Genomic DNA, 62,810 nt, shown 5'->3' with positions numbered 1-62,810 from the left:
TACGAACTCAAGCAAATAACAGGACTTCTTTTTATGACGTGTTAAGGTTACGAACTCAAGCAAATAACATGACTTTTTTTTTGATGTGTTAAGCAAATAACATGACTTTTTTTTTTGGACGTGTTAAGGTTACGAACTGAAGCAAATAACATGACTTCTTTTTTTTGGACGTGTTAAGCAAATAACATGACTTCTTTTTTTGGACGTGTTAAGGTTACGAACTCAAGCAAATAACAGGACTTCTTTTTATGACGTGTTAAGGTTACGAACTCAAGCAAATAACATGACTTTTTTTTTGATGTGTTAAGCAAATAACATGACTTTTTTTTTGGACGTGTTAAGGTTACGAACTCAAGCAAATAACATGACTTCTTTTTTTTGGACGTGTTAAGGTTACGAACTCAAGCAAATAATAACAGGACTTTTTTTCAGAAGTTCACATTGTCAAAACCCCACGTGTTATGAACTATTTAACAATTGTCTTGCTAATCCAGCGCTTTTTTATCAGCGTAATAGTTGTACGTCTCACCAAGTTGTAGGTTATAAGATGACTTCTCAAATCGAGGCTGTGCAAAGTAGAAAGTCATCGAGTCAAAAGTATAAACAAACCGCATGTGCATGTTCTTCGAGAAAACAGAGTTCTCCTGAGATTAAGAGATAGAGATAATGGCTACATTAAATGAGGTAAGATTTTGAATTTACGACTTTCTTTTTCTAAATATTGGTTATACTTTTAATTTTGTGAATTGATAATGCATAATACCGTTATAATTATAGTTACTTTTACAGACATTTTTGGGGGGCCTTGCGCTCCTCTTGCGCTGAATTAAAGATTGGGCCAGCCTTCTAGTCTGGGAACAAAATCTCAGCTGAAGTTTAATTCCAAAACTTTTTTAAAACAATTTTACCACGTCGGGTGTAGTACGAGTGTATAGTTTTATTTTGAAACACAAACAAAATGTTCGGGCCACATCATGGGTTGTAGGTACTTACTACTACAGCAATCAGGGAATATTTGAACGTTTTTGTCCTCACTTGCATCTTTAAAATCCCATAAAAAGCTGGTGACAATCCACGTTGTGGCCCTAAAATTTTTGGGCCTTGAGTTGAGTTATAAACTAGCTGAAAGAGTTGAGGCTGAGAGCATGGCCTGCGCATAATCTCAGGCCAACTTTTGGAAAATGAAAAACTCAGCCGATGTGTAATTTCAAGAATAATTTTTTAATCATTAATCATCATGCTTGAGTCAGACTTTTTATTTTGAAGACTGAACATGGTTTGGCCACACATGGGTTGTGCAGTAGTTGGTTTTTATTGTCTCTACTCTCGGTCATAGACACTTGGTAATCAAGTAAAAAGAGTCGTTACTTAAATGGCACTTTTTTGCATTGGCAAAAAATTTCCAATGTGATAAAAAAAAGTACAATTTGAGTTACATGACTTTAGGAGTGATTATAAAAATTATAATTGTAGAGAGTTTCAGTAGAGTTCATCTATCTGGGCAATAGATTAGATTAAAAATTTATGTTTTTCTTTCATTCAATGATTGGTCTATATAGAAAGATAATTCATAGGGTCAGCCAGGGTTTAGGTCCCAGGTAAAAAATCAGGTCCCCCCAAAAGATTCAGGTCCCCCAAAAAATATGAGGTTTTTTTAGTGGCCCCCAAATATTTAGTAAAAACGTAAAATGCAATATTTTGCTCTTTTTTGTAGAGGCACAAGGAGAATTCTGACCGAATCAGGGTTCCTACAACATTTAATTTCTCAAAAATAAGGAGAAATTTTCCCTTTTTCTGTTACAATATTGAGGTTTAAAAACAACTTAAAACCTGATACAGAAGAAAAGAAATATGGAGCTTTTGTTGCGAGCGAAGAGAAACAATGGGAAATTTTTCCCCCACTCTACAGGGGCGGGGTTTGGGATTTTGGACCTAAAACATTCAGGTGGGACCTGAGAATTTTCAGATTCCAGGTGGGGGAAATGGGTTAAGGTGGGACTTAAAAATCTTAGATGGGACTTTATGATTTTTCATCAAAAATGTATAGTATACGGTATAGTCAGGGTTCCCACAGCTTCTCAAAACTCCTCATTTGGGTTTTGCGCCTCAATTTTCCTCAAATCTCCTCATGTGAAATTCACGAAGAAGAATTTGATAGTTTACCTAATGTTTTTTGGGTATGTTTCTTCTACAGGAAATACTCTTCAATACTTTTTCATAAGAAATTGATACCCCATCTCGAAAATCTGTACTCTTTACCTAAAATACTTTACCTAGAGTACTTATTGCCAAGGGAAATCTGCAACCTCAGAAAGTAGATATTAGATAGTATTCTGTTAAGCTAGATAGAATTGCTTAGATTTTTATAAATGTTCTCTATTAGAAAAATGGAGTGGTAAATTGAATTTGGACAAACTGAAGCAATATTCCTTTGTTTCCAATGGGGCTAGTTTTTGAAAATTCCACGAGGGATAAATAAAATTGATCAAAAAATTTGCGCACACTTTTTGGTAATAAAACATGACTCTTAGTCTCAAATCTTGCCTAAGAATGCTTACTCACTGTAAAATCTGTCTATTTTTAGGGCTCTATCTTTGAAATTTGTTAATTGCTCTAGTACACTATAACCATGAAGGCCCATATCAGTATCGTTTCGTTTTTAGAAGAGGAGGGGAACCATCGAGGATACTATTAGAGCAATATGAAAATGCTCTCAAAGGAAAATGGGTGGATAAAAATCGCGTTAAGGAGATTGAATTAGACGCAATTGAACAACGTCTTCTAGAAACTACCAAAATCTCTTACATGGTCGGTAAACGAACCACACTTGTGCCTGTGATATACCCGAGTGATACTCTCAGGCCTCTGGAAATCCTGACAGATAAAGAGATCCGAAGAAGAGCGAATGTCGATCCCACAAATCTTTCCATCGACAAAACAATCAGAATTTCATTTATCTAGTTGGCATGGGTTCGACAAAATTTGTAAAAATATTGAACTAAGGGAACCAAACAACATAACCTTCACGAAGAATAGACATCTCGTTTCTTCAATGTATAGCATTATGGAATTGCCGGAAAATGAAAGAGACAGGTTCGTATCCACTTTATTTATTCTCTTTGCCTGTAGTATTAGCTATTAAATGTATATCCTAGTACTATTTGGAAAATTTATCAATTTTGGATGCATTGTAGTCTCATTTCTACAACAACGTAACCAACTCTATCCTCAACCTGCCTCAACATGATTCATTTCATTCTTTTAGTTTCTATGAACGCATGGTTCACTCGGAACGCATGAACAAAGACCATTATCAATGCCCACCAGCTTTAAAAGAAATTACTCGGGTCGGGAAAGATCTGGAAGCTATAGATAACAGTAAGTTGCTTGCAAGGTACCAATTAACGATTAACGAAAATGGCTTTAGTTGTGTCTCTTTCAAGTCGAATACGAGTTCTCTAATAGGCAAGGAACTTATGTGAAATGGGTGGAAAAGATGAGCTTGCATAATATCAAAAAACGCCTTTAATCTAGGGTCTCAAATAAACGTACAGAGAGAAGTAAGGTACGGGGGTTAAAAATTGGATTCTTAGATCTTGTTCTACTGGTCTAAACAGGGGTAAACAAAACAACAAAGTTTTTTATGAATAGATCACGCCTTCAAATAATTTTGATTGCTAGGTTTCTTCAAAAAATTGATAACGGGGGTGGGGTGACAGAATTAAAAACATTCTCCAGGTTGGGAGATTTTCGAAAAACTTAAAGGCGGGGACAATTATTTAGAGACTGCGGGCTTTTTGATTACAAATGTCTTTATTACAGATCAAACACAAGTTGGAACATCATTGCCTGGCGGTAGCAAAGCACATCAGCCATCGTCACCAGTCATCTCGAAAGGTTAAGATCTTATCTGAATTCAGGCGCAGTAGTGTAGTAGCTATAAATTTGAACTGTCGTCCAGGCAGGTACCATCGGGCACTGATAGGAATAGTTATGGGGGTAATAGACTGGCTTTTTGATTACAAATTCGGAGGTGTAAGACTGGCTTTTTTATTACAAATGTCTTTATTACAGATCAAACACAAGTTGGAACATCATTGCCTGGCGGTAGCAAAGCACACCAGCCATCGTCACCAGATATCTCGAGAGGTTAAGATTTCAAACTTTGTAATTGTATTAACTTTGCTAAAATCTGAATCAGGCGCAGTAGTGTAGTAGCTATAAATTTGAACTGCCGTCCAGGCAGGTACCATCGGGCACTGATAGGAATAGTTGTGGAGGTATTAGACTGTAGTACAGTCGGTTTTTCGAATCCGGAAAACGGGGAAATAAGCTAAAACAGGGAGAAGTAAAAAACCGGGGAAAAGCCGCGGGAGATATGAAAACCGACTGTGAAAACTTGTAATCGAGAGGTCGTTTGCCTGTCAAGACCATGTGTAATGTCGGAGCTCAAAAATGAAGTCCAAAGGAAGGACATAACAAATAAATGTAATACATCAAAGTCTAAACTTTTCTAGATAAAAAATGGGGTTTAATTATCAAAAGATTAATCAAAGTGGGGAATTTCCCTGCAAAGCTTATGCACAATTAAACAATTTTACCACAAAAACGTCAATAACTTTTGAACCAGAAATATTCAGACTATTTCTGTTCTCACTTTTTTATTTTGACGACCCCATAAAAAGCCCTCGAGAATTTTGCCTTAAAACTCCCAAAAACGTAACTTACTCAAAAATTGCGAGGTTGCAGGCTCGGTAACATTTAAATTCCGAATCAGCACCCTTAAATTGTCCAAAATTCATTGCGAATACTTGCTTACACGGACATTTTGAAAAAAGTGAAATATTTTGAGCCTATCCAAATAATATTTCGAATAAGCCAAAAAAATTCCACTCCGAAAAGTATGTACAGAAAATTATGGGCACGGCTCCTGTGGAAAGGCACTTGATATTTAAAGATTATTAAAAACGTTTCCATGTTTTACATTGTATGGGGCTCTGGGGCTGGCCCAAAAAGCAGGTAAACTTGCGTGAGGTTAGTTGTTGCCCCAACTTTTGTGATAGAATTGATAAAAAAGCCTTCCACTGATGATTTTTTAAAGTTAGATATAAAATTCTTACCAATGTTTAGCCACTACAGTAGCCGTTTTACGAAAGGTATTGATATCTACTGCTTTTTACTAGGGCCAAACACCATATTACTACTAACCCATTCACCGTCATTCGGGGACATTTGCTTTGTTTGTGGTCGTTGTTCGTCGACGGGTACATGTCGATTTCCCGGGGGAGGTTAAAAAATGGCTGTCAGCCGCGAGAATTGAGGTATTTTATGCCATTATTTTAAACCTCTCGCCCTTTAAAGTCCTTCTGCGTGCCATAGGCTCAACGTTTAGATAAAAGCTCGTTAACTTTTGCTTTGATGAATAAGAATATTGTTTCATGTGAATTTTCTTTTATGACACGCTTTACAATTAAGCTTTTCTCCCAACTTACTTGGTAAGTAAATACAATTTAGTTTTCCTAAAAAGCAAAACTAGTGACCACACTCATAAAACAAAATGCTAAGGAGGTCGCTGCACGATATAATTACAAAATATGATGTATAGATTTAGATCTCATTCAAAAAAGTAACAAGATTTTTAGTAAGAATTTTAAGGAAAAAAAGATTAAAATCTTATATTTAATTAAATTTAGTTAAAAAGTTAACTTGTAAAATCTCTCTATCTCGACTACCCTCTATCTCGAATATCTCTCTATCTCGAACACGAAGCTCGGTCCCTTGAACATTTGTGGACGCTCTAGGCAAAATTCCTCTCCTTATCTCGAATATCTCTCTATGTCGAACCAAATATCTGTCCCTAGAATGCGTTTTCAAGCTAATATCCTCTCCCTATCTCGAACTTTCAAAATGTTGTCAATTATGAATTTTTTATCTTCAAAATTTTCCCTTTTGAATGTAACAAAATGGAAAAATATTCAAAGAAATCCATAACACTGTCCTATTTTAAGTAATTACGGCTACCCTAGCTTTCTGTTTGCCTAAATTAATGATTTTTTGGAAATTACTAATAAGAAGAAAGTAGGCGCTATATCCTTAATTCCTATTATATCATCCTTTCTCTATCTCGAACTCTCTCTATCTCGAACAAATATTTTGGTCCATTGAAGATTCGAGATAATGAGATTCTACTGTAGTAAAAAGTTTTTAAGGCCGCAACGGCCTTGTGGAACACCGTGTTGCATAGGATTGGATTGAGGGTTTTTTTCCAGCTAGAAAGTAGCGAAACCAATCGAGGGATTTTCCCCTAATGCCATAAAAATTCAGCTTTGAGAGTAATATCGTGTGGTCCACAGTGTCAAAAGCCTTTTGTAAATCGATGAACCTAAAACAACCGAGTTCTTGCGGTTGCAGCACAGATACCTGATCTAAAACATTCTTCTTGCAAGATTTTGTCACCTTGGGCATTTCGGGGGCATGCACCGGGTTGTCCATTGTGCCGAAATTGCGAAAATCAGCAAATTATTTAGCCCTGCTATAATGCTTTTAATTTATGATCCTAGGTACGATTTTGTGTCTTGATTTTCATTTGAATGATTGAAGTTTCTCTAAATTTAGTGCTGAGTGTAGTAAAAAAATCAAGCCAAGTTGGCTATAATGCTAGAATAAAGACAATTTTGGTCCAATCTCTGCAGAATTTTCGTAATGTCCATATGGCTCTACTATAAGGTATTTTTAGCAAAACAATGGAATATCTACACTGGTAATACTCTTTTAGGACATATATTGAGGCATTTGGTCAATTCAGAGGATTGGAACTATTATGAACCAAGTTAGCCAAACTACTGAAAATGACATAAATAAAAATTTGCGAACTTCTGCTTTTGTATTGGATATTGTTGCTTTTGACTTCAGAGATCAAACCAATCTGAATTATATAGTTTAATCTTTGGGATCTTAGGAAAAACTTGACCTCTAATTACATCAAGTTGAGCAGCAAACTAAAACAATAGCTAACCATGAGAGTTAAATCATAACACAATCTTTGAAAATAAAATCTATTGGTCATTAATAGCACACTGCAACAATAACCAATACAAAGCACAAAGCAAACCAATTTCTCCAATATTTCACCATTTATGCCATTTTTAGTACTTTGGCTAACTTAGTTCACACTAGTTCCAGTCCTCCTATTTGACAAAATGACTACATTGTTGTCCTAAAAGAGTATTCCCAGTACAGTTATTCTATTGATTTATTAAAAATACCTTGGAGTAAAGCCATGTGGACATCATGAAAATGTTGCAGAAAATCGCCAAAATTGTCCTTGATCTAGTATTATAGCCAACTTGGCTTGATTTTTTACTACTTTAAACACTAAATTTAAAGAAAACTCAATCATTTAAATGAACATCAAGACACAGAATCTTCCCTAGGATCAGAAATTAAAAGCATTACTGCAGGGCTAAATTTGCTTATTTTCGCAATTTCGGCAACATTTTAGCGCTATGGACAACCCGGTGCATGCCCCCGAAATGCCCAAGGTGACAAAATCTGGCAAGAAGAATGTTTTAGACCAGGTATCTGTGCTGCAACCGCAAGAAAAATGTTTGAAATAGGTCAAAAAAGGCAGAAAAGTGAGTATTTCAAATTTCATAAATTTTTATATTTTGGCCAACCCAGTGCGTATCAGCACCAGATCCCAAACTTCATCTAAGTCTTGTGACATCATCAATGGCCTATTTGGAAATATTATGTTGGAAAGGATTTTCACACTGATTCTAAAAGGCATCACATATCTTGAAATGGGTTGGGTCTGAGATAAGGGAGACGGGAGAAATCTAGGGACCAGAATTTACTATCAATAAGATTTGAGATTTGTCTCATGAATAACTATAGTGGATGGGCTAACTGGGGGACAGGGTAATTGGCAGACACATGTCTTTAAACATCGAGAAAAATAAAAATACAAACATTAGAGAAAAATCCATCTGACTTATAATCTAACTTTTATTCTGTCATGGGGCCGTTCAAAAAGTACGTTCGTCCATTTTCACCTATTTTTAGACCCCTCCCCCTCTGTTCGTCGGCGTTTGTTTCAAAGTAACCCCCCTCAGTAAGTTCGTTTTTAATCTTAGATTTCTGATCCCCCTCCAATTTTGAAGGTTTAATTTTACACTTATTAAAATGATAATGAATTTTGAGTTTATAAAATTGTCTTGAAGATAATTGTTGGAAAATTAAACAATATGACTTCAAAGAGTTTTTTGTTACATTTGATAATAGATAAGAGAACGCCCATTATAACAATTATGGTCTGGTCAGCTCTGTGATTTATATAAAAAATGCAATCAGTAAAGAAAAGAAAGAATTGTTTACGATAAAATTAAGATCGAAGCTAGACCCCCTCACCTCTTCAAAAGCGTACATACACTTGACGAACTTGACCCCCCTCCCCCTGTTCGTTTTTGTTTGCTTTCTGGCTGACCCCCTCCCCCCTCAGCAACGAACGTACTTCTTGAATGGCCCCATCTGTGCAAAGATTGCCTTTATTTTAGCAACCTGTCAAACTACGATTGTGGGTGAAAAGATGTCAATTTACGTCCAAAGTAGTTTCAGAAAAAATGTAAGAAGGAGCTTGATTGAAAATTGTACTCTTGGATACCAAATACACAGGGGGTGTGGAAAAAAATTCATTTTTAAGGTAGGTAAGACAACAGGTGAGAAAATGAATGTCAAATATAAAAGAAAAGGCATTTTGACACTGCTTATCCTTAGAGCAGAACAACTTTTTTTTTACAGTTTTGGAAAACTTACCATTTCTTTCAGTTGGTCCTGCTTCAGACTATCAAGATAATCCAAGTCTTGTTGGAATCGAATTTCTGATGACCCTCCAGGAATTGATGCTGGTGGCTGTTGCGGTTGTGACGATGATGGACAATTAAGATTGTTTAACAATGATGGAGGTGTGGGTGGTGTTGCTTCTTTCAGTTGTGTTTTTTGAATCCTTTGATCTTTTGGCTTTTTCTTTGGAATTTCGGAATCAGATCCTGATGAGTCACTGTCATCAACGTTATTCTTTCTATTATTGTGATATTTTCCGAGTATAAATTGTTGAGAAGAGAGTTTCTTTGTTTTCAGTACAAATACTGGTTTTTGCCAAGATTTCATTTTCAAAAAATTTTCCACTGTGAATTTAACGGAATTCTCAGTGTCAATTGGATCTTTAATTTCGTTTAGTTGTTGGTCGACAACAGACCATTTGAAATAGTCGAGATGCTCATCTTTGGAATTAACTCCCCCGGGGAAGAAAAAGTTTTTCAATTTTGTAGTTATCTCTTGGAGATCTTCACTGAGTGGGATGGATTTACTATGTACACCACCACCTGTCTCACTACGAACCATGCAGTATCTATCCTTCTTAGGATCGTAGTTGTACCATTTGAACCCGGGGGGGGGGGGTACTAGGGCAAAATGGGTTACGGGGATGCTCCGCTGGTCAGGGTACCTTTTTCAACCTCCACGAGTCCCAGGTAGGGTCGCAAAAAGACCAAAATAGAAAAATCAGTCCCTCGTAGGGTGCCTATTTTTTGAAAATTTGGGGAAAAAGTAGAAAATTTTGGAATTTCAGTCCCATTCAGGGTCACTTTTTTCGCAAATTTCGAGTCCCACGTAGGGTCCATTTTTCGAACCTCAGCGGAGCACCCCCGTCGGTCGACAAGGGTAGTACCCCCCCCGGGCATTTGAAGGAGGATGGGGCAGATTTATGCTTGACATTTTTTGAAGATCGATCTCTTCGGACATTTTTCACCAAATTGGTGAGAATCTCTTTTCTGTCATGTTCATTTTGCTTTTGACAAAACTTCCTATGCAATAAATAATAATCTCCCAACGGCAAATACATGTTTAAGAAATCTTCTGTTGTAAAGTGGTGAATGTTGTCAAGCGTGACCTAAGAGAAAACAAAAAGATAAAAAACAATTACCTTAAGTAGATTAATTTTGGCGTGGACAGGCGTGGATTAAATTTGGCGAATTTGGCGAATTTTGCAAAAATTTGCCAAATCAAATCCTCGCCAAAATTTTAAAAATCGGGCATTCACCAAATTAAACCCAAGCTAAATCTATCAAAATCTCCCATTCGCCAAATTAAATCCACGCAAACATTTTTTTTAAAAACAACGATTTTTTGAGACTTTATTTACCCGATCTCGTGTTGTGTATATAAATTTTATCCAAACTAATTTTACTTCCATTTAGCAGGATCTTACGTATGTAAGTACATTTTAGTAACCTATTATTACCTTTATTTAGCCATCTTATGTTATGTATATACATTTTTTTCTGTTCTGATACTATAACACATTATAACGCATGAATAAAAAAAATGTTTTTGTGCCTTTCGCCAAATTTAACCAAATCTCACATTAGCCAAATTAAATCCCGCAAAATTTTACAAAATTCATCATTCGCCAAATTAAATCCTCACCAAAAATCGCATTTTGCCCAATTGCCAAAGTAAATCCACGCCAAAATTAATCCACTTATAGACCTTTTCATAAATTACGTTACGAACATCACTTGCCTCGTTTTGAAATCATTACCATGGTGACTAACTCCAAGCGGATTTTAATAAAACTACTTTCTATTGATAAAAAAATCATTTAATGTCTCAAGGGGCATAATCACCAAGGTAATTATTTGAAAACGAGGCAAGTGATGTTCGTGACGTAATTTATGAAAAGGTCTATTAAGGTACAGATCTTGTGCGCTTATTGTCAATAACAATTTCTCAGCAAATCTTTCACTTTGCAACCACAGGTTATATTTTTAAAAATCTATGCAATACTAGGTGTCTTTTTGTCAAAAGTGGACAGAAATATTGGACATCACACTATTGTGTGGAAAAATCAAATATAACAAAGAAACCTCAGAAATAGGAATTCCTAAAATCCACAAATAAAATTAATCTACCTTGGCACACTTGAATTTCTCGATCACAACTTCCCCCACTTTTGCTTCTTCAAGAAATTGAACGATCTAAAATATATAAAAACGCAAACATTTTTCAGGTTTACGAGCTTCAGTTTGAGAAATTGAAGCCAACTATTAAGTTGAATTATTCAGCCCCAACACTAAGTGATGAGATTTTAGCTCCCCTAAAGTGCATAGGTCCCCCCAACAAGGGGTACGTACTTCCAGCCCCCTCCTTTTTTGGTAAAATTAAGGCTGTAACCCCCCGACCAAAAGGGGTGCTGACGCTAGCAGTTTTGTCTAACAACGGTAATTGATCGATTGATATCAATTAGCTAAGCGTGGTTTCCACCAGTGTGATAGAGCTATTGTTGCAATAAATTTTTTTGTAATTAGAAAATATGGTGATAAGATTGATTGTTTCCACCAGTGTGATATCTCCACAAAGATTTGATGTTACAGATTTGAAAACAAATTAAACAAAAGATTTTTCTCGGAATGAATAGAGAGAAATTAGCAGCTTCCTTAATTTAATTTCTACTGATATCACACAGTCCTATTGCACACTGCAATATCGTCAACGGCTCTAACTTGGGACAGTCTGATAAAACATGGGCCAGCAATTCGGCCATCATTTTACCGAAACATCCAAAGTCATTCAATTAACATAGTCGCAAATATCACAGAAAACAAGCTGGATGCTGATTGGACCTACCTGATGATGAAAGACATTATTGATGGAAAAGATCCTGAAAAACGAGCAAAAGAACGAACGAAAGAACGAGTAAACGAATGAAAGAGCGAGCGAAAGAATAGAGCAAAAATTCATGAATGAAACATGAGTAACACTCGAGAAATTGAAGAAAATCTTTTTTTGGGCACGACAATCGGCTCACTTATGAAAGTAACCCCAATTGACGGTAGGACCTCCAGGTAGTTCCAACAAACTTGTTGTCAAGAGAGACTTAGCAGTAAGTGAAAATACAGACCAGAAAGTCAACCATCCCATGATATGACCACTCATCTCAAGTTCGAGCCGATGACAGTTAGTTCAGTCAGATCAAAAGCTATCAAACAAGTGTCTCTAAAAAAATATAAACAAACGTTCACACGGAAAAAAAAGATAAATGATGGAGAGAAGCTACTGTGGATTCATTAAATGTAAACAAACCATATTCCAGAGGCTGTGTATTAAAACTGCAAAGAGTCCAACAAATAACAAGACTTTTCAATTCCCTTATGACTTTGTTGACAGCGCGAGTGAGAAAATGAAAGTAAGTACAACCTGGGGAGGAATAATTCAAATGCGCTAGGCTTTATTTACACTATCAACACCCTTTTCTTCGCCCTTTCACCACCTCACCACCCCAACGCCCCGTGCTGCCACGCCCCATTTTCATTAAAACTAATCTTGCTCCACAATCTTGTCAATTTTACGGCTCAGTGTAAACTATTTTGTGCTTTATTCCGTGGGGAGAGAAAAGTTGATGGAAGGATGTTTATTACTGTTTCCATATTTGAACATGCTCCTTCGTTGGTTGAAATCTTCTTATTTACATTTCCTTCATTTTTGGAAGAAGTCCCTGGTTGGGGATTTTGAAATTTGGCACACTCGTTGTACATACCTTCATCCATCATCAGTCAAAAAATAAAGATTCCCAATCAGGGACTTCGATCGCTAGATCAATTAAAGTGATTTTACCCCCTGGATTACACTGGATTACTCGATGATTCAACAAAATAATTAACATACGCACTGTAAAAGAATTACTTATCGAGACACAAAATCCCTGATTGCATAATTTTTTAGAGACACTTGTTTGATAGCTTTTGATCTGACTGTAGTTGATGTAAACCACGCTCTATTGATTTTAATGGCCCGTTCCAGTTAAAGTCCGTTACCCCCCTAGTGGACGACACGCAATTTCCGAAACAAAAGCAACAAAAAAATTACTGGAATTTCTGATACCTAATTTGAATTCTTTAGCAGAATTCTGACACAGTTAAGATAAAGGTCAACAAAATTCCGATACCAACAGCAAGATCAATTTAGAAATTTTGATACTAACGACAACACTGGCCAATAAAATGTGATTTCTGTTACTATGTTTTCCAGGCGATATCAATCGAAGATTTCGATTATCCAATTAATCAAAGTCAATCAAAGTCAATCAAAGTTAATTGAACGATTAAAATTCAATTATTGAATCTAATCGAATACTAATAGAATATTTACATTTTTTCACTGTTAATTCGATTATATTCGATTAGTTTACAGTTCGATTAAATTCGATTGTATTCCTTTAGCTTCGATTATGCTCGATAATACTTACAAATATGTAAATAGCCTGTAGAAAAGTACCGTAGCGCGAATGAAGGCTTCAAAAATTCATCTGTCATAGTGCGAGTTATAACCTCACTATAATATAGTTATGAATATCAAGAATTGAGGATTGAAAGTAATCTTATACTAATCGAAAAAGTGATCGAATAGTAATCGAAGGGAGTCGAAGGGGCCATCCATATCGTATGTACGCAAAAATTTTCCAAAAATTTGATACCCCCTCCCCCTTGTATACGCAGAGAACAATAGAAATGATGTCATTCAAACAATAGATGTACGCTTTTGCTAAACCCCCTCTCCCCCTTCAGCTTCACTGCGTACATACTACCGTAAGATGTTCTAATACTGACTCCCCTGCTCTAAAATCGAATGCTAGAAAAATGATTATTTTTTTTGCGAAAAACTTGAATTTCATGTCATAAACTGAATTATTCAAAATAAAAACAATTTTTAAATAGTTTTTGCAAGAAATTTTAATTGCAAAAAAGTTGTCTGTTTTTTACGACAATGTCGGAATTAGAACCGGGGGGTTGGTATTAGAGCATCTTACGGTATATGGATGGTCCCGAACGGTAATCGAAGGTGATCCATTTGTAATTGCATTGAATTTCTATTTCTTTATAACTTTGATTAATCATCGATTATATTTGATAATCGAATTTTAATCGTTCAATCATTTTCGATTAATTTCGATTAGCAGTCATATTAACTTCTATAAAATAGCTCCTCGCTCCATGAAGGCAAAAGCCTAACTGAATACCTAGTAATCTAAGGCTCTATGATTGAAAATCAATCATGTCATTATACATTAACTACCTGGTTGGGGAAAACAATTTTCAAATTGTTAACCCTTTCAGTTCAGTCCCACGCACCCGCAGGGCGGGTACCCTAGTAAGTCTTTTGTGTATATCCATTATATAAATTATCCATTATATAAATTATTTCATGAAAAATAAAAAATTCCCCAACCAGGTAGTTAATGAGATAAAATTGATTTTTAATCACTTTAAATCTGCTGTAACCTAGCCTGGTTGTAAGAACTTTTAAAAAATAACTTAAGACAGAGTAGCAGAAGGAGAAAGTACAAGTATCTACCTCATTGTTATTGATTCCCTCCATAGCTGATAGCTGCTGACTGGCTATGGTTCCAGATGGAATGGAATCTCCTGATCTCAGCACACCATCTCAGTTCAGCGGATTTTTTTCAAATATTATTTTGTGAAATGAGCCAATCAAACTCGGCAGTTTGAGAGTATTACGTCATGGTAAACATTTCAGTGGATGTGTTTATAACCTCGTGTATTTTCCCGCCAAAATCGAGTTTAGTACGCTAAGTCAAGTTAGCGCGCTAAGTGGAGTTAGCACACTAAGTGGAGTTAGCACACTAAGTGGAGTTAGTACGCTAAGTCGAGTTAGCACGCTAAGTGGAGTTAGTACGCTAAGTCGAGTTGGTACGCTAAGTCATTAAAATATTGCGTTTTGAGTCATTTAGTTAGCTAATTATATATGTTTTGTGTATGGCCCTAACAAACTACCGTAGTTTCCTTTTGAAAGCTTCGATTGATTATTCGCGCTTTATCCAGAAAAATAGCGAAAAATAGCGAAAATACAAGTGAAAGGAGATCAAAAATAGTTTTGATTTCTGACGTGAAAAATGAGAAAATAGGACGAATGATGTCAACGCAGTGTTCATTTTCGAGTCTAGGTAATGTTCTAGTTGGTTAATCCCTCTTGACAAAATGCCTGGTGTGCGTCCAATAGGCGTCGGGGAAGTACTATGACGAATAATGGGCAAAGTTGTCATGAGTGCCCTTAAAGCAGACATCACAAAGTCAGTTCCAAATTCCCAAATGTGCGGACAGAAATCAGGAAGTTAGGCTGCTATCTATGCAATGCGATCAATGTTTGAAAAGGCAGAGACGGACGCAGTACTTCTGGTTGATGCTGAAAATGCATTTAACAGCCTAAATAGAGCCGTTTCCTCCACAACATTGGTATCACCTGTCCCTTATTGACAACCTACGTTCGAAACTGCTATTCCAAACCAGCTAAGCTATTCGTAATCGGTGGTGGCGAACTAAAATCGTTTGAAGGTACCATTCAAGGTGATCCACTTGGAATGGCAATATATGCAATAGGAACGACACCCCTTCTACATCAACTGGCGATCAAACCACAATCAAAATCAGAGAAAGAAGTTGCTTTTGCTGACGATCTGACAGCTGCTGGATCCACCCGCAACCTTCGAAGCTGGTGGGACAAATTGAGTCTTGAAGGTCCACTGTTTGGCTCCGAAACCCACTAAATCGTGGCTCATTGTAAAGAATGAAAAAATTGCAGAAGCAACCAAAGTTTTTCAAGGTACCAATATCCATATAACAACACAAGGATCGAAGCACCTTGGTGCAGTAATTGGCAGCCAAGAGTTCAAAGATTTGTTTATCGCGGAAAAAGTTGTGACCTGGGTAAACGAGATCACGCATTTGTCCAAAATTGCCGTCAGTCAACCTCAGTCTGCTTACGCCTGTTTCGGTGGAGGTTACCAGCACAAACTTACGTACTTCATGAGGACAGTCCCAGGCATCGAGAAGTATCTGCAACCGGTTGATGATGTGATACGACACCATTTGATTCCTGCTCTCACTGGTGGTCGACTTGTCAGTGACGATGAACACCAGCTTCTCTCACTTCCACCACGACTCGGTGGCTTAGGATTGAAGATGTTTGAGGAAACAGCACCAGAAGAGTTCAATAATTCCCAACGAATGACGAATGGCAACCAAAATCAAATCCTTGGGAAAGAGAAACTTAAAAATCCAGCGACCAAATATCAAATCACAAAAGAAAGGTCATATCGTCAAAAAGAAAAACTAGACTTTCTCATTCAATCAATGGCACCCGAATAAAAAAAAGAGTACCCTTGCGAACGGTCAAAAAGGCGTATCCAACTGGCTGACGACCTTGCCATTGAAAGAACATGGATTGGACCTCTCTAGAAACGAGTTTACTGATGCTATACAATTGCGCTACGGTTGGAAACTCGACAAGATGCCATCAAAATGTGCGTGTGGTGCAACCTTCGACGTCGCGCATGCTCTGTCATGCTTTGTCACTCTGAGGCATAACGAGCTGCGTGATATCACTGCTGAGATGTTAGAAGAAGTATGCAAAGATGTTAAAGTCGAACCGATGCTATCAGAAATCCAGGAAGGCGAAGAAACGAAAGGAAACCAATCGAAAGAAGCAAGACTTGACGTAAGCACTGTTAGCTTTTAAACAAGGGGTCAACGGGCATTTTTTGACATAAGGGTCTTTGACCTACAAGCCCAGAGATACGGAAGCTAAGAGCTTGCAAAGTGCTACGAAACAAACGAGAAAGAGAAGAAAAGACGATACAACGAAAGAGTACTTCAATTTGAAAATGGAACATTCACTCCCCTAGTCTTCTCCACGAATGGAGCAATGGGAAAAGAATGCATGGTATTCTACAAACGTCTAGCGGGATTAATCGCAGACAAACGGGACTGTAATGTTAACGAGTTTACACGTGCAATTCGCACAAAAATTTGTTTTTCGCTCCTTCGCGCAACAATACGGTGCGTTCGAGGCTCGCGATCGCGAAAGGTTATCTTAGATAACCTTGAGAGTTTGAAATTCTGCGAGCAGAATCTGTGATTGTGAACATTTTATATAGGGAGAAAAAAATATAACAATATAAGTAGAAAGTTACAGTACGGGTAACGACCCAGGAAATTCTAATTGTACATATAAAACCCTTTTGTGTTTTATTTTTATTATGTAGTGTAGTTTTTGTTAATAATATACATAGTGTGTGAGAAATTCCCCTAGAGATATGTAATTTTCGAGCTGCGCAGTTATGTAATGAGTAAGATGAGTAACCAATAAGTTACGAATATATCTGATTTTGAAATTGCTGAATTTAAGCCCCATTTCGTGAAAATAAGTTTTTCAGCTTATGTAAATTTCTGATGTTTTTATAAATCAACACTTATTTTCTATTACAGTTTAAACAATTGAATAAATTTGCCCCACATATTATTTTGACACCAGACGATATGAAAAGGTTGCAGGTCCAGTCTTCAAACCTGGCTGATTGGCGACCTTTCCTAAATGAAATTCTGGATATCTTATTCACCAAAGACGAACTAGCAAGGTAAATGTCTTGCTTTTCAGTTTCACCATCCAACTGATTCATTTTTTTCATAGTCATATGAAAGAAACACTAGTCCGGAAAAGAACAATAGCGCTATTGTTTTCCGGCTCGCGAACTTAGATTTCTCGTTTCCAGTCCCCGCAAGTGGGATAGAATATTCAAAATGGCGTCGAGTGAAGGCAGTTTCACAGTAAATTCTAATACAAAATTTGAAAGTTATGACTTTGATTCTGTGCTATCCTTGCTAGATTGTGGATTCTTCGATTTTGACGATGAGCTAAACGAAGCTGTTAAAAGATTGGATGCTGAAGTTACGGATGAGCTGAAAAGATTTGCAAAACAAAATGAGGATTGAGACGCCATGTAATCACTAAACATCCTTAGGTTATTGAAGATGAAATCAAACAAAAAGAACAAGAGGAGACTGAAAGAGCTCGAAATCTGATGCATCCTGGGGATATTAAAAAGCTTGCGAAAGAAATTACCATTACCATTTACGAGAATAAATGTTTACAAACAAGTTACAGAGACATATTCCAAGGCTATACCATTACACCAGAAGAATCAAAAGTTATCTTCTATGCAATAAAGAAAATCATCTTGGGATATAAAGATTGAAATGAGCATGTTTTAATGTTGAGTTCCGACAAATATGCGAGAAAAATGAAATTTTGCCAAGACTGAAAGGTGTCTTGAACGGCAAACCACACTGGTCCTTAGTCAGAGAGTTATCGTTCAAATGTATAGGCCATTTTCAAAGCCAAACGTCACAAAAGACTTCTAACATTGCATACCAAAAATTGACAAAAAGAGAAATAGCCGATTTGCAATGTTTGACTTGGCACGTAATCAGGAAGACTTATTATAAACTAAGGAAGAGTCCTTCATTGAGGAAACCTTCACATCAGCAGTGCATCGACTTACTGAGTAAAGTCAAAATTTTTCCCACATATGAGCATAAAATTATTAAAGCACGGGACCAAGGAGGACTATGGTATGTTTGCAAAAAGTTGTTGACATTTTTGAAACGATTGAATTCAACAATGCCACTCAAACTCATGTTAGGCGTATCAACTACAAAGCCATGATACCTTTTATTATGAAAAATGTTAATGTTAAACATGCTTACAGAAAAATTATTGAGAACTCACAAGTTACAATTGAAAGAGATCTCTCAAAAGACTTATTGGAGAAACTGATTTCTCTATATATGAGAATTAGATGCCATTCCTTTGCAAAAGACGTACTTCTGTTAAAGAATAATTCCCCAAAATGCCAGGACGTGCCCCATTACAACTCAAACGGAACTTGAAACCCAACGAATCTGTGTCAACACTAGTAACATCATCAAAAAAGCTTAAAATTCCTTCCAATGATACCCACAAAGAATCAAAAGAATACTCAAAGAGCATTTCTATCTCCACTATGATGGAGTTTGGAACCGCAATTTCATCCACTGCCATTCCCCAGTCACAGTAAAACTACAAGAGATGTTTCAGAAATGAAATTACCTTATCCTATCAAAAAAAAGTCACTTTATCAGATGAACCAATGGCAAAAGGTTTCAGGGAAGTTTACAAAGCCATCGATGTTGAAGTCAAAGAAAACCTACGTGTTTAAAATTTTTCTACCAGATGTTTTAAAAACAATAACTGGTGTTAAAAAAATAGTTCCTGTGAAAGAAACAAAAGAAATTCTATCTATGAAAGCTGTTCAAGCACACAGCCTTGCAATTAATATTGCAGAAAGTTTAATTTATTGTGATAAAAATAACATTAAAGATTTTGGGAGCTTCTTTCGTTACAATAAGCCTTTTTTAGGTAGTAGAGTAACTGATAGCGGAATCGAAAAGATAATGATCGAGGAACATGTCGATGGTACGTTTATTAAGTACATTAATAAACCTGAAGATCTAGAACGTCTTTTAAAAGCCAAGTGCTTAGCCCATTACTCGTACGTCAAGTCAGAGAAAAGTTTCATGCTTGTAGACATACATCGGGCAGGCTATACCCTTTTTGATCCTGAGATTGCTACCACCCAGGAAGCAAACCGACATAACTTCAATTTAAGAAATTTGTCAAAAGAAGCAATTAATATTTTTTTTGTCAGCTCACGAATACAATAGAATTTAATTCAATTTCAATTTAGAGCAACCACATTATTCAAGCTGTTCAACCTGATCCAAATACATCATTGTATTGTGACATTATACATATTATATTTCGTTGTATTTCAGATCTAGATAGCACTGTACATAACTCTCTCCTGTGGTTTCGTTGGTGAGGTTGGAGAAAGTCATTCCCATAGTCCATAACATTCGAAATTTGAATTTGCCTCATCTAATTTTGCTTCGTCTAATGGTTTACCTCAAATAAGAAATCCAGCTGAGTGTAAATAACCTTAGAGTCGCAAATCTTTGTGGGGACAATTTTTTTGCAGTCTGCGAATTTCGACCATTGAATGAATTGGCCCAGTATCTGCATAACCGAAAGAAGAAAAAAATTCCAGCAAAATTTGGTACAGATAGAATAAAGGGTCAAAATATCAGTCAGGGAAGGAAAGAGTATGTGCTTAAACAAAACAATTTAGTTTGTTACAATAAAAATTGACCCACCACACGTTCCATATTATACTTGTTGGGGAAGAATATGATTAGGAATTCCGTCAGCCATGAAGGTATCTTTTTGATATCTTATTCGATGAGTGTTCCTTATAAGATCTTTGAACTCGTCCAAATGCCTTTGAGCCAATGGAACATTTATGAATGCCAGTTTATCTCTAAAATTGAAAACGTCCTTACCTTATATATTTGTTAATAGTTCTGATTTTTAAATTTAGCCTCATACGTTCCTTTGTCAATTTTTATGACTAGACACAGAAAGTTCCCCTTCGATAACTTATTATATGAAGAATTGGCAACCATTCACGAAAGAATGGATTAAGACAAAAATGGCAATTTTCTGAACTCAAGTGATAACAGATTTGAAAGTTTTAATCAATAACTCAAATCGGTCATTTACATTGCTCCCTAGAATAATTTATCCGTGGTTTCTTTTCTGTTCTGAACACTACACCATTGTAGCCAAAGAGTTTCAGAAAGTGAACACACAAATATTACTAAAATAAAAGCATTCTTGACCTCAGTCGCCGTGAAATTTGTATGTGAAGAATTTAACAGCTTCAAGAAAACAACTATTCGAAGCTACCACTATACTACTACCACTATCTGCGGCTGTCCTTTTGCATCATCAATGAGACTGCCTTGCAGACACTTATTTCTTTCACGTTTTGAGGCTAACTGTCAGTTTTTGTTCGCTCTGTATCAAAATATTGACCATAAGCTATTGTTTATAAACCCAGCTACTACTTCGACATCAGACCTCCTTCAGAGCCGTCCCTGAATTCAAACTTACTCTCAGGTCTCTAATAACTCTCCAATGATAGGTATTTTAGCATGCTTTCTCTGCAACCAAAACAATTCTGCTTTGTTTACTGCTTTTTAAAAATACATTTCACTATGTTTTAATAGTTGGCAGAGTGTTTCTTGAAGGGGGGAGATCTTCCAGCCAATATTTCATCACGTGACATGAACGAGTGTCGCTGCGACCTCATAAAAATAGTAGGTAAGTATAATTTTAGATAATTCCATACTACCTAAATGCTTTAGGATTTTTCATGACCAGCCACTCAAAATATTTCTCATTATTTTTATTAAAAGCGCATCGCGCATATTATTATTGAAAGCGCATCGCCAAACAGAAAAGTTTTTAATCTACACCGTTTGTTTGTATTCGAACTCAAACACCATTAATGGTCCAGTATATTGGCCAGCCAACGCATTTAACTGGTATTAGAAGATTTATTTTATCTGCGACCCACCGCATCTTATCAAATCAACAAGAAACAACTTGTAGAATTCCCATGGAAACCGAAAAACACAAAACTTACAGGTAAGGGTTTATTGTTTTCTTTTAAGCATGATCATGATTGTAGGGATGGGTGAGATAATTAATTGGATTAACTTTCGGTAGATCCATTTTTGCGAAATTAAAACTTTTGAGATTGCTGCGTCCCGAAACTAAATCCACCTGAAACCAGTGAAAGGTCTCTATTTTTTTCTAAAATGAGTAAATGCACTGTAGGAATTATGCAGTTTTAAAGTACAATGGCCAATAAATTTGTTGGCATTATATGTCGTATGTCTACAATTGGGACTTGGGGCCTGCAAAACATGTGTTTGGACTTTGTATGGGCGATAAATTTCGCGATGAACATGTAAACCGAGATCTTAGAAGTCGTATCAACCAGTCAAGCACATCCCGCGATCGCATCATACTGCAATTGCGGGATATGAGTTTTTCTATTTTTATGTATACCGCGATTGCAGTATATAACATTTATGGGGTACCGCAATCGCGGGACGGTAAATTCGTTGCTTTTTTGCCGTTTTCATATTATCAATGGGGCTGATGGGATAAGATAGAACTTCCGACTTTTCACTGTGAATGTTTTCCTAATTTGTTAATTATAGTTGTTAATTATATGCTAACCTTGGAACGCCACAAAATTTCAAAATTGATGGTGGCAGAAAATACAAAAGTGCAATCATCGCTGACTTAAAGGATAAAAGTTTGTTGCCTAAAAGGGCTAATGTATTGTGTGAACAATGCTATAAAACATTTTCTCTCAAATACGGATATGATCTGACCAAACCTTTGACCAAATTAATCTCCAAAGAAAGCGACGCACCACCATCCAAAGATGTATTGACAGAATCCCTACATACGGTTATCGAGCATCTTAAAGCTAACTCTTTTAGTGAGTTGTATGTTGAAAGAGAAAACCTTTGGGAAAATATGTTTGAGTTATTGCGTTCTTGTCTTAGCTCATCCATATAAAACGATGGGAAGTCAATAGACGCCGACTACAAGAAACCAGAATTTTTAATTGAAATCGATATTTTAAACTACATAAAACAACGAAAAAAGCTCCTTTTAAAATTCTTGTGTGGTTTATCGAACAGTAAACTCAAATTTGAATCCAGAACTGTGGTGAATGCACAATAGAAATGGGATACAATTTATGGAACTCAAATTTGGTTCTTCCAAATTCGTTTTTGGCAAATTTAGTGCAGAGGTGCATATCTGGATCTAAGTCAGCTAGTGTGGTCAATGGTAAAACAAAGCCTGGATGTGGGTATACAACATATCGGAATTGGATCCAGCTTCAAGGAAAATATCGTATACCCTGTATGGAAGGAACGAAAAACATAGGCAAGTACATCATGAAAAATTATCGTGTTTCATAAAAAAATCCAACACGGGCTGACCACAGCACTTCAAATTTTGCCAATATCGGAATATAACATCCAACTTGATCCTATGTTAAATCTACAGCAATCCAAAGATCTGAAAGCTACTCATGAAAAAATGGGACTGTCGAGAATATCGCTTCTATTTTCTGCACCTCTATCTTAACTGAATTTGCACGCCATACGAAAGAAGACGAGCAAGCTGTGAACAAAAAACTTCAAGACCTACAAAACAGTTGTAGCAAAATATGTCCAAATTGTGATAAGATTTATCAGAATGGATTGAAACGTAAATGTGATTCGTGTGGTAGCAGTTTAATAAAGTATACTGAATCAATAAACAAAACAACCTTCAAACCTTTCTACGCCTCTACACGAATCAGTATTGGAGAGAGGCCCTCGGAAGAGCACCCAGTAGTTAAAATGTTTGAGCCGGTTTTGGTAAATACAAACAGCTATAAAAATGTCACAACAGTACTGAACGAAATGAAAACTTCAGCTAAAATTGAAATTGACAGGGAATGGGTTTTTCTAGGTTGTGATGGACACATGAAGGGACTTGGATTCTTACCCACTCTGAAATATTTTTTATTAATTTGATAACCAGCAAAATTTTATCATTCACGTCACAAAATCAAGACAAATATTATCGATTACGTCGGATACCACATACAACATTCAAAATACACACCACTTGAAAGGCAAGCTATGACTTTTGATTTCCTTTTTACTTATTTATCGTATTTAGGTTTGAGATTGAGTTACAAAATTACTCAATTCATATCCATTTCCTGCATGGTATTAAGTATGAATATAATTCTTGATTAAAGTGACTTCAGAACCATTGCTTTATATGATGGCATCAAAGTTTTTATTAAAGTGTCAATTCCAATGATAGAATGACAAAAGAAAGTGTCATTGTTTTTCTAGCTCTATAAGCTATCCGGGGTGCGAGGTGACGGGTATGCCCGAACCAAAGTTCGAAAATCCATCCTTAGAGAGACTGAATTTTGACATTTTTGGGACCCTTAGAGAGATTTTGCGCCAAATTTTGGTAGATTTTCTCCAAATCTTGGTTGATTTTTAGCATATTTTGGTCGGAATTTTCGGAAATCGCGACCCTTTGAGAGAGAAATTTTAGATTTTCGTGATTTTGGGACCCTTTCAGATACAAACTTATGAATTTGGCTCGCACATACCTGTCACCTGTTTTGCCCAAGTTCCTCCCCAACCCCGAAAAGCTATTTCTACGTAATTTGTAAGGCTAAAATGACTGTCAACTTATATCTTTTTATACAATGCGCATCACTTGCAGTATGATCAATCAATATTTTCGGGGAAATTTTTTTGACGATGATTATAATTTAAAATTTTTTTTTAATATTTTTACAATAAAGTGACAAGTTGTCAGCATTAATGACAATGAGATGAAGTACTAATTATTTTGACTTTTTTAGCCTGCACCTCATCAGATTCAGAATTTAAAGCCAATAATAGGTTAGGTACTGGCTTATTTGAAGTTCGCACTTTTGAGCTACATAAATTTAACTTTAAAGTTTTCGGTTGCCGTAACTTCGAAGCAACTCGAAACTTGCAACTACCCAACTCCCCAACTCACCAACTAGAAAATTACCTGGACTCTTTAGGATTTACGATCCGGGAAGGGTTTACTGAGATTAAGCTTCGCGAATTGAGATTTTGATATAAATTTCATGGATAAAACTTAGTTGCAAATGTACCATTTTTCTATGACAAAAACTCTTAAAACAGGTAAACATTTCACAAAGGAGTGGAAAAAAGGGCAAAAGTTGATATGGAATTGACACCTGCTGACGAAAATTCTGCTATCAATGATGATGATGTCATTGCTACATGATGACTCAAAATAGGAATCCCCTAAACTTTTTCAAATTGTTATATTTTGAGCTCAAATTTGCAAAAAATTAAGAGGCATGTGCCAATATTCTGCCACCTGCTGCTGTCAGGATCGTCTATATGCTAGTCGAGGTTTAGACTGGAAGTCTACCTCTGACTGAACTTTGCTTCATCCTGATGATTTTGAGACCAGTGAAGTCCCCCGGTATAACTAGTTTTGACATTTGAAAACCTCTTAAAATCAGTTACCCCCTTATTGTAGAAAAAAGTATATCAGGGTGCTCCCATCTTTTTGGAAATGAACTTTTTTGGTTATTTCTAGCATGTTCCTGGACCTCTGTGCCAAATTTTATCTTTGCACCATTTTTTCCAGGTTTCGATGGCTTTTTTCCTATTTCTACCTGATTACAGACCAAAGATATTAGACCCACTCACCCACAAATTAGTGGACTCTGATTTTAACGTCTCAATCTTTCATTTTAGGATGGCAACTGTGATCCGGAAAGGGCGTGGACATGTATTGGTCAACAACGGTTACACGTCTAAACATAACAAGTTGAGACCCAATGCGATATATTGGAAATGTACCAATACAACTTGTTAATCGCGTGTGACCACCAACGTCATTAATTTTCATAATTTAAATAATGTCGTTATCAACCTTATCAACGAAACTGCACACAATCACATCTCAGGGTAGCAAGTTATCGATCGTCAGAGATTCATCAACCTGATAAGAAATGCAATATTGACTGATCCAACATTGCCTATCAGAAGGGTATACGATCAATGCTTGGTACAACACGGAAACAAAATCGACATTGCACCAACGTTCCACGAAATCAGGTCGATTTTAGATAGAGAGAGAGACGATCCCAATTGCCTGGGATTCCCCTAGGCTGAGTTCGGTAGTGATAAAATATAAGGTTATTAGATTATTAGAATATTTAAGATAATTTAAATTGTTTGATACCTAGTTGATTTTTTCGATTTGTCTAGGCTAGAAAAACCTTTTTCTTTAAGCAAACCTACAAAGTCAGCCATTTTATGGAAATTGGGGTCAAATTTCTTAGATAGAAGCGGTAAAGTGAGCCTAATCTAAATCACTGAATGGACGCTTTTCTGACTCTCTTATATCTATACCTTCGTGACACGATACGCAGTCGTGCATACGTGATTAAGAGTACATGGAAAACAGGCTCAAAAATACTTAGGTCGAGAGCTTAATAAGGCTAAAAAAATGCTTGAAGGATGGTTATATCCTAACATAAATTCTTCGAGGATGCTTACAAAAGATAGTGAATCAGGCTAAATGTAGCTGTGTAACTTATACTTTTTTCGTAGGCTCGAGGTAATGTTTAGCATATGATTAATTTTTTCCCATATCTGAGCCTAGATATGCTTATAAGTGCAATGTTTATAAAAATTTAATAAACATGTAAATGTTCTATTGTGAGAGTTTTGTGCTGAAATCGGCTCTTTTGGAGGTGTATCAGGAAGCTGAAATAATCCAATAAAAGTCAAAAGTGAATATTTTCGGACGTGGAAATCGCCGTACAAGTATTTTTAGCGCCTGACACAACTTGTTATTCAAATTTTTTTAATGCTATATTTTTATATAGGGGAAACATGTACATATTACATTTGTTAAAAATACAACTCACAAGCACATATCGGAATATTTTTCCATTTTTCTTCAGCTGAAATCGACCAACGTTCCTCTTTTTGATTATTACTTCTTCAGCAGGTAGTACTATAGATCTTTGAAATGTCGGGAAAAAATTATCGATTTTGACTTTTTGGGCTTTTCATATTCATATACCCTTTCTGGACGTGCCCTGAAAATTTCAGATCAATATCATAAATATTTGGGTGTGCACCTAAGTGTCTAGCCTGGATATCCAGGTTGTAAACTATTTCACAGTCTAGTTTTTTATATTTTATGTTCTGGTTTACAGCCTGGTCTCCCTAGAGCGATTTGCATTCTCTTTAAGAGAATGCAGTCCGCTTGCTTGCGCTCACTTCGCTAAAACCGTAAGGGCCAATCTACACGGTGTTGAGCAATTCTAAAGCAAAAATAGGATAGTCCTCCAGTTTCTAGTGAAGATAGGGCTTTCTATTACATGAAAACGTGAAAAAGAAGAAAACAGAGGCAAGTTAATTTTCCAAGAAAACATGGTTGGTCATGATAATGCATGCAAACTTTTTTATGGACTGGTGTAATCTTTGGATGTTTTAAATAGTTTTAGATCTTGTAAGACTGCTTTTTATTAATTTCTGTTTTGCTGCCCTGGGTTGACTAGGAAACATGGGTTTGCACTTTCTTTCTCTAGGGAGACCAAGCTCTATAATTTTAGAACTTTGTATGTCTCGGGTAAGTTATGGCATGTCTGAAAATTACCATAATTTTTAGATCGCATTAGCCGACAGAAAGTGACCAAACAAATGACTGAACATGATGGGTACTATGATGTAGTTTCTAACCTGATGTGTAACCTAATTGTTTTTTCACTGATTTTCGCGAAAAACCGCAAAAACTCATTATTACGTCATAATCGATGACGTCATCAAAACTAAAAATTGAATTTCTCAAGAATGGTTATTCCAATTGTCTTCAAACTTTTACCAAAGATGTATCTCACCAAAGCCGATCTTTTAGGAAAAAATATTTTCGAAATTTTGATGACGTCAGCAGAAATTAGTAAAAAAACGAAAAGTTCTACTTTTTGCTGACGTAATCAGAATTTTGAAAAAAATATTTTTTTAAATGTTTGACTTTAGTGAGATGCATCTTTGGTGAAAATTTGAGCACAATTGAATGAACCATTCTCGAGAAATTCAATTTTCAGTTTTGATGACGTCATCGATTATGACGCAATAATCAGTTTTTGCGGTTTTTCGCGAAAATTAGCGAAAAAACAATTAGGTTACACATCAGGTTAGAAACTACATCATAGTACCCTTCATGTTCATCCATTTGTTTGGTCATTTTCTGTCGACTAATGCGATCTAAAAATTATGGTAATTTTGCTTTTTTGAGACATGCCATAACTTACCCGAGGTTGAGGTAAATTTTGTTTTTTCTAAAATTTTGAGCTTGGATATCCAGGCTACTAAGTGTCCTGTTAAATTTTCAGTTGATACTGGACGATTTAATGGAGCTCTCTTTTAAAGTTTAGTTTCATTTAACCTTTCTTTTTGGATACTTTAATGGGATTAATTTCGTGGATTTGGTTGTCATATCTGCGAAAATAAGTCCCAATGGGAATTTTAAAAGGTCTTATCCGCGAAATTCTTTTAAATAAAATTCCAAAAATGTCAAAAGATCACTTCTACCATGTTTACCGGCAGCAAAGAAGCGCTAATAATGCGTATTTCACAACCAGCATGCATAGTTTGGCAGTAAAATAGCAAAAATAGTACAACATAGTACAAGACAATAGAGTCATCCGCGAACTCTTAAAATTTCGCGGATGAGCTCAACAAAGAAATTTAATCCCCGCGAAAATTGATACCATTAGAGTGTCATTCTTCTTTTTCTATTTTTGTCGTAGGATTCCTCTCTGGGCGGTGTAGCGGATTTTTGCCTTCAAAACTTTAACACGCGAATTTTCAGTGGCTGAAGACCTACACAAAAGGCCGACATTTGAGAATCCAAATTTGATCTAGCAGGCGAATACTATAGGCATTTCAAAATCGAATTATTCAAACCCTGTTGGCTATCAATCAAACTTTGAAGTTGCTTTGTTTAGAGCCGCCCACTACATACTTACAAACCTACAAAAGCAGGAAATCGTTTGAAAAGGTTTGAAGTCACTTGTCAGATTTTGAATTTGAGAAGGACTCATTGAAAGATTTCAAAAGTCTTCAACGCTAACGACTTTTATGCTTGCGCGAGGCAAGCAATAAAACTTAGTCCTTGCATATTTTAGCGGGTAGAAAATGGCTAGATATTTCTCTTCTTAAGAGCAATTTTTGACACGAAAAATCGTGATCTAGTCTTCAAAACTTAACAAACCATAACCATTTTTTTATACTACAAAGTCAGGACTATCTAGCTGTGGGGGATTTATTTTTTCTGAAAATACTCTCAGCAAAACGTTGACGTCATCGGAGAATCTATTAGGAGCAAAATTATCAAAAATTTTCCCTGATCTAAGAGGTGCTCTACGAGATCTAGGTTCTAGGAAAATTGCCCCGTGACAATTACCCCCCCTCCAAAAAAAATTCACTTTGTTTTTCTATAGCCCATGTGAATTTTATAGTAAACACTTTTTTATAAGAAAATATTAATCGCTTATTTTTTAGTTATCCTTTTAACTATCTATACCTTTAACTTAATTGTTGCAATTTTTAATATAAAGCTTCAATATTCCTCAAATGATTCCTGAAAGTTTATATTTCCGTCAAATCAGCGAAAGTGTATGTCGTAAATTTCAGTAAATCTCACGACCTACCGAAATTCCAATCTTATATTCTTAAACGAGTGCAATGAGAAAATGTTATCAATCAATTTTTTTTCCAGAACGGCATACGTATTAGTTAAATGTTTTGAAAATAACAAAATTTTCGAGACCACCATTCCAAAGCATTGGATGGAAGGACATACAAATGTGGTGGCCAACACATATAGCCAGACAATTGGCCATCATTTATCTCTTTTAAAAAGGTTGCTATTTCGGACTAGTAAATAGGAATTAAAAACAAGTTTAAGCTGAAAAGAACACTTTCTTATTCCATTTCAAATCCTTATTTATCAGCCTTCAGCCCTTCTTCAAGTCCGTTGTTTTTAAGGTTATTTGGTTAAAAGCTCTTCGCCCTTCATCAATGGGCTTCTTTTAAAAAAGTTAGAATTTTTATAAATCCATTATGAGGCCCGTCAAAACGGGCCTCTTTTAAAAAAGTTAGAATTTTTATAAATCCATGAGGCCCGTCATAACGGACCTCCTATAAAATGATTAAAATGTAATTGAGTCTATGCGGCCCGTCAAAACGGGCCTCCTTTAAAAAAAGATAGAATTTTCATAAATCCATGAGGCCCGTCATAACAGACCTCCTACTTAATAGTTAGAGTGTAACACACTACATGAGGCCCGTTATAACGGTCCCTGTAAAGAACAGAAAGACTTTAACAAATTCAGAAAGCCACTTATTGAAATTTGTATTTCAAAAATCAAGGGTCTGAGGGCGAACGAATATTACAGCCTATACGTGAAGGGCCAAATAGCGGGCTCAATGGGCTCCAATAAGGATTTGATATGTTTTTGAATATTTTGTATGTATCTCTGCCGGAAAAAGAGGGCTCAAGGGCTCACAATTTACCTTGGAAAGGACGGTCTCCGATAAGGGCTAACGCCTAACCTAGACGGTTCAGAATCTAGACAGTAAACAATTTAAAATTGTATAAGTTTATGAAAGGGTGATCAAAACACTTTCCACCCCTGGTTGCTAAAATAATTTTGAGTCAAAGTCACAAAAATGAAGGGCCAATGGCTCATTTTCAATTTACCTTAAAATCGGCGGACTCATAAAAGGGCCCAAGGATGTAAAATAAGGATTCTGATTCAGACAACACCCTTTTAACATGATACAAAAGCCAACCATTCATGCTACTGCGCAGGTAAAAAAAAGACTCGATGTCTTTCAAAAGTGAGGTTTAAACTTAGGTTAAATAACATAAACAAAGTCTATATTCATCGAAGAGTGGATGGGCGCCCTCCACCAATGGGTGTGCAAATTATTCATTTGAATTGGATGTCAAAAAAAGAAGGGCCGAGGGCTTATGATCGATTTAGCTTGAAAATGACGGGTTGAAAGAAGGGCTTAAGGCTTACAGAAAGGGTTCAAACTCAAATAGTGAAATCAACTGAAAAAGTATAAGATTGAAGAGAGACTGCGGATGCCTCAATTTAAAGATTCGCTAAAAATTAAGTCATAAAAACAGCCTCGTTCTGACGAGCAAAAAGTACTGAAATGCTAGCACTGTTGGTTTTGTAATTTTTTACGTTTGAGCACTGAAGAGAGAACATCAAAATGCGAAAGCGAGTAGGAGATGTTGTTTATTTGGAGTCTGGCGATTCAAGTGGCATCGAAACGGAGTATGAAATTCTCACTCATGAAGAAAACGGTTCATTGATGTTCAAGCGCCGAAAACTCTACAAAGTTCGCTACCGAAGAAAAATGCCAACATGGCTAGAAAATATCGATTCAGAAGACCAAAAAGCTGAAAAAACAGGCAAAACAGTTAACTCAAAAGTGCAAGTCAGTAACAAACTAGCATCGGATCAAAACAAAAAATAATTTTTGTACAAAATATTTAGTTGTTCAAAAGTTGTTAAAAATATGGTTCATACGATTCAATTTCCTAGTTACTCATGTTTGTTGATTTCCCTGAATCCATGTAATCTATGTAATAATTTAAAACTTGATACTTAAATTTCGATGAAAAACTAAAACTAATTTCGAACTAAAAACAAGGGATGGAGCACCTTCCACCCAGGTAGAACGAAGGAAGCAAGGGCTTACAATTGATTGTGCTTCAAAACGACGGTCCTCGACGAGGGCTAAAGGGTTTGAAACACGGTAAAAAACAGCTTGCTCCAATCCTCATAAATAAATGCCGATTTTTAAAATAGGTGGATCGCCTTCCACCCACCCCCTAGAGGGTGCTCAAAATTCAGAAATGCCAATTGAAAAACCAAGGGAGCAAGGGCTTCCAAATAATTATGCTTTAAAACAACGGTCCTCAACGAGGGCTAAAGGGTTTGGAAACGGTAACAAAACAGCTTGCTCAAATCCTCATAAATAAATGGCGATTTAAAAAATAGGTGGATCGCCTTCCATCCAGGCCTCCCACCCTAAATGGGTGCTCAAAATTCAGAAATGACCATTGAAAAACCAGGGGAGCAAGGGCTTCTAAATGATTATGCTTTAAAACAACGGTCCTCAACGAGGGCTAAAGGATTAGAAAAACGGTTAAACAAATAAGCGTGATAAAATTCTTAGAGATGAACACTGAGTCTAAGAAGAAGTGAAAACCTTCCACCCAGGCACTCCTACCCTAGAGGGCGCTTAAAAATGAGAAATGACCATGGATTAACGAATGGAACAAGGGCTCACAATCGATTATGCTTTAAAACAACGGACCTCAACGAGGGCTAAAGGGTTTGGAAAACGGTAAGAAAACAGCTTGATCAAATCCTCAAAAAAAATGCTGAATTTTAAAAAGGGGGATCGCCTTCCGCTCAGGCACTCCCACGCTGGAGGGCGCTCAAATTATGAAAAATGACCATTGAAAAACGAAGGGAGCAAGGGCTTACAATCGATTATGCTTTAAAACTTCGGTCCTCAACGAGGGCTAAAGGGTTTGAAAAACGGTAAAAACAGCTTCATAAAATTCTTAGAAATAAATGCCAAGTCTAAGAAGAAGTGAACACCTTCCACCCAGGCCTCCCATCCTAGAGGGCGCTCTAAATTGAGAAATGCCCATTTAATAAAACGAAGGGAGTAAGGGCTTCCAAATGATTATGCTTTAAAACGACGGTCCTCTACGAGGGCTGAAGAATTTGGAGACAGGAAGGAATTGAAATCCTTAGAAATTAGTTAATTGGGTGGATCTTCCAGGTTGGTCAATATTGAATCGAGATCTGAAAACTCAAACGAAAAGGCTTCACAATAACAATTAGTTGATGATGAACTACTTTAAATTCTTTAGAATTTCAAAATGATCAAGGTGAAGAATGTATTATAGTGTCATTCTATTTTGATCTTTCATATTCTTCAGATAACAAGATAGCATGGTTTCATACCTGACAATAAGGATTGCTCATGTTTTTCAAAAGGTGTGCAAAGTTTTTGTAAACGACTGCCCCAATTTCAACATTATTCTGCAGCATATGTAAAAACTCTTCTGCGTTGCATAAATAAACGAATGCGTATGTTGCTAAAAAACAAAAACAAATGTTATAGTCGGTAGTCACTCTCTTTTTTGGTAGTTTGGCACAAAGTTCTTCATTTTTAAAACGACTGAATTGGTTTCCACATTAAAATCAAATTTTGTCGTATGTGATAAAGCTTTGGATAAGTAGTGTATTAGAACATTTAGTCTGTTTATTCAGATTTTTACCTTCGTCTGGCTTATGGTAAACATTGCCATTGTTGAGTCGAAAGTTGTACTTTTCCATGAAGCGGCAAACTTCATCTACAGCTGGATTAGCGGCCTCTTTAGCTTCTGGTTGGTTACCATCTGGTATCCGATCAAACGAATTTTCAAATTTTACATTCATCCGTCCTTGCAATTTTAAATTAGACACAGCGTTTGTCATACTGCCATTCAGTGTGTGGTTTGCAAAGATTCTGCACGGAAACATGTCCTCATCTTTCTTCCCATTGCTATTCTTTTCGGTAATGTTCTTAGCATAGGTGCTATTAGGATCCTAAAAAGTACGGAGTAATGACACACTTTACTCATAAAAGTTTCATCTCAGGGGAACTGATCATTTTGAGTTAATCGTTTAAGGTTACAGATAGGTCAATTTGATTATTTTTAAAAAGTATCATTAATTGTTTACCATCCTTTCTTTGATGAAATTGGACTGGAGTGTTTAAAGTGCAATTCAATGGCTTTCTAAATATGTAATTACTTTTTCGACATATTTTTCTAATTTGGAATTATGACGCGATTTCAAAAGACGAACTTTGAACTTTGACGAGTTACTCTTCAAAATCTACTGAATATTTTTCAATGAAACCTTTTGTATTCGAAAGCCCTTGTTCTCCCCTACAAAACCGTGCTCTGCTTTATCATTCACACGATCCATTCAAAAGATATTTAACTTTTCATGTTATGCGGTTAAACAGGTTTTTCGCGTTTGAAGCGAGTTTTCTCCACAACCAAACCTCGAATCAACAATCGGAGGCACGATTTTGCTATTCAACCTTTTCTGAATAGAATGACGTAAGTTTCAGAAATATCGACCAACCAGATCTTGTAGAGTAACCTTTCAAAGTTGGCATGTACACTGGATTTTTGAAGAAATTGTGATTCTGAGATATTTCAAAATTTAAAATCTTTTTATCTTTACCGAAAGATCCCCCCTCTTTTATTGAAAAGTAAAAAGACCATTATTCCATTGTAAGACTTTATAATAGGGATATCGAAAGAAGCGTCGCTTTAAACTTCCCTTTACAGTTTTCTTTTACAATTCGAATAAAAGGCTCAATCAATAGGGATTATACATCGATAATGTTTTTAGCATTTTTTGCAATTTTGATACACTTTTAGGTTTAGGGAGATGCATCATTCGATGGTCCGTAAAATTTTGAATCTTTTACAGCAAAAAAAAAATTTTTGATGTAAAAAAAAGATTTTCTTCAAAAAAGCCCTATCTGTAACCTTAAAAGCAAGGCAAATGATGTTCGTATTGTAATTAGTAAAAAGGCCTGTTTAGAAATATTTCAAAGAAGCAACTGTAAATGTTAAACGACTACCGAAAGACAAAGGGTTTTTTAAGGCTAAAACAAAAGGAATACCTTTACAACAATGCTCATTTCTTTGAGAAGATCGTCTTTATTTTTCTGAGCAAATCTTTTGGATCCAATGGTTCTGACATCAGGGTCAAACACGTTGTCATGGAACAGAGAAAATATAGTTTCCTCATCGGTTTGCTTCGTAAAACATATGAAATATACGATGCAGGGCCTAGAAGTGTCGTCGCCATGACTGTTCGATGTTGTGCCACCAATACAAGAAATGAAGAATTTGATATTGCTATTTGATTGAATCTTCTTATCTAGCAAATCTCGTTTCTCAGTCAAATTGGCGTCCTCGTGGTTGTCGTCGTAGGGAAAGGCGCGGCAAGAGATGCATAAATCTCGTTCAGAAATCTGAAAATCACAAAACCGCAAGAAATTATTTTTTTGAACTATTTACTAATGGCAAGGTGTGTGCAGTGATTGCCTATTTTATAATAGAAATAAACAAGTCATTGATTGAATAATCTATTATCAAATCGTACTTAAAGTGCCTATATTGTAGGAATATACTGAAAATATTATAAATAAAATAAAAAGCAAGAAAATATCAACTTACAAGTGGTAAGCCTCAGCGTGTTTGATATTCTTTTTTAGTTCAACTGCTTGGCTGGCTTGACCATCTTGATGTTAAATTTGGTATTTTGACACGCACACTCTCCCTATCTTTCTCTCTTGAGTGGGTTATGATGTGTGATTCTTGCGTTCAAAATTGAGTCACAATGATTAGATGATTCAACCTACTCTAGCGGTGACTGTTGGTTCTGATGCTGGTCTGAGAACGAAGGAGATTGATTTGGTGAAAGGTTGTCTTGGACATTACGGGTAGGGAAATCTACTGGCAGGCGACAGGATTCATTGTGCGAGTCATTTTGGTAACGAGAAGCACCCAGGGGATAGCCCAAAGAAGCATTTGACAAATGGTTTGGGTTAATAGGTGTATCAAGGTAGGGAGAGGCATCTGGTGAGCGATATGGAGAATTGATGGATGCGTCACGGTAGGTGACATCTGGTGAGCGATTTGGAGAATCGATTGGTGTATCACGGTAGGGGGAGACATCCGGTGAGCAATGTGGAGAATCGATTGGTGTATCACGGTAGGGGGAGACATCCGGTGAGCAATGTGGAGAATCGATTGGTGTATCACGGTAGGGGGAGACATCTGGTGAGCAATGTGGAGAATCGATTGGTGTATCACGGTAGGGGGGGACATCCGGTGAGCAATGTGGAGAATCGATTGGTGTATCACGGTAGGGGGAGACATCCGGTGAGCGATGTGGAGAATCGATTGGTGTATCACAGTAGGGGGAGACATGATAAAAAAAAAAAAATGATATAACATAAGATAAGTAAACAGGCCTACAACATGTGGACCAAGCCCTGATTATCTGATTGAATAATAAACAAGCTGAATTGAAAGCAAATATAGGCATTAATGAGTACAACTCAATAAATTGAAGAAAACCCTTTTCCAGCACGATTATCGGCTGTTCTGGCAATTGTTAGAAAATATTGAAAATCTTGAGAAAAGTTGGTAACAAACGAACGGAAGAACGAACGTGGGTTAATTTATAGGACCTCTAGGTAGGTCCAAAAATCAACTTGGAAACAAGAGTGTTTCCATGAGATAATTGTGAATGTTATCTTTAAATACCTTTTATTTGGAGATGGACAGGAAGAAAATGAGACTGGGGAGTCTGGATAGTCCTATAAAAAAGAAACCAAACCAAATGATATTTTCAAAAAATCAGAGAAAAAAATTGTTTAGGTTGGATTGAACCCACCAATCTTTAGCACCCTACCCGAATGTTCTACCTTTACATCCCAGTTCAAAGTGCATTGGTTTCAATTACAATTCAGGAAATTTGGAAAAGTGGGGCTTTAAACTTTTTTTATTTTCGTTAAGGGGGGTTTGCCACTTAAGGAGAGAGGGTCTTCCTAAGCAAAGGGTGTCCATCCTCTACTAGAAACTAATTGAACAAGAAATTATAATTTTGCTATTTCTGTAGACAACATCGGTACTTAGTACTAGGGGTGATTCGCATAGTTTGCACACACCCTTTATTAAAGTTCAAAATGTTTAAAAAATCTAAGAAAGGGTGGGGGGTCAGAGAATTTTTTTGTAGACAGGGGGAAGTTTTCAGGGTAGGGGGTGGGGTTTGCCCTAGACTAGGGGTAGTGAACCCTTCTGAACTACACGCTTTTTTTTAAAGAATACACTTAATAAGAATGTCCATGATAAAATGGCCAAAAAATTAAGAATATGTTAAGAATATCACCATCATGGAATTTTGCTACTTAACCTAAGAATGCTATTTTAGAGCATTTCTGATTTACAAATTGTCAATTACCCCCAAGTAAGTCCCACTCTGTTAACAAAAATGCCTTCTTATGCTCGAGACGTATGTACTAAATGTTAAATCTAGTCCGAATTAGGATCCTGACCTAAGAATGTTGTAAAAATATTTTAGGATGATTTCCCCAAAAAATTTAAGAATATCCATGATGAAATGGTTTTACACCATTCTTATAAATGTATGTTCGGAAAGCTGACATCATCAAGTCTTGTTCAGAAACCAGGAGGAATATACAGGAATATACTATTTCAATATCTATTTTGAATTGTGCCTGAATTGTCATCTTACCTGGGAAGCATCAAAGAAAGATAAATCATTGTCATCACCGTTATCTTGTATATGTATTGAAATCATATCGTCTGAGATCTCATTATCATCTGAGGAACCTAGAATAACATAAACATATCTTACTTAAAGTTTGTCAGGATTATAGTGTCCTCAGGACCTGGGGGTAATAAAAGTTTTCTCAATTTTTGACGATTTTAAGACCCTTGGAGAGAAAATTTGCTGCTACTAAATCATGAAAATTACCATTAAATTACCATTAACAATCTTGTCTACTTTTTAACATTTTGTCAGTCATTTTCAACTATTTTCAATGAAAGTAAGCGTGTAAATTTCAATTCTAGTTATCTAATTTTTTTTTTTGTATTTTAGTTTTTAATCCTTTGTGATTGCATATACATGTCATGTAAGGCTAATCCATAGTTTCTTAGGTAAGAAGACCCCCGTTAAGTGGGGCCGCCATTTTCGAAAAAAAATGTTGCCCACCATGGTTGGGCGACGAAGACAATTTTTCACTTTTTACACCCTCAAATCACCTTAAACGATTATCTAATTGGGGAGAATAATAGTTTTCGTGGTTTAATTTGGCCTCAAACCAGCTTAAAAATGTATGACATGGTCTACCAAAAAATGGGGGGCCATGAACCCCTGCCCCCCCCCACCCCCGTTGGTGGGGCCCATGTACGAGAATAGAAAAAAATTTGAGATTTCATAGTTTCCTCCTGGGCCAGGATAATTTTAGACTGCTCGGTTGTCATATCCCCCCCTGAAAATGAAAAAATCCTTTTCCTAACCTTTTGCACTTTCCCTCCCAAGACATGTTGAAATTTTTCTCTCCCCCTTTTCACGAGCTAGATCCGAGCAACTAATTTTTAAACACCTTTGACATTTGCATTACACACCAAAATGTACTTCTTAGTTCAAATGTTATATAAAAGATAGAAACAAATGATAAAATAAAGAAAGAAATATCAGCCATATTATAAAAGTGAAACATCAAACATTTGTTAAAAAGTTGGAAAGTTCTCTTCCAGAAAAGTTTTGTTACACCTGGATTTCTTTTATTTGCCCCCCCCCCTTATTGGAAAATCATTGAAAAAACTTCCCCAATAGCAGAAAAGGGGTGAAGTTGAAAAACAAATGAAGTTTGGAATACAACCCAATTTTTTTCCAAACAATCCGTTTTTTATATACTCTTGGGTACCTAATAAGCCTCCCCCGGCTTGCTAATTTTGGTAAAGATTTTTCAAAGTACCCAGGATATTTTTATTCTAACCCCTCAAAAGGGGGACAAAAGGTCTAGATTTTTCAAAATTTCCCCAAAAGTGCCAGAAACAGCCTTTTGGACACTTGAGAAATTCCCAAAGTAGACCACAAGTGGTTATTTGGCAGAAGACATCATCCCCCAGGCAGAAATTCATCCGAGGATTATGATTGAAGCATAGGAAATTCATTTAAAATTTCACACCCCTTAGAAAATCAGTATAAATGAAACAATTGTACTAGAGTCATAATTAGGTTAGATGATTTTTGTTGAGCTTGTTGACTTCTATTTACAAAGGAAAAAGTTACTTATCTTAAGACCCTCCCCATAGTGGGCAGAGGGGTAGCAAGCCCCCCTTAAAAATGGCACCCCCTCTTATAGCTCAACCCCCTCTTCAAAATGGAAATTTCTCAACCCTCTCTTTTTATTCAACCCCCCTCTTGTTCCCAGGTTTAAGTTCAACCCCCCTCTTTTTTTCGACCTTTTACGCGCAAACTCTTACAATCTCTAACTATAAAGGTTGAAAAAGCAACATACTCCATCAAGAGTTGTGGAAACAGAGTTTTTGCTTCATTCAAATGAATGGAAATATATTAATTGTTGAGAAATTTAAAAATGAATGGAAAACACTCTTTTGCAAATTGCCAAATCTTCTAAGCCCCCCCCCCCTTAAAAAATTTACCCCCTCTATTTGTCCAAGCCACCCCTTTTATTTGAAATTTTCACAAGCCCCCCTTCTTTTAAATTCAGTAAAATTCTCAACCCCCCCCCCTTAGGAAAGTCATACTTTTAACACCCCCTTGCTTAGAAACTATGTGATTTGCGCAAAATTTCAGTCTAATCAGCTGCCCCGGGTAGGCACTCAGGCAAAATTAGGTACGGAGATGTGCCTATATATCTGACAGGATCCACTTTTCAAACCCCAGTGGTAGGGCCTGTTTGCTGTCCATGTTAGTGCCCCCCCCTTGAATCTGACAATATTGTGAAGTCATAAGCCTGCTGCTCCCCCAGGGAGGGGGGTTACTACCCTCGCCATCTGACAGAGGTGCTCCGCTGAACTTAGAATAATGGACCCTACTCGGGACTGCAGTTTTTATAAAAAATTTGCTATAACCTGCAAAAAAGTGAGCCTGCGTGGGACTGAAATATTTTTTATACTTTTTCCCAAAAATTTACAAAAAGACCAGGTGCATTTCCAAAAAAAATTGGCCCCCTGTTGACGACAGGGTTATTTGTTGGATTTTTTTTTCACTTGGTTTGGAAATACTGGGAAATTTTGTTTCAGAAGTAAAATGCTACGGGAAACCCATGTTGTCCACTGGGTAACGAACTTTAACTGGAACCGCCCATTTTGCCCTAGTACTCCCTGGCCTGCTCCAAAGTTTTGAGGGAACAGACAGATACACACACAGACATTCTTCAGATTCTGGCACAACTGAAAAGCTAAGAAAAGGTACATCCATACCCTTTTGCCCAAGTAATACAACCACTACAAATGTTCACCTATAAAATATGTGGTGTAGAAAGTAAATATTCAAATGCCTGACACACTTACTTTCATGAAAAGTTTGCTTTGTTCCTTCTCGACAGAACCTTTTCCTGAACTCTGCCATAATCCGTGTTCCTTGTTTCGTAGAAGAGAATGAAAATTTTATGCATGAGGCAGACTGTTCTTCACCTCGTGCGCTAGATCAAATTCATTGGTTTAAATTGACGTAATCGTTCAAATAACCAATCAAATGCTGCGCACTAGCCTCCGTTTATGTGTAGGAAAATAACATACAGGCTCGATGATAGAATCCGAAACGGAAAAGTCGGGGATAATTATGTTTGGTCTGTCTGGTCTACAAGATCTCAAGAGATAAAGATTTTTTCATGCCGAGAAAACGTTAGAAGATTTTACCGCAGCAAGCTCGTCGAAAAAGTATGAAGTTCAATTTTTTTCATTTTTGAAAGTGTTTTAGAGGCTGAACCACAGAGATTTTAAAAAGAAGACACCTTCACATCTTATGAAATAATTTTTCCCATTTTCCGATGTCCAGAGGCACAAAAATTAGGGTACTCCATTAGGTACACCATTGGAGTACTCCATGGATGGGCTCCATGTCTTACAACGACCCCATATTTCAAATCCAGATCTGGGCCACTACACTTCCGTCTCAAAAAAAAACGTTTTATAGACGTTTAAAAAACGTTGATCCAAATCACGTTTAAATCAAGTTTAGAAAAAACGCTTATTAAACGTTGTTAGCAAAACCTTTGAGAAACGTTTAGATAATAACGTTTTAAACAAGTTTTATAAAGTTATGAAATAACGCGTTTTCTCTACAACGTTGAAAAAGCGTTTTTTTTAAACGCTTTTTGGCAACGCCTTTCTTCACAACGTAATTTAAACCTTAAAAAAAACGTTTTGAACGTTGTGTGCCGGCAGGGTGTATTACATAGGTTTTCGGATTATCAAAATAAAAGCCTCTAAATAGAGAAAGGTTCACTTGCAAAACATTAGTGAGGTAAAACTGCGGAAATAAATTTTAGTCTAAGGCTTAACTGCCGCACACATAAAATTGATAAAGTTGATACAAGAAATCGCATCCGAAGGGGACTGTGTATCACTAAAAGGAATAAGAAAGCCTGTTTTACAATTTTTCATATTTTTCAATTTCTCGGAACTATGTCACTTGACATACTTGACCCACCCTAAATACGCCTCTGTTGATTGCCACCAGAATAGTTGCAATTTGACCCTGGAATGGCTAACTATGAACAGAACAAAAACGAATACTGAAACTGAAACAAGAACGACAGGCAACAAAGAATGATTTCAAGAAGATTAAAATATATATGTTGAAGATCAGATATCTGACCTCAAGGAGAGAAAGTGTTGAAAATACTAAATAAAATAAAGATGAAACCTAAAAAGGGACTAATATTTTTATAATTATACGTTTTTTCCATTTTTCAGAGCCAAGATAATAGTTTGATTCTCAATGCTGAAAATGAAACCTTTGATAACAATAACAGTAATGATAAAGAACAGTCTGTGGATATTACGCCCAGTGGGTCAATAAGCGTGGAAGGAGCGGAGGACGTGGACGCAGCAGTCTCGGTACTGGAAGTGGACGTGGTTGGGGAGGTGGACACAGTCAAGGACGTGGACGTAATAAGAGCATTGCAGATGATGGAATTGACAAAAAAGCAGAACAAGGAAGCGCACATTGTGGACGTGGACGGGGACGAGGTCAGCGTAAACCTGCTGGAGACAGTTCTAAAAAGAAAAGGGACGGGAATCCAGATTGAAAACTGTTTCGGGTAATTTTATAAACACTAACGCGGACGTAGAATTTATTGAACATACCGGTCCCAGTTGCCAAGCCAAAGTCCAAGGAACTCCTCTCCAATTTCTTCAGCTATTTTTTACTGATGCCATATTTGGACAGCGCTGAGCAAACTAACTTATACTTTGAGTATCTGAAGGAGCATTCGACCAAAAAATTGGATTTCGTAAAAACTAATGTCGCAGAAATAAAAGCTTATTTGGGTATCATTATTGCTATGGGAATGGGGAAATTACCAAGCTGCAGTGACTATTGGAAAAAAGGAGTCACTAATATGCCATGATTTTCTTCAATTATGACTCGGGACAGATTCCAAAAGCTCTCTACCTACTTTCATCTTGTCGACAACAAAACTGCTGTCAATAAGGACGATCCGAAATACTCGAAACTGTTCAAACTTGGTGGCTTGGAAAATAAAATTTCCAAAGCCTTTTTTGAACACTATCATCCTGGGCAAGACTTGAGCATAGATGAGCAAATGATAGGCATGAAAGGGAGGGTGAGTTTCATTCGATATATGCCTAAAAAAACAAAGAAGTTTGGTATCAAGATATGGGCTTGCTGCGACGCCGAATCGTGTTATTGTGTAAAGTTTCAGATTTACACAGGGGCTTCTGAGAGCGGTGCAGAGCAAGGTTTAGCCAGTTGAGTGGTATTTGATCTAATGGAGCCTTACCTTGACAAGGCTTATCATCTGTATGTAGATAATTTCTACACATCTCTCAAATTGCTTCAAGACCTCGAGAAACGGAAAACTTACGCTTGCGGACCTGTTCGAATAAATAGAGGAGAAATCCCGCAGTCATTCAAGGAAGCAAAGCTCGAAGTCGGTGATTCAACTTTCATCAGGATAAATAACATCCTTGCTGTATATTGGAAGGACAAAAGAGACGTTTTAGTCATGTCTTCAATTCACGGTAACGGAGAAGACATAATCCAAAGATACAAGGGCGAGATCAGCAAGCCGTCAATGATCAGAGCTTACAATATGAAAATGGGTGGTGTTGACAAGTGCGATCAACGTCTATCCTACTACAGTCTGAATCGAAAATCCTACAAATGGTGGAAGAAAGTTTTCTTCAGATTATTTGAGATGGCTATTGTTAACAGCCTTGTCCTTTTCACTCACAAGCATCCAGAGTTTACTAAGAAAAAGGTTGTCTCACAAAAAGTACCGAGAAATGCTCATTCATGAGCTCGTTCAACGGCTCCTCGATGAAAGAGCCGCAACTTTTGTCGAAGTAAAGGGTCATCCAGCTCAACCTAAACCTATTCCAAAACACAAAGTTGATGCAAACATTAGACTAACAGGGAAACAAACATTTTAGGAAAACAAGACTTCCAAGATCAAAATGCTGTGTCTGCGCTTACAAAATAAATCCTAAGACTGGGAAGCGCGTCAATAAAAAAACAGTTGGCTATTGTTATAAATGTGAGAAATATGTGTGTGAACATTGTTTTGAAATTTCCACACCAAAAGTAACATTTAAATAGCTCATCTTTGGCCACTTATTCACTTGTATGGATTATAGTATCATTATTGCTTCATTAGTTCACATTTAGAAATTTTTAGTATGGCCGTTCGTAAAAAATTGTTTGGTTCCCGTCACCCGACCTACCGTGATTTCTACTGAAAAATTAGAGCCAGAGAGTCGAAAACCATTTTTGCGGAACGTGCGTTTGAGCGCGCGCAGCGCGCTCAAACGCGCGTTCCGCATCCTTTGGCAAGATCTGCGTACGCGGGACGTAAATTTGTATATGTTCGAAAAAAGTGTTTCCAAAACTGCTACCTCCGACGATAAATGTCGACTTTGCTCTGTATTGAAGAATGGCATCTGTATAGCCACCGTAAAGAAGCATTTACCTTGTAAATTTTATTGAAAATTAATCTTAATAGAACTTTGGTTCTGTATTTGTCATTTTTTTCAAAAATCATACATATTTAAAAAAAAAGTAAAAGTGTATGTAAAATTATATCGAGTTTGACTATCCAATCAAGTGCGAGATGTCTGCTACTTTCACTTTTGCACACTTGCGAAAACATAAAAACAAAGATGGCGAATTTTGTCAAGGCAGAATCCTGCTGATTTTTTAAGCTACTGGATGCATCCTTTGCTTATAAAATGACGTTGCTGCTGTTCACATTTAATGGAAATTTTACTTGAGTATCATTCTAGGTTTTTTACCACTTCCTCTGGGAGAGGTGAGATCTGTCCTACCCTCCACTTGCTGATGTGGTGCCTGTCAACTGCTGAATCTTGATAATGGTCACAAATCGTCTGATGGTTGTTTACCTTGTGGCATTCAAACTTCATGGTACATTTTTGTGATAATTTGATTGGAGTAACCTTTCCTATTACATCAATTGATCTCAGCGAAAAACTATTTTTATGACTTGATCAAACCAAACCAAACAGCAGCAGTCAAGTCAGATTTAAAACAACGTTTGGATTTCAAAATATTTAAACGTTTTATAGACTTTATAATTTTATTGGAAATGTCATCGTTAAATTTCACATTCAGCGGGCATTGTTGCCAAACAATGATTTTTTGTCACGTTGCCGTTGTTTAACAATTTGAGTAACGCTTGAATATTTGGGTGGTTGTGGTCAGTAATATTCGTTGAGGCGAGGAAGTACGATGTGAAGAACAGACACAATATTTTCAGGAGTTTTCAATCATTCTACATAAAATTATAAGGACTTTGTTGTGGTTTGAGATCAAGCACATTACACGACGATTCCCATCCAGATTCGATAAAATACAATTTGATACCTTGAAAACAGCTCTGGCCGAAACATGTTGGAAATTTGTAGCATAATGGTATTTTTTTCTCGATCCTCTTCTAATATATACAATTTCGATATACAATAATGTACGTTTAATGCAACACAAGAAAGGGGTAAATTGTGAATGTTTGAATGCAATGATTGCTGCCTTACTACAATCTAATAATGTTTCAAGAGGTTTATATACAAGAGTCAAGAGATGGGTAAAAGTTATTGCAAGATTTTTTTTTCGATTGCATGAATTGGATGAATGTATGAAAACTAGAAAATGTACTGAATTAAAGTATAAACTATTGATACCGTCAACTGCTCTAACTTGGGACGATTGGTCGAAACATGGGACTGGTTTTGATATCTGGTCTGTATTTTCACTTACTGTTAAATCTCATCGTGTATTTTTTAATACGCTGTTCATTAAGTCAAATCAAAACAAATCAAATGACTTTGGAGGTTCAGTGAAATGGTGGCCGAATTGCCGTCCCATGTTTTGTCAGACAGATAGTCCCAAGTTAGAGGAGTTGACGGTATTTTTGTGAAAATGGAATTTTACTGTTAGTTAGGACATCCTACTTATCAAAAGCTCTATTTTCTTGATCACGATTTCACCTTGAATATTCAAAAACTACAACAGCAAAACAATCAAAAGAAAGACTACATGATGCTTTTTTTAAGACACATCAAATTATTTTTAGTTCAAAAGCCTTGTATAGAATACTCTCAATATGAGCTATGATGCTAATTTTTAGAGTTTTATTTTTTATTTTTGATACCTATTATTTTTTGTTATTTTACTGTACCCTGTGGAAAGTTGTATTGAGCAGATATTTTTGTAATTTTGATCAGCAAGATTTTTTAAAGCTGTTATAAAAGTATCACAAAATTGAGTACAAATGACTTTTCAAATACCCCAGGTGCTTTTGGAACACCTCTGTCTTCATACATTTCTAATTTTTCAAATATTCTCACTGGCAATAAATTCAACGTGTAATTGTAATGTCCTATTAGTTTTTCTATTTTTTTGTAATTCTGCATTAATAATGGAGTAGTACATTTTGAGATTTCTTCGCTTTGCGAAAACAGAACGCTCGTTCCGCAACCCCTTTTATGTTGATTCCTGACAGCTGAAACTCCAACATCACCCTCTATGTTTTCTTTTTTGAGAGAAAGAGCAAACGCTCACGGCGGTCAAAAACTGCCCAATCTTGCCCGTTTAGCTTCGCTGCGTGACGTCACTTGAATCAAAATGGCGGCAATACGGGAAGTTTTTTGAGAGTTTGCTGTTCAAATTTCAATGTTTTCTTTTCAAATTTCAGACATTAATCTTCTTTATACATATAATAAATGATATCATTGACTCACTATTATAATGCTGATTGAATTTATATAGTTTTTGCATGTAAATTTTTCATGAAATCAAAGAATTAAGTGCTATTCTCAAACAACCATCTACTTTGGTTAAGGAATTTTAGGTTTAAACTTAAAGAGATTACTCAAAACCCCAAACCTTTTGATTTTATTGGATAGATTGGACATAAACAAATGGTTTTGCCTTATTACTTTTTTAAATAAGATCTTGTAGCTGAAGAAAATGGCGACCAAGTCACACTTTTAACTGATTTTGATATTAAAGTGAAGTTATTTCGTCTTTCCGATCGGTTTCCAAAAAAAATAAAAAGGCTGAAATGCTCTCCGTTTATTCAAGATTCTTCATGCTAAATTTCATTGCTTTTGGTTTGGTTTTGAAGTTGTTTAAACCCAAATTGTACAGGCCTGTATTGCTTAGAAATTGACTGTTTTCAGAGTTCGATTTGCTTCCTCAGAAACAGCCAATAAGATCGCCGAAATTTGTAAACAAAGATGGCGGCCATCTCTTTAGCAAAGTTTTCCCAAAGTTGCTTTATGACATATTTTTCTGCTGTTAAACATAATCCTTTTGACTTTACTTTTTTTAACAGTAGACACGGAGATGAAAAATGATAAGAAAGAAGTTTTGATTTTCATATTCATAGAATGATATTGTAAATAATAATGGATGGCAAGCAGCGGTGTAATAAGAATCATCTTCAATGCAGCAAACCCATGGGACACCCTGGACGCTGCAACAAAGAACATAAACTTGAGTTTTGGAAAAAGTCTGTACTTCAAAGGACTCTTCAGAAGGACTGCTCTGAGCTGTTGAGAGAAAAAGATGAACTTCAGTCATCAAACTTTGACATAGGTATGTTGTATATGTTTTATCCGCTTTTTTTTATTGAACCGAACAAAAATGAACATGAATAACCAGACGATCTCACTCAATCGAACGGAATCGACGGTCCTATCAGTCGACTAAATCGAACGCAATCAAACCGATTGAAATTAGATTGTCGAATGCAACAGAATCTCAATCGAATATGCAGATGGAACAGAATGTACGCTAAAAAAGTTACCATAATACTAGCGTTTTATATTGTTAACGTAGTACGTGTGCCCTCACTAGATATTCTGCGTTTTCAAATCTAAACCTAAGATCAACTTCTTTTACCGCCAACACCGTACCGTAAGTTGGTCTAAAGTCAACACCCCTCTTCTAAATTCGACACCCTTCTTTAGAGATGGGAATAACGGGAAGGTCGGAATCACTGATTGAAAGTATTTTTGTTTGCTTAGCGATTAGAGAGGAATATCAGTGATTTTGACCTTTCTGTTATTCCTATCTCTAAAACTGGGTGTCGGAATTAGAAGAGGGATGTCAACATTAGACCAACTCACGGTACGTCACAACATATACAGTATGTCTTATGTTATAGGAGGGATGTAATAAAAATATTTGAGCTCTGTTAGTATTTTATTAGGTAGATGTTTTGAAGATAAAAAGAATGTGATTAGTGTATTTTTAAACTCCATATCTTTCTATTTTAACTTTATAGCACTGAACTTGGTTGAAAAGAAAGAAGAGCTTCATCAAATTGAAGAAAAAATTGAGGAGACTAAATTAGAAAATCAAAAGGAGGAAAAAGAGTTACAAGATGTCAAACAGCAACAGCATAAGGAGTTGGTTAAGAGTGCTTTGGAGTTTGATAGAATATCGAGAGATAAGGAATCAGTCAGTCAAAAAGTACTGGAAGAGAAAAATGACATTAAGGAGCTTCAAGACACATACAGTAAATTAAAACTGTTGATAAATCGCAAATCATCTGCTTCTACTAAACGTCAAAAAAATCCATCCTCAAAACAGCTTCTGTCTTCTTGTAGCACAACAAAGTAAAATTTTATGTTTTTACAATATTATAAGGTTATACTTTTTAGTCTTCCAATTGTTCATAATTTTAGGTCTTCAAGGGCCCCCCTAGCGGTTTGCGTGAATGGGCTTTTTTGGTTGCGTGAATGTGTGAATTCCAAAATAAAATTGCGCGAATGCGTGAATTTTTGGTCCGCTGGGGGCGTCTTTCAGGTGTTCATAAATTTAACTTTAATACTTTGATACAATACAATTACTCAAACTTTAATTTTGAGTTTAAAAATATTTCGAATGTAAGGTGTTTTGTTTGATCCTTCACTGATTTGCGTTTGCAAAGTTATGTGTAATAAAATTTTAATTGTATATAATTCAAATTATGAGAATTAAAACTTTCATATATTCAGGTATCGACGACGAAAAGAAACAAAAGATCTGCTTGAGTTTGTCCATGGTGGGAAAGATGCTGCTATTGACGGTGCGTGGGACTTTCTTTCAAGTAATACTGATGAAAGCAAAATAGAGGAATTGGTTTCAAATTATCGCAGAGGAAAGTTTCTGCAGACACTTTTTAATAAGAAAACAGAAAGCAACGATGTTATGCTAAAGAAAGCATTGGCTTCAAAGTACCTCGGTCATTTATCAAGACGACGCTTCAACTTGCTTTGCAAAATTCAAAAAACTTCATTTGACTCTAATGAAGATGGTGATGCTGATGTTGGAGAATTAATTCCACAAAACGAATTGAAATTAGATTTGCGTTCTAAGCAACTCTCACACTACACTGTTGATAAATTTGTAAAGTCTCTTGACATCGGTGAGATACATGAAATCCCATCATGTTCAGGTGTCGCAAGAACAGTTACCGCTCTTGTCACTATGATTGTGGATGTTAATTTACAGGTTTCTGCTAACAAAGATAAGTTGTACTGGTTTAATAATGTAAAGAATCATTTCATTGTTGAGTTCAGTGATGATGGTGCTCCAGAGTCAAAAGAAGTGTCCATGACAATTGGAACCCTGAGCTTGTGGAATTATCAAAATCGTATACGCAGCAGAGACCATCATTACCCACTCCATTTGCTAAGTACTGATGAAAAAAATGCAATTTGTGAAGATCTCTGGAGACAGCATTCTGACGAAATGATTCTTATTGAAGGTAATATCTTCACAATTAATTCCGAAAAGGTTACGTTTGAATTCCAGCCTTCTGCTGATCAAAGTTGGCAATGTTGGGCAGCAAATGTGCTTCCTTCATCTGCAACCTATCCATCCCCGTATGCAAATGTACACAAATCCCAGCTTGATTTTATTGGTGGTGCAATTGGGCTTGAAGAAAATGCCACTTGGAAACCCCCAACCAAGGAAAGCACGAAGAAAGAATTGGAGGCTTTAAATATTTATCGTAAATCTTTGTCAGACACACTTTCAGCATCTTCATTTCATGACCATGAACTTGCTTATATGGCTGAAAATGGGTATCGTCAAACTGGAGAACCTCGTGTTGGAAATTTAGCTGAAAGGTAATAAAAACATATTCTCATAAAAAAAGTTTTTTAACCTACCTAAATATCTACCCTAAATTAACCCGTGTCTGTTAGTCTTTTTGTTCGTTATCAATTTTTCTCGAGATTGGCTCATTAGTTTTTTCTGATTTTTGGCACAAAGGTGCATGACTATAAACCCTCAAATCTGACAGAGCCCGGTTTTTGAAAAACAGCTTTTTGCCAAATTTGGTCCAAAAAAAGCTAAAATTGCACCGTTATATTTTTATGAGTTTTTGCACGAAGTAGAGTATCATTTTAGGTAAAAGATGGCTCACGCAGATTGCTAACTCTGACAACTCAAAAATCTTTTATTTTTTTAGATTACGACCCGAACCACTCCATCTAGAGATAAACAATTGGCAACATCTGTTAAATTTGATTTATGTGGAATCCATCCGAAGAGATAAATTTGAGATTTTTTGTAAGGTATTGGAAAGTCCAGTAAGATGTCAAGAGAATCCTGGCTGTGGTTTAAAGTTTGTCGTCAAAAAGATTAGAGAGCATTATGCAAAGGAGGCAACACGGATGAATATATTAGAGGTGCGCCTCATTGGTGCACAGGCTATAGCCCTAGCCAGGCATTGTCATCGTGTTATGGATGCCATTTATGTAGATGAGAGTGAAGCAGTCAAGATTAAACATCAGGCACTATCCCTTATTTGAACCCATCTCCGTGATATTGGTGGTATGTTGAACAAAGTTATTGTTACAAAGGACTATCCAAACAGTCTAAAGCAAGTATGTCGAGTGTATTTTAATCTATTCTCGCTTTTCTTTCCTGAAAAATGTCAAAGCACTGTTTGGACTCTTGGCTATGCTGTTCCATACCATGCTGAAAAGCTTTACGAAAAATATAATATTGGATACGGAATCTTATCAATGCAAGGGAAAGAATCCTTCCACTCCTTGATAAAACAACAACTCAAAAGTGAAACAAATCGTTCAAATGCAGATAACATGAGAGGAAAGTGGTCACAAATCATGCGTGCCAGTTATGTCAGGAACTTTTATTTGCCATATCACTTTTCTCTAGATTCTTCGTATCACTCTCATTACCAAAGCAGATTAGCTGACATTTTTGAAGGAGAAAATTATTGTCACTGCTCCCGAAACCTAGTAGATGGGATTGATGGCGTGTGCGGAGCATGTCATGATAGTTTTTTGATTCTACAATCGGCACGCCTTGGGATGCTTGATAACAAAATTTTGGATATTTTGAAACCAATTAAATGTGATTTATGTGATGAGCGTTTTCCTGATATGCCGACTAAATTCCGTCATCATAAAAATGTTCACACAAGTCTACCAGTGAACTCAAAAGATATCATTCCTTCGACTATGACACTGGTTAGTTTGAAAAGTGAGTTAAAAAGATTGGGAAAATCAACAACTGGAAATAAATTAACTCTCATCAGAAGACTTGAGGGACTTCTCTAATTTTTGAATCTATATTTTGGGCTATTTTTGTTAACATTTTTCTAACGGTTCAAATTTTTGCAGTTGTGGACAAACCAAACAAAGAGCCTTTTAGTTTTGATTTTTTTTCAAACTTTTTTCATGAAAATATACTTTTATAAGTTTGAGCGGTTGAGATTTTTTCATGAATATAATTACTATTTCAAGTTTTATTGGTTGAGATTTTTTAAGATCTGATTTTTTCAAGTTTGATTGGTTGACATTTAAATGATTCACAAGTTTTAATTTTAATTGTAATTTCAAATATTTTAATGTAATTTAGAAACCTTAAGCCATCGTAGTACAGTGGTAGTACATCCTTTTAAAGGAAGGCCTTGGTTCGATTCCCGGTGATGGCTACACCAATCTATTTTTTTTTTATTTTAAACTTAATTTTTTTCTTGCAAAGAAAGATTATTTATTTTTTATAGTTTTGTGGATTATCAAATAATGATATAAAAAATAATAATAAAAATACTTTTATTATCAAAAAGACATTTTCATAAGCGATGTATTAAATATTTGTTATTGTTACTATTATTATTAAATTTCTATTGGAAAATAGCACTAATGGTAAAAATATTAGCTATATTTCTTTGATTTTTCATACAAAAACCTTATTGATAGCGATACCCACCATCAAACATGTGATTAAATCATCAATAAAACTGATTTTTCTATCCAGAACTTTTTAAAAATTGCCGGAAAAAGGTTTTTCTTGAATTTCTCGAGCTCTACATTATATTTTGGTTTAGTAGGCACAAAGAGTAATTTTGTATTTCAACCCTGATGCCAGAACAAAGAATTTTAAATTCTCATGCAATGACAAAAGAGGTAGAAATGTTTAGTACTCAGTAGTACTTACTAATTAAACTTGAACACTATATATGATATATATATTCTCCTCTAACAAGAGAAAACAATAACAAATTCCAAGAGGAAAACAGATTCAAGCATTCATTAAATGCTGCAGGTGAGCATCCTGTGCAAATTCATTGTAGTTGTACCTTTGCACGTAAAAAGAAACATTCAACTGAGAGGATTTGTAATCCTATTCAAAAATAAATGGCGTACGCTCCGAAAACACAACCTCTGCACTACCGTTGAAGGATCTCTTTCTTGTTTTTGTAACTGGATCCACAACTGTTCTAAAAAATCTCTTCCTCAAAAAATTTGAGCCGTCAAACCGAGCTGTGTGGAATATAAATTGGGCTGACCTCTTCCCTGAAAGGGTTACGGTCGTCTTGGTAGCTTTCCGTCTTTTCCCTTTTCCACGAAACTCATGGTCCATGTCACCCCCATAGCCAACACATAGGGCAAGAACCTTAGACAGTATGGCTGAAGGGATAAAAATATTTACAGGTGGAAGAAGCCCAGTCAGTTTTCCTCTGCTTAATTTTGCCTGGATTCTGACCCCAATTTCCATCAAAAAGGCATCACTGATTGGGCCAGCTAAGAGCAACCTGTTACCCAGAGAGTTTTCTAATTGCCCATCCAGCACACCATCATTGGAACAATCAAGTCTAACCATAAAATTCTTCCTCCAATCGCATTCAAAAGAAACAAGTTTATCTTCTTGTTCTTTCCAAAACAAATTGTCACCTATTCTTTCCGCCATTTTGTTTTTTGTCCCCGTCGAATGTTTTTGCCGCTCATAAATTCACTTCCGAATCTGCTCGCTGATTGGTCAATTATTGACATTACGTAATGAAAGATTATTTCCCGAGTGGTAAAAAAATCGCTATTTTGAACCACCGTGCTAATCTCGCCCAAAAAAACAATTCGAAACCCGTTAATTCCGTTTTTTCCCGATTTTCAAGTCCGATTTTTCATTGCGGACCATATGGAAGCATCAAAACAAACCAGCGAAGCTTTTGTGAAGTGAAAAAGAGGCTTAGGGCGATCGAACGTTCGTTTACCACCCTTTTCTAAGGAAAATTTCGCCCTCTTTGACTGTTTCGTTCAAACCGAAAATATCTTTCGCCCGACCGACCGACCGACCGACCGACCCACTTTTTGATGGTTGTAATGACGGGAACCAAGGTATTTTTTACGAACGGCCTATTTTTTCTAGAATTTTACGCTTTTCTGGCTTTTGGTATTTTCTCAATATTTTCAGAAATAAGTTAGGCAGCATTGTCCTCCCAGGTAAATTGATCAAATTAGAGTAGAGTTTCAGACTTAAAGCTTGAATAATGAATCCTGTAGCAGACTAATCTCCAAGCAGATCCTCCGCTCCACTCACGGGACGCTGCGCTGTAAACCCCGTGGTTTCACTGGAGGATCTGTGGAGGTTGGCCACTTTTCTTTGGCGATACAGAGCCGACTATCGGGTAATCTACCTTGAAATTTCAAGGTAGTTTACTCGAGTCAACATCGATAAAGTTCGATACGGGCGGGGGCGGCTAGGGCACCCAGGCAAAAATAAATCGATAGAGGCGGCTGGTCGGTTTGATTTTTACGAAACAAATCGTAAGTCATTTTATAGAAAGTTCTGATTTGGATGTCTGTCATCTTTCAGTGTTGTTCTATGTTTTCAAGTGTTGCAATAGTGTTTATTATCTTTGTTTTTAATAATGTTTCTCAGGATGTAGATATAGCTTATCTTTCATCTTTGACTTTGTTCTGGGTTCAGTAAAACAGTAAACATTTCATCTGTTTCACATTTATTTTTAAGATGATAGGGAAGCATGTCTGTAATTACATGTATCATAATTTCACAGAGAAACATGAGCAGTAGAAAGTGAGAAAGCTTTGGGGAGATATGGATCAGAGAGTAATAATAGGGCAAAGTTTTGATTTGGTTTATCACCAAGTTATTAATTAATTGTTTGTGAACAGTTTAAAAAAATAGAGTAAAGCTTCACTTTTTAACTCAAAGCCACAAAGGATAGGTGCAGAATAGTCTGTGAAACAGAAGTTTCTGATATTTTTTTGTTTGCTGCTTGTACTTAGATGACTCAGTTTGATTTTTTTTCAAGCTTGTTATTCATCGTAGCTAAACATCAAGTTGAAAAATTTTGATTTATATTTATATTTATTTTTCATTCTAAATTTTAGGCAAGCCTAACAATGACCCTGAGCATCCTGATTACATCCCTTCTATTTGCAAACCCACTTTTTCAAACTGCCCCACAACGTCCACTCCTATTGCCGCCACTGACAAATTAGATAGATATGAACGAAAGCGAAGAAGGTCAAAAAGTACCAAAAATGAAAAGATTGATTATAATGGAGGAGTCAGCAGAAAGGTTTTTTTATCACCCGAGACATTACTTATTGAACTAGACCATACATATGCTAAAGTGGATGAATCAAACATTGATTTTGGTGTTGAAATAAATCCCTAGGCTGTCAGACTGAATTTGAAGAAAATATAGAAAGTACTTAAACTTGAATTGATTATGTTGAGGAAAGAGATTTAGTTCAGTCAAAATTAAAAAGTCGAGAGGAACAGGTAAGAAATGAAGTCTGAAAGTGAAATTTAAGTTTTATGTACCATTCCCCTAGAACTCTTCATCTTTTAGACATACAGTACTATACAATAATCAGCAGGTAACAATTTCTTAAATAATTCTATATCATAAAATGAGACAAAATAAACAGATTATTACAAGCAAGATAATGAAATTCTCCATAATTTAATGTACAACATTTCCTTTAAAAACTGGACAAAAATACCTGAAAATTTATAAATCATACTGAACTATTAAATTAAATTCAAAGATTTTTACCTTAACTTAAATCCCGACATGAAAGTAGCCGTCTATCTAGAGTTTTTAAAAAGTGCTCATCTTTGGATTTGCATGATCTCTAGCAACCTAGGCTACGATTCTCGCAGCGTGGATTTCCAAACCTTACCAATCTATGTGTTCAGTTCTTTTATCTATTTTAAAGAAAATGTTGTCAACAGCTAGCTCTAACTCCAAAAAAAGATATAATATAATATAATTCTCTCAAAATTTATTGTTTCATTTTTAAAACCTTGCGTTTGCGATACAACTTTCTTTTTATCTGGGTAAGTCAAAACAATGACATAATAAAATTAACATGAGTAATCTATCATGAAATACATGTTTTTTTTTTTATTAGAACACCTAAAATTTGGCTTAGCCTGGATGTGCTTATTTTTTTAGCAATTTTCAGCCTTAAATGTTCTTAAATGCGTTCTTAATTTTTCAGCCTACTCTAAATTAATAATATCATGCAAAATAAAGAGCACTTAAAATTGGTACAATTTGGACAATATTTGACTCTCGATTTTAGAAAATCCATGCCTAAGTTTGGTTAAAACTGCTTGAAGGTTGAAAAGAGGAAAAAATTGTAGTTTCTTGTCATTTTTTTCTAAACTGAGGCTGGGCATGTTCTTACGATGTTCTTAATTTTTTGACGAATTTCAGCCTCAATGTTCTTATAAACTGGGTTCTAATAAAAAAAAAGTGTATTATATACATTTATCTACATTTAAAAATATGTATATATAACGGCTCTGAAATAAATTAACACAAGAAAAACTAAAAAAAATAATAAAATATATTAACTGTGAAAATCTCTTGCTTAGTAAAATACCAATAACATTAAAATGCTAATTTTATGACAATAAATAATAAGAAAAATTTACAGGAAAATTAAAATCTGCAGCTAAATTTTTAGAGTCAACTAAACCTAATGTGCATTTCTCAGTTGATTTTTTATTACCCATAATAAGCTCGAAAAATAAAATGACATTGTTTTTAGGAATAACACCAACACAAGAGTAACATGAATTTTAAGGTGTAAAAAAACAAAATAATAGTATTCTCTACTTTTCTAAATATATCAATAAATAGGCATACAAAAACTATGCAAATGTTTAAATCAAGGAAGATTTTAAATGACAATAAAAAATTGCAGTCAAATTCTTAGAGCTAATTTCTATCAGCCTGAATCATTATTTTTTTGAAATAAAAACAACACCGACAAAAGAGCAACTTAAGTTGGTAAGAAATAAGAAAATACTAATAGTAAGAAGTCTTAACTATTTTAAATCTCAATATATAAAAATGATATTTTCTAAATAAAATAACTAAAAGATTTAATAAAAGATTTGTCATTATCACGTTTAAGTGAAGATATTTTAAACCAAAAGCTTCAATTCACTTTTTTGAAAATATTTCTTCCCATTGAAAGCTAAATTTACTGAATGTAAAATATCATAATTAAGGTCTAAAAAGATGCTAAAATGTCCATGTATGGTACAAAAATAATAAAAAAAACAAAAAGTAATCAAAAACAAAAATAAAAAGTTCATAATAACCTTCACCATATAAATAGCAGAAAAACATGGACATTAATGCTCCCTAATTATCGGACTTTTTGAAATTGTATAAAGAATCATTCTGTACATCCCAGTCTCGTACATGTTCCTTGATCCAAGGAACCATTTTTTTTTTACTTCTTGAACCTGTTTTGTTAAAGTTTTTAAATTGGGTCGTAAGCGTTTTATTAGGCTCACTCGAGAAATTGTTGTTGTCTTTGTTGAACTCTTTCAATACTGATTCGAACATTTCATTTTTGTGTGTGTTTGAGTGGTATCCAGACGATTGTAAAACATCAACATTCTGGAGCATCGAATCACAAATTTCTCTGATGCCTTGGTATGCTTTCGAAATCTTGTAAACATTGGCGTCAGAAGATTCATTTTGTGCTCGGTTAGTTTCATCATTTTCGTCAACATCTCCTTCCTTCTTAATTGAGCCTATCAATGTTCTATAATTAAAATTGAAATAATGCTATGTATGTCTATCTACACAATTTTTTTATGAGAAACCCTAATTTTTGGCTCAGGGCTAGAATTGCTAAGAATTTTTAAGATTTCAGCCTAAAAATTGCCAATGAATTTTGAGCTAAAATTGCTACGCAACCCCCAAAGTTTTGACTTTTTACCTCACTTTATGCACAAAATACCTAAAGTTAGCTAACAGAATGTCTTTGTTAGACATTTTGATGCCAAATTATGCAAAGAATGCCTGATTTTCAGCTTACAGTTTCAGGGATGTGGTTGCTAAAGCCAAATTGCTTAATCTTTTGGCCATTTTCAGGGCTGGAGCCTTAGCAATTTGGTTGCATAAAGACAAAAATGTGTAATGGGCTCTTCCAGAAAAAAATTGTACACGGGGGGTGGATGATATAACAATTTTTAGTGATTTACCCCCCGGACGAGGTGACTTTTGGCCCCCCGGACAATAGGTTTTACCCCCGGACAGAAATCTGCTGACCCCCCGGACACACCAAATTACCCCCGGGCAGAGCAAATTTACACCCCCGGACAAGGCAAATTTTGATGATTTTTTGCTCCAGTACCCCCCGGACAATATATCCTCCACCACCCGGGGTGTACAAATTTTTTCTGGAAGAGCCCAATTCATCTTTATTTAGTGTGCAAATTTATCTCCTAAAGGCTCAAAAGATGTTTGTTAAATCTTTGAATATTATTTTCACCTGTAAAATCTCCTTGTATATAAAAAGAAAGGAAGTATTACAAGCTTACCTGAAATGTGGTATTACATATGTTTCCAACATCATTGAGATTCGACAATTGAGCCAACGTTTCTTGGCATTAGAATCTTGTATGTGTTCAGGTATGCAATCATTATTCACACATTCATGTTTTCTTGCTTCATGCTTCATGAAAGCACTTACAACCAGAGCTTCTAGCTGCGTTATTGATTTGCTCATACCCTTCTTTGATGTCGCCAATTGCTCTAGGATTACCAGATCGAACTGTGTTACACTTGTAAGTACCCTTGTCCATAGATGCATTTTAATCACCGACTGAAATAAAAATTTAGTGGTATGTGTTATTGAGAGCAATAGTAAATATCATGAAATGCCTCCTGCACAAGTGTTTCAAATAGCGAAATCGGGTAATGCGAAGGTCCACAAAATCGCGGAGTACAGAAGAAAAAAACACGAAAATTCAAGATGGCGGCCAAACGATCTATGGCCAAAGTAAAAAGTACCCGGTTTTTAAAAGGCTATTATAGCCAAATGAGAAAAGATAAAGGGGTAGAATAAAAAGGTGGTGAACCATGAACCATTCAACTGTCCAATGAAAGTAAAATATCCACATATGCCAGTCTTAAAGTTTGGAAACAAGACAATCTCCCAACCACCACACACCTTGTAAATAACGAAGAAAAGTTGAGCTTTGAAATTTCTATCCTAGCTCAGAAACAAGTTGCTCTAGGAAAACCCAAGTGAGATATGCTTATTATTCCATTCATTGAATAGTAATAGCCCAAAATGTTACTATTTGTGTCACATGGGGGTCTTGTTTTGAAAACAAATTAGAGATTTATGTTTATCATGACTCAAACTCAAGAGTGACATTAAAATTTAGAATAAGTGTACCCATGAAAGTGTTCTCAGTTGAAATATAGCTCTTTTAGTTTCCCGCAAGGTCATATTTATACTTAAATCAAACCCCCGGGAATTGCAACAAAAATTCAACATGCTAAACTCCGAGGTAAAGTGTGAGAGGGGTTTCCCATCAAGAACAAATCCGATTGGCGCAGAGTTCGGAACAAAAATTTCAAGCGTTTTAATTGGCTTTTGAAAATGAAAATCGCTATTGATTGGCTCCTGACTAAAAATGGTGCTCCTCTGACAGCCCAATATGTTGAGCAACGCGGTCAATATTCGACCTTGAATTTTCAAAACTCAAAATGTCAAAGGAGAGGGAAGTATAATATTTCGTTTTTTGTATGTTTTTCGCATTGTAAAGCTAGCCTTCAGCTTCACCAACATGTCGCTGGGAGCAATAGGTTTCCATGAAGGTTGGCTTGAAGATGGTTTCACTGATTTTCCATTAGTAGGTTTATCTGAAATCTCTGTAAATGTAATTTATGAGTTGTATAAGAAATTGGGAGGGAAAAGACAACAGGCAAAGTCTTTCGAAAAAACTCTTTGTTATACTTAGAAGTATTACTCGGGGAATCTTTATTCTTGGCCCAAATGAAGAACAAAAAATACGACGTAAAGTTAATTCTATTCGAAGCTCTAAAACGGGTCCCAAAATCAGAAAAACCCTGTTAGATACAATGTTTACTACCGAAGATGAATCAATACATATGAGAGACCTTTATCGTGAAGTTTGTGCTAGAAATTATCAACTTTCTACTAAAATTGAAGGTTTCAAAACAGAAAAGATACAATCTGATGTTTTAGTGGGAGGGTTTAAAAAAGAAAACATGAAAAACTTGAGAGGCGATTCAAGGCTCTCAAAGAAAAAAAGAACGTGTTAAATAAAAGATATGCTGGCACTGTTAATCCACTAAAAAAACTGAGGAACAAGTATATGTCGAAGGGCTCAAGTGATATGCAAACAATGACCAAAATTTCAGACATCTCTAATGATTTGATTACTGTTAAACCAGCTACTGAAGTAAAAAAAAACAGTCAAGTCTGGTACACTTTTTTCAAACAGGTTCCCCAAAAGACGGGTAATCAATTTTGCCACGTTACCAATCTTCAACCGCAAAGACAGGGTTGTTAAAACGAGACAACGTAAAAATCGTGCTCTTGTTAGTTGGGATGTAATCAAACAACTTGTCGGTTCTGAACAAGAGAGTTAAGTTGAGAAATTTCTTGCAAGTATAATAATGTTTCGAAAAAACAACTTCATAAAGGCTGCTAAAATAGCTGGATTGGACATTCAAAACAAAATGTCAGTATCAGAGGCTACTGAAATGGTGTCTTTGCTACGCTTCTCCAATAAGAAAATGAGAGAGATCCGTATTATTCTTAAAAATACCAATATTGGGAATTTCATACCTAGTGAAAAAAGAATACGTGCAGAGCAAAACAAGAGATTAGCCCACTTAGGAGAGGATCAAGTTGAATTTGGCACCACTAGTTTTAAATTTGGGAAATGCGATGAAAATATTTTCAAGAATAAACCATATGTCAAAGTTAAAAAGCTAATCCCATTTATTGAATCAGAATATCTTTTTATAAAACACTTTCGTGTAGATAAAGAATTCAATGATAAAATTTGGATTAATTTTTCAGGGGATAAAGGTGTTGGTTCTACCAAATTTCATTTTGAGATTATCAATGATCAGGCATCGGGCTCTCGCGATACAGTACATACATACTGTCTCTTTGAAGCACCAGATAATCCAGAAAATATTTCAAAAATGTTCACTTACAGAGAAGAGATACGTAAACTGCAAAATTCTGAGTTTACTTTGTATGGTAAAAGAGTGGAAGTTTTTCTTGGTGGTGATTATGATTTTCTTAACAAATCACTTGGCCATCAAGGCCAGAGCTCCACTTTCCCATCTCTAACTGACTTGGTAACACTAGACCACTTGCGAAGCCATGGGGGTACCCCACACAGTAATGATAGTTGCAATATCGAGAAGAGAGATGAAAATGACTATGTGCTTAACTTTTCTGAAAACTTACAAGATGACCGAAATTCTGAAAACAGACGTAAAAACGGTCATGATCATAATTCTGTTGTTGGGTCAATGATATTTCCACTAGAAGATTTAAGAAATTTAGTACCTGCAATATTGCACATTCATTTAGGTATTGTTCTCGAGCTATATGAATCACTAGAGCAAAAGTGTGTCGACATAGACAATAAAGAACGAGCACATATAAAGTGCAAAAAAAAAGAAAAAGCTAAAATTAAACTTGAGATAAAAAAATTGACTAAAAATTTAATAACAATTCAAAAGAACATGATAAAAGTATCCTCTTGTGTAATTGATTTAAAAAATTTATCTGACAGATTTGAATTGGTAAAATGTGATACAATAAAGGAAAAATTGGATGAGCATGTCATTAAGTCTACCAAAAATAATAAAATTAAACCAGCTGATGACTGTCATTCTCCAAAATGTATTACTTCTCAATATGATATCAATCGTAATGTGATCAGTGTGATACTTGCAATCAGTGGGCACACATCATTTGTGAGTGCCTTTGTGAAAAGGAACTCGATGATAAAAAAGGTTATCAATGCCTCAACTGTGAAAAAATAGATTCATTTGACAAGCTAAAAACTTTCATTGAAAATAAAAGAGTATTTTTTCACAACAAGCTCTCCGCTCATTCTTCAAAAGAACAAGAGGTTTTAAGTGAATTGAATTCCAAAAAGTATCAAGAAACAAAACTCATGGGACCTTTGGAGAAAAAACTTTTGAGTGCCTTGGACGAATTGCATGTTAAAGGAGAAGCCTATCATGGTAATGTCTTTGTAGGCAATCATTGTAAAATAATTCTCGCAGATTATGAGGTGTTGTGTAATGTACTTGATGGTTATCCAGTAGAAAAGGTCAAATTCAAAGAAATATTCAGCTCTTTTCGGAACCAAGGAATCTTATGTTTGCAAAACGATTTTTATCAGACAAAGAGATTGAAAATATTATTTTTATGTGTGAAGAATTTTGTAAAAAATATCCAGTTTTATTTCCAGATAAAAATATAAAGCCAAAAATGCATTTTTACTCATTTGATGTGCCCAATTTTATTAAAACACATAAAACTTTAGGTCTTCTCTCTGAAGAAGAAGGAGAGTCCCTCCATGCTGCTTTCAACATGGAGAATCGGCAACTTTACAGTGTTAGAAATGGAGGGCATAGAATGTTTTTAGGGCTCAAAAGACATACACTGAGAAGCAAATGTGATAAAGATTTACTTAGCCCACCTAAGCGCTTGTGTAAATGTTCAGACCACGGGCGTTCAGCTCAAAAAAGAACATTTTTGGTAAATGGTAGTTGTGAAAACTGCAGCATGGATTGAATGCCAAACACCTGAATATTTAAAGGCACAATTATTCTCTGAATCAGTCAAATTTGATATTATCTCATGGACCGCCAAAATTATTGGTTGTGGCAGACTTGTCAGGTGCGAGGAGGGGCACCTTTCATCATTTTCCTAAAACCAAATTACTAGTTAATATAAGTAGAATAATACAAAGTCAGTTGAATTCGAGATTATCTTTAGAATTCCTGATTATTCATAGCTCTGGTAATACAGATCAAGCAGTTGCAATTCGAGTTGATACTTTAGAATTCCTGCAAGTTATCTCTCTTCTCAATATTTATAGCTTTATATTTTGATGTTTTTCTTTTTATAAGCAAAACCTTTATAGGCATACTGAGACCTGCATTTGGTGAAAAAATGAGCATAATTTGAGCTTCATTTCAAAATATAGTTAAGCATAAGTGAACCTGTTTTACAAAAAAATATATAAAAAAATAAGATGAATAAATACAAAAAATATATGTAAATTTTTTCGCAAGGATTAGATTTTGCAAATCTTCAGGTTTTCTAAACTTACACTATGGGGCTGCCCATATAGTACGTACGCAAAGATTTTCCAAAAATTTGATACTCCCTCCCCCTTGTACGCAGAGAACAATAGAAGTGATGTCATTTAAACAATAGATGTACGCTTTTGCTAACCCCCCACTCCCCCCTTCACTGCGTACGTACTATTATGGATGGCCCCTATCATTAAATTTCGAATTTTCTAAAAAAACTCGTGAAACTCAGGAAATATAATACTCACATAAATTACTCCACTTAGATTATTTTCGAGAGAGTGAAAAAACAGGAAATGTAGATAAGAATATTTGGCAAGAAATTCAGTGTTGTTTTTTTTAGATAATAAAACAGTAATAAAATATGAGTATTTGGTCAGATATAGAGGCTTGGATGGATATGGTTGTCCCTCCACCGCCACCATCTGATGCCAGCACTATTGATTATCAGGTTTGCTTCTATTATTTGTCAAAGTAGAGACCAATTAAATGTTTTGTTACTTCTACGTAGTCTCTAAGAACATTATCACGTCAAATGCCTTTTAAAACATTTCATTTTCTGGTCTTTCCTTGAAATTGCAGTCTTTGTCTTAAGTAACATTAGTTCTGAAAGCCTTTAGTGAATTTGAAATGTTGAGTCAATACTTAGAAATTCTTTTCAGTCACAAATTTTCGGAAATCAGATACTTTGTTGTCAACTAGAATCAAGTATAGGAACTAGAGTAAACAGTGAAATATTTAGGCAAGAAACTAGAAAAATTTAGCCCATGAGTAAAATTTTAATTTACAGCTTGAAGGTGAAGATTGGTGGGGGACTGCGGAACTGGTGGTGGAGCAGTGGGAGGAGGAGGAGGTAGGCACGATGGCTCTTGTTCCTTACAGTCATGCACCAGTCAATCAGGCAGGTGCACTTGTGCCTGTGAGGCAAGCAGGTGCGCTCGTGCCTGTGAGTCAATCAGGTGCACTTGTGCCTGTCCGTCAGACTGGTGTATGGCAGCAGCAGCAGCATAACAACCCACCACCAAGACGGCAGCATAA

At 35.8% G+C, this 62,810-nt stretch overlaps 1 protein-coding gene across 1 annotated transcript; it reads left to right on the top strand.

Annotated features, from left to right (window-relative positions):
- The first annotated feature begins 46,263 nt into the window (after nucleotides 1-46,263).
- LOC136801454 (uncharacterized) lies at nucleotides 46,264-50,521 on the top strand. Its single transcript, XM_067058103.1, has 4 exons — nucleotides 46,264-46,453; nucleotides 47,145-47,478; nucleotides 47,860-48,975; nucleotides 49,320-50,521. The coding sequence occupies exons 1-4, from the start codon at nucleotides 46,264-46,266 to the stop codon at nucleotides 49,660-49,662; spliced, it is 1,983 nt and encodes a 660-aa protein (XP_066914204.1). The 3' UTR covers nucleotides 49,663-50,521.
- The last annotated feature ends 12,289 nt before the right edge of the window (nucleotides 50,522-62,810 follow it).

This window comes from Clytia hemisphaerica, unplaced genomic scaffold (assembly GCF_902728285.1).
Source record: "Clytia hemisphaerica strain Z4C2 unplaced genomic scaffold, Clytia hemisphaerica genome assembly, whole genome shotgun sequence".
Lineage (NCBI taxonomy): Eukaryota > Metazoa > Cnidaria > Hydrozoa > Leptothecata > Clytiidae > Clytia > Clytia hemisphaerica.
This window is presented reverse-complemented; position numbering and strand designations above follow the sequence as displayed.

Bases quoted from the DNA above. Each gene is read 5' to 3' on its own strand.
- LOC136801454 (XM_067058103.1), top strand. From the start codon at position 46,264: ATGGATGGCAAGCAGCGGTGTAATAAGAATCATCTTCAATGCAGCAAA. The intron at 46,454-47,144 runs GTATGTTGTATA...TTAACTTTATAG, and splicing joins GTCATCAAACTTTGACATAG to CACTGAACTTGGTTGAAAAG. The intron at 48,976-49,319 runs GTAATAAAAACA...TTATTTTTTTAG, and splicing joins GTTGGAAATTTAGCTGAAAG to ATTACGACCCGAACCACTCC.